Below are 70,022 nucleotides of genomic sequence, written 5' to 3'. Positions count from 1 at the left end.
ATATTGCGAAAATCCATATAATCTTACAAATTTTGAGATTAGAACTCACTCTCTTCCTATACACAGGAGTATCACAGGGACTTTGGAGCCTTCTCTGCCCCTTTTTCTTAGCATTATGTTTTGAAATGTCTAATTCTATAGGACATTAAGGACAGATTCTGGAAAGAAGTCTGCTGCAGAGTTGCCTAACTGGTGTGACTTAAATCAGGGCTAGAGCTCAGCAGCCTCTCTTTTCCTATCAAAAAGCCAGAAAATATTTTAGAACTTTGCTGAAGTCCCTGAAAAAAAAGTTTGTGCAGTGAACTATAGATAGCCACATGTGTATTTGTTGCAAGTTCAAGTTTTGGAGCTCTACAAACCACTATCCTAAAAGATGTCACTTATGTTTAAAGAAGTCACCTCTGTGATGTTAAAAATTAGGCAGAAAATGGCAACAAATTATTTCCTTTTTATTCACAACTCTTCTTTTGATTCTTACTAAGTTTTCACAAGAAACAGAAAAATTGGATAGATTGCTTCAACAAGCACTGTGTTTTAACAATATAAATATATACTATATTTATAAATATGCAAACAACATAGATGCTGCTACAATATATTATTATTATGTGGTCAGAATGTACAATGCATTGTATGTAATATATTATAACTTGGTAGAATTCTATATTTAATAGGCATATATTTTATAACAGCTTTTATTTTTTTAAGAGAACCTATTTCTTTTTAAGACTACAGAGAATGCTTCAATTTTGTTCTAAAATCTTCTAGAACATTGAAAGATGATACTTTTCATTTCATTTTCTTTTGTTCTGAACGAAGCCTTACTCCCATTTTAGTGAATGGCAAATATCCCACTCACTTAAATAATTCAGTATTTCACTATTCTTATTATGCACTTTTCTACAAATATCTCTTCTGATTTCACTGGAAGGAGTTACATTCCTCTTCTGAAGAGGGCACATTGAAATATACTGAGTGTTTTATTTAAAACCTTGTCCTCAAGGCCACTGTCTCTCAGAGGTCACAGCTTCCTGTATGAAAATGCTACCAAGTAAATTTGTATAAATTAATTCCATTTGTATAAATTAGGTTTTCTACAGGAGAAAAAAAAGATACATTCCCTACAAAGTGTTCATAATGGAGCTCATCTGTGCACTAGAAATTACTTAAATGTTTGAAGTTCCTTGATTTATGTCTCATCTAGTATTTACCATTGCATTACTGGCAATCTGTGCTCATTACATTAAAAATTATATTCATATTTTATATCTGCCTCTACTTCTTACTCTTCCTAAGCAAGTATCATAGCTTTATTAAAAATATTCCATGGTCAAACAGTGAGTGTCTAAAGCCTTTTTGTCTGATTTACAGGGTGGATCACAGGGTGGATCACAGGGTTTGTTTTTAGGTAGATCTTTATTATCCATTGGTAAAAATATTTAAAGCAATTCTAATCCACAGTACCGTTTTCTTACACATGGGGATATAGACTCTTGCAGAGTCTCTCCATGTCCAGTCTGTAACTCATTCTCTGCAAACATATTTTTTATGAGCCCTGAAATTCCACTTATGTAAAAGTGGAAGTTACACAGAATTTCCATAGAACTCGGCTACCTAGGACAGCTCTATTCACTCAGATAAAATTCAGCTCTCCAGCATTATGACTGCTGCTGTTTTGTTTTCACAGGGTGATTCATACTCCTCACAAAACTATGGTGGCAGCCAAGTAAGTATTGCCTCCCACCAAGGTTTTATGATGGCTTTAATTTCTATGATGACTGATCAATATCTGATCGGCAATATGGTAATGTAAATTCTAACTATTTTGTTGTTGGTTTGTTTTTTTTTTTTTTTAGCAGAGTGGATCATCCCAGAATTATGGTGACAACCAGGTAGGCAGACCTTGATTTTCTCCTGGTAAGAATTTTTATAATGCTTGATAATTTATCCAGAAATCTTGAAAATTGTATTTGTTCAAAGGAATCCTAGGCAATTGTTTGTTCCAGCTTTACAGCCTCTGAACCAAATCACACTTTCCTCTGAAACAGAGCTTATATTTGTTTGTTTTATAGGATGGATCCTACTCACAAAACTATGGTGGTGGCCAAGTAAGTAATACTCTATTTCACTACTTATACATCACTTCATATAAACTTTAGCCTCTGCTCAAAATCAGGTTTTCTATATTGTAGCTTTCTCCAATTTTGATTGGGTTTTTTGTTTGTTTTAAAGGGTGGATCATCCTCAGACACCTATTATGATAATCAGGTAAGTAGTTCTTTCTTTCTCCTAGTTACATAATATTTGTAGTCCCTGCATCAATTTTGTAGTCCCTGCATCTACTCAAAGATCTAATAAAACGTAATTATTTCTGTGCTCTTCTTGGTTTGGATTTGTTTTATCGGTGTTTTTTTCCTTTACTGGAGATTGGAACATTCCCTGTCAGCCACTATTGCAGCTATGGATTTGGCTCCTTTTTTTCTTATAAAGATCCTAATTTAATTTAACTCAGCTTCTTTTTTGCATGAGCATCTTTTCTGTCTTGTACAGTAAACATGAAAGTGTATTTTTAGCAATTCATTTTTGTGAAGAAATAACTGGTATCTGATGTCGTTCTAGGAGTCACAAGATTCCTCATATGGCAATAATCCAAATGCTTGTGATGATGTGAGTATGCTTTCTCTAATGTATTTTTATCACTACATTTTTCATGTAGATGAGAAAATATTGCTCTGCTATATGCAGTCTTTGGAGCAAAATTATCTAGAAAGAATGCTGAGTTTCCACACTAACAGCTGTTTCAGTAACTGCCTCTTCTCTTGCTGAAAAGTGTCATATATATGTTTACAGATACAGTTAATGCTTTTAAATGCATTTAACTGGATGAAATGAAAGATGAATAAAAATACTTCAATGGTTTTGCAGTAACAGATATTTTCCTCAAAATCTAAGGGTACATTTTGCATGAATTAAAAAAAATAAAAACAACCTGCAAGAAAATCTTTAAGTAGATACAATGAATGCAAGAAGAAGGGACAGATATTCCACTGCTTTTCATGTTACATTTGTACTAATCCAAGTTGTTATTACAATGTTTTTTGGACTGCAATGGTAGAATTTCAAACTAATTTAGACAAGGCTGTGGAGAATGGGAGCAATAAGTCATTTTTGTAATGGGAGCAGCAAGTCATTTTTGTTATGTCTGTATGCAGTATCAGAAACAATTTGTTTTCTTTAAACTTGCTTTATTTGAATAATTCTTTTAAAAAGGAAATAATGTATTCTTTTCCAGAATGACACTACCTACAGTTCCAATAGTCAAGTAAGTACTTTGTTTGTTCTGTAGTGTTCAAATTCTAATGATTAATGACAATGGTAGTAACTAAACACTTCTATATTAGACCTGTGGACTTTTAGTATATGATTACTTTATACTACCCTTCAAAAAGTTAATTATTTCTCTATACCCAAGGATGCTGCACAATTACTTCAAATGGCACAATATTTCTAATAATATATACTAATAGATTTTGTTAATAATATGTCCACTTTGATCGGATAATTTGGGAATTCATCACCTGTGTACATGAGGCAGGTAGCCATATCAAGCTTTTCACACTCATTCAGATTTAATGTCACCTACATGCTGCTGTTGTAAAGTAACATTTATGCCTGGTATTCCCCAGTATTACTCTGTCAAGACTTTCCATCTGTCCTACAAGCAGAAACAGTGATTACCGTGAATAGATTGTGACAAGCAAATACACTGTTGTGTAAATAATTTATGTGTAAATAAATTACATTTTGTCTACTTGTTTCTGTTCATAGAAAAGCTTTTTCCATCTGTCACAGCCTCCTTTTGTTTTACTGCCATCTAGAGTAACCTTCTGTCATCAGCTACTTGCCTTTTCAGCTCTCAGCCATTCACTATTCTGCTTCATTGTTGTCCCTACTTTTCCTCTATAGTACTTAAGTACTGCACCAAATGTATTCTAGAATGTACAGAGGCCTTCTGAAAACATCTTTTCTTTTGGCTTCTATTTACCTTGAATTCATTGCACCAGGTCCAATTCCAAATGTTCTGAAAAAGAATTCCTTCATCAGCAAGCCCTGTTTAGGAGCCTCCTCACTTCCTCTTTTGTACATGAAATATGTTAATATTCCCTTGGTTATCTCTATCCAGTCTGTATGGCTGGACTGCTTTGTAAAAGAGTTGGCATCTAAACTTTCTCACAAAGAAGGATGGGGAATGTTAAAAAAAAAAAAAGAAAAAAAAAAAAAAAGGAGGGAGAAAAAGGAAAAAGCATCCTTATACAGATATACAGATTGTATACTAAACTACAGTGGTTCAGCTGAGGGAGACTCCCCTAAGCAGGAACTTCTGTTGAAAGAGATAAACTGAAAACAGACAAAGAATATGCTTTTTAAGAATCTTATTGCTAATAAAAAAAAATCTCTGGACATCTTCATTTTCCAAACATCATCCTGACAAGTAGTAGGCTTTTGTTGAAGCATTTAATGTGGACAACTACAGCTATAAAGTACTAACAGGCTTGTGGCTCCTTTGCAGCGTTCTGGTTGTACAAAGAAGAAAGTTGTTGCCCGAGTAAGTAACACCTTTTTTCTTTTAATTTTTGACTGCTTGTAGGATTTTAGTCCTAACTATACCTAATCTGACTTAATTATACCTAACTTTTCCCTAATTATGTTTATAGTAGTCAATATTCTCCTACATAAGGGAAAAGTAAAATAAAATTGCTTGGGTATTTGTTCTTTGGATTAATCTCTTTAAAGAAGTATATATATGAAAAAAAAAAAACCAAAACATTTAAATCATGCTTTGAAGTATAGGGTAGCTCAAACTCCTGTTCTTCATTAAGCACATACAGAGTTGGTCCAAGCTAAAGTTAATATTAAATGAGTATCATGCAAACAAAGGACAGCGAACATTTTAGCTGAAGAAAGATAAAATAATAAGTAAGGAAGAATATTTCCTACTTCATTATGTTCATAATAGGTGATACAAATATCTGTACTGTATAGTTGTAAGTCAGACTCAGTAGTAACCTTATAAAAATTATGTGCAAATAGTCTTTTATTTTATAATAATGCATTCCTACTCAATGTACACAATAACGGGTCTGGTGGTCTTCTAAACAAATAATATGGAAAGAAAAAAGACCTATCTCTTATCATGGAATTTTCATCTCCTCATTGTAAATGCTATTATTTTTTTACAGGACACATCACATGTTTTAAGCAGAAGAGCCTATGATGTACAGGTAAACCATTCCTGTCCCTTTTTCTGAACAACTGCTGGTAGTAGTATTACCTACAAAAAAAGAAGGCTCTAGTCTTCTTGTTGTCCACAAACAACAACCAATTCTCTTTAAGGTTAGGTATTTCTTTCCAAATAGAACTACATATTTTATTTTATTACCCCTATAGATATGTCTTTTTTTTTTCTTCACAGAATGCATCTTCTTCAAATAACAGCCACTCTGACATGCAGGTAATAATGTAGTGTCAACTGCATGATATCAAGAGAATTTCTGATAAATTATATTTCATTTTGAAAGTTAGGTTCCAGTAATTTTTTGTGCTGAAGGATGCTATTTTGATTTGACAGCATTTTTCCTATAATGTTATAATTTTACACAGTTGTAAATAGTGATATTAGGCTCAGAAAATACAGTTTTTTCTGTTCCTTCACCCCACTAAGCAGGTAAGAATTGCAGGTGTTTCTTTACATAACATTTTGTAAAAGTAACTTGAAAACACAAACTTTATAATCTCAGATTCTTGTTTTAGAAACATTCTTGCAGTCTTCATTGTAATAGCCATATATATAATTGTTTCATTTTGTATTTGGTAAGAAGGTACATTTTAGGGATTACATACTTCTGTTACAAAAGTAGGTCCAACTTTCATATTCTGTAGGATATACAGAATATATGCTTCAGCAGTGTTTATATGAGAGAATTATGTGAAATTTAACTGATCCAGAGTGGCACCTTGTTCTGGTTTTCTTAGTATCTTGGATTGGTACCCATCCCAGGGGTCTGAAATCCTGCTACACCCAGCATTAAGTAGATTTAACAGTAGCATATTCCTCTGTCTCAGAGAGCTTGGAGTTTAATTCAGAATTGCAGACAGATCTCTGAGCTCTGGAAGGTAAAGGTTTTCTTAATTAGTTTCTCTAATGCCCAATCCCTGTGAATTGTATCAAGTCACTTAATGATACATTTCATTGCTAATTTATGTTTTCACAAAAATTCAACAGGTGCAGGGAAGTAATAGAGTTTGTAATAGCATATCTCATTACATAGTTTAATACTTTGGAGTCTAATAAAATGCTTTAATAAAATATAATTGTTTTCTTCACAGGGTGGATCATTTATTGCGACCAGTGGATCAAGTAACCAGGTCAGGATTTTCTTTATTTTTGACTAGTCTTGTTCAGATAGTTTCCTATTAGATGAATTAAAATCAGAAATCAGGTCTAAGTAGTTTTACATGGAAGACTGGTGATGTTGTCCATTAATTTGTAAATGTAGCCCTATTCATATTAAATTTATCAGAAATCACTTTTTAGCACTGCTCCAGCATAACATGTGTTTTACTGGTGATAGCATAGTGGGATACCCCTGACTACCCTATACTTCTTCTTGCTGAGACATCTGTCATTGGGACATCCCACTGGGAGAGGCACTATCAGTCTGACTTCCAAAGCAAACATTAACAGCACACATCTGTGCTGTCCCCTCATTTGTTCTAGGTACAGCAAAGGTCATACCTTCTCTGTAGTCCCACAGACTTTCCTCCCTTACACAGTTTTGCATCTGAAATAAGATTGTATTTTTAATTTCCACAGTTTCCACAAAGCAATAATTGTTTCTTTTTTTTTTTTTAATATTTGTAGGGTGGTTGCATTTGTCCTGATGGAAGCAATGGTCATAGACAGGTAATTATATTTCTGAGTCTATACTTCCTTCTACTGTGACTAAAAATACCAACATTTGTTAAATATTTCAAAATATAACCTTTCAAATCAATATTTAAACTTTTCTTTCCCTGTAAAGAGAATAATTGAAATTTCAATGTCAGTTGCACTGAATAATCTTTTCTCTTACGTAATGCCTCTGGGCCAGGAAAAAGGCCAAGGAATGTGCTTATGTGGGCATTATAGACTAGCTCTACCAAGCTTCTGGCTTTTAAAGTCACCTTGGATTGTAAAGTAACCTGTCTTCTCTCAGGATACATATTTCTGAATCTTTTATTGAAGCTGTATTTACATAAACCCATTTGAATAGTGTAGTATTTTTTTGTTTTCAATTTCAACAAGAAGCATTTTGTGAATTATTCTTTCTGTAAAAACCCCCATGCTATTTAAACAAACTAATTGTATTAAAAAAATACCGTTTTCTGAACTTAACTTCATTAACTTAAAATATAGCAACAGAAATTTTGCTCAGATACAATATCACCTCTTTCATATAATTGAGGCTAAGCAGTAACCATGGTTTACATGCTTTAAAATATAAATTAGTCCATTAAAATAAATAATACTGAAACTTCATTGAGGAAAAAAATCTTTTTATTTGTTGTGCGATTGTACAAAAATCCATTTATAAGGAAAAAGGTGGAGATCTTTATGCAAGTTTTTTCATTCTAATAAACATTTTTCTTTGCATGCTTTAATTGTTGCAAAAAAAAGGTTTTAACAGAAATCTAGCACAGCTTGCTTGAGGAGTGTGTATTTAGTTCCTATCAACAAGAAATTTTCAACATGAAGAAAATAAGATGTCAAACTAGGACAGATGAGAAAACCAGCTCTCAATGCAATTGTGTCAACTTTGATGCACAGGAGACTTATTTTCCAATTTGTAATCGTATCAGCTGATCAAATTAATGTATGATAAAGTATGTAGCAGTAGATTTGGTCTTTGCTTTCATGGTCTTATTTTCATTTTCTCTCCAGGGCCCTCTACATGTGGCAGCTACAGCTCTTACAGTAGCATGTAAATAGATTGGCCATGACAGGTTATATTCTAATAATAGTAAAAAAAGCAAGCTCTAGGTAGATGTATACATAAAAAAAAACTACCATTCATAAATCTTAAATAAAAGACAGAGTGATCTAATTCCTAGGGCAGTGGTTACAGCACCAAGCCTGACAGAGGTCCAGAAGCATTTGGACAATGCTCTCAGGCACATGGACTCTTGGGGCTGGTCCCCTGCAGGACCAGAAGTTTAACCTGATAATCCTCTTCAGTCCCTTCCAACTCAGTTTATTCTGATTCCTTGAAGATTCTTCAGTAGAACAGAAAAATTCTTGCAAAAAGCTTTCTTCTACATTTAAAAGCTGTGAGTTACACTAAAGTCTCTTCAAATCTGAAGTATTATAAATTAAGAGTCAGAACCATACATATTTAAACCAGCTTGTTTCAAAGGAAAAATAGGTTTATGCATGTGGATCCCCAAATTCCTCACACTGCAATTATTTTGCTTTTTCTCCAAGCTTAATTTAAAGACAAGATCTTAGTCTACAAATAGTCTCAGAGGAAGCACTCTAAGCATAGAATAGCGCTTCCCCTGTTTTTATATAAGGGGGAAATGACAGTTATAGTGAATGAAGGAGCTGGTAAATAGTCTTCGCCTTTAAGTCTTGAGCTGAGAAACATCCTCTCCTAAATAATCTTTACTCTTTGGAAGTCCAGTATTCTGGCAGTTTTTAAAAGGGCCATCAAGGTCATGATCATATATAAAAACATAGAGTCTGCAAGTTATGACATAGAATTCTGCCATTAGAAAAAGTAAAACCAAATGTTAGTACTACTTTCAAATCTTTTACCCTGAAGAGGAAATAACAGAACCTGCTACAGGTTTCCTTCTCTCTAAAAAAAGTACGAACCAGCATTCTCTTTAAGTGGTTGCTGTAAAGTTTTATTTGAAAGAATAGAAATTCACAGTAGACTCATTGATGTAAACGTCTGTTTGCAAGCAAATAGCTAGTCTGTGTTTTCATTTCAGGGAGCCCCAGGTTCTTCATACAACACATATTCTGGTAACCAGGTAAACATTCAGATAAAATGCCCTATTCAGAAACTCCATCTAAAACCTTCCCTGAAGGAATAGCCAGATATAAACCAGTAACCCATTCTGTCTTCTGCACAGGGAGGGCCTTACTTCTATCCTGGAGGAGCCTATGGACAGGTAGTAGTTCTTCCTCCCTCACCAGGATAATACAGACTCCATCCTCCTAGTCACTTCACTCCCAGTATTGTGGGTGCTATGATATATTAAATTACAGACCTGATTGTTATCCCAAAGAGCAGAAAAATTAAATTAACCCTGATGTGACCTGGTGGTGTGAAGCTTGACAGAAAACAGTACAGAATGGTCTCTGCAGTTTCTTTGCAGAATTCAAGTTTCAACAGGCTAGCAAGTTTGCTACCAGAAGATTTCTCCCACTTTAAAAAGAATGGCTTTGAGTTTTACTTAGGCACATAAAAATTAGCTCAAAACTGGGAGAAAGGGTATAGTGAGAACCACATGTGCAGGTATTTAAACTCTCATCTTCAAGAAAATAGCTGGTCTGTGTTTTTCTTTCAGGGTGGCCCAGGCTCTTCCCACAGTTCTTACTCTGATAACCAGGTAAATATTCTGGTCACTGCACCTGCTCAGGAGCAGACTAGAAGTATTCTTTGAGAGAACATTCAACTACAAACCAGTAAATTTCTATGTTTTCTCTGCAGGGAGGGCCTTCCTACTATTCTGGTGGATCTTATGGACAGGTAGGTGCTCTTTCTTCTTTGTAGAGACAGCAGACTTTTATCTTCATTCCTATATTTCCCATGTAGTGGCTGCTGCGAAATATAACACCCAAGAGTTGAGTCTATCATAACACCTAATAATTGTATCACCTGTCTGTACCTTACAACATGAAATCTGTCAGAGAAAGACTAAATTGTGCTTCCAGCTTCCATGGAATGATCTTTCATCTAACTAAAAAATTAGTGATAAGAAGCCCCTTCTTTTTTAAGAGAATTGGCCTGGATTGAGATTTAGATACATTGGTATTTACACCATCCTGTTTGCAAGTAAATTGCTAGTCTGTGTTTTCATTTCAGAGAGCCCCAGGTTCTTCATACAACACATATTCTGGTAACCAGGTAAACATTCAGATAAAATGCCCTATTCAGAAACTCCATCTAAAACCTTCCCTGAAGGAATAGCCAGATATAAACCAGTAACCCATTCTGTCTTCTGCACAGGGAGGGCCTTACTTCTATCCTGGAGGAGCCTATGGACAGGTAGTAGTTCTTCCTCCCTCACCAGGATAATACAGACTCCATCCTCCTAGTCACTTCACTCCCAGTATTGTGGGTGCTATGATATATTAAATTACAGACCTGATTGTTATCCCAAAGAGCAGAAAAATTAAATTAACCCTGATGTGACCTGATGGTGTGAAGCTTGACAGAAAACAGTACAGAATGGTCTCTGCAGTTTCTTTGCAGAATTCAAGTTTCAACAGGCTAAGAAAATTACTACCAGAAGATTTCTCCCACTTTAAAAAGAATGGCTTTGAGTTTTACTTAGGCACATAAAAATTAGCTCAAAACTGGGAGAAAGGGTATAGTGAGAACCACATGTGCAGGTATTTAAACTCTCATCTTCAAGAAAATAGCTGGTCTGTGTTTTTCTTTCAGGGTGGCCCAGGCTCTTCCCACAGTTCTTACTCTGATAACCAGGTAAATATTCTGGTCACTGCACCTGCTCAGGAGCAGACTAGAAGTATTCTTTGAGAGAACATTCAACTACAAACCAGTAAATTTCTATGTTTTCTCTGCAGGGAGGGCCTTCCTACTATTCTGGTGGATCTTATGGACAGGTAGGTGCTCTTTCTTCTTTGTAGAGATAACAGACTTCTTATTTTCCTCTTGTTCCGCCCTTGAAAGATGGAAAACACTTTATTTGGAGAATCAAATTAATCAGCTTTTTAAATTTTTTTTTGCAGGGAGGGTCTTCTGCTTATGATGGCAGCAGTGAATCCTATGGTCAGGTAAATACTCTTCTTTGTGTAAATGTTGCTGAGGACCAATACCCTGGCTGAAGTAAATATGCAGCTATATCTGCATTTCCACTGCCACTGTATTCTAATGAAAGTGATCTTTTATTTGAGGAATGAGTAAATTTGTACATACTTCAAGCTGAGTATCTTGAAAGTTTACAGGCAGTAAAAGGTGGGGTGCCTCCAACCTTTAAGGGTTATTCTTCTCAACAATATCTTGAGCTCAACAATATCTTCTCAGCAATGTCAAAATCTTGAGTTACCTGCAAGATAAGGTCTCTTCATAAGATGAAGGTCTCTTCAAAAGTGGAAATAGAATTTGAATTAAAAAATATGTAACATCAGTATTTTACAGTGACATAACTCTGAGTTGCTGAACAGTTCTGATAACTAGGTAAATAATAATATTTTTTAAATCTGCCAGAAGAAGAAGATCCCTACAGTAAGCCAAAAAAAAAAAACAAAAAAAAAACAAAAACAAAAAAAAAAAACCAAAAAAAAAAAAAAAACCTGTTTGCAATATGAACATTATTTATGTTTTCTGAACAGGGTGGATCTTCTGCATATAGTGGTTCTGAGGCTTATGGCCAGGTAAAGGTTATCTATCTCCTACATCAAAAGCTTAAGCTTGCTGTGTTGGTTCTTACGTGTACTGGGTTCTATGCTTCAGTTATTTTTAAGTGACCATGACCACAGAAATGCCATCTTAACTTTTGTTTTTCTTTCCCTTTGTAACAACTCAAAATATTTCCATAATGTAGAGAACATGAGGCACTATGTATGCCATTTTTAACTGTGACTAGCCCTGTGACTATTCAGTGCTTTAACAACTTTATTGTTCATAAATTAGCTCATTCAAAAGGAAAATACTTCATGCATTTACTTTACATACTTATGCAGAAGCTGTTGAAAGTTTAACTTATGGTATTTTTTAATATAAAGAATAATAACTTTGCAAATTAACTTCACTGAAAAGTTTCTCCCTATAAAAATGCATGTTTGCAAGGAGGGCTTTTTTCCCAGCCTCTTCTGCTTAAGCAACAGGTAAAGTTAAAAATTTTTTCTTTTCTTGCACATTCCCTAGTTTAGGTAATATTTGAGATTCTAAGTGCTTAGTTAGTTTTATTCTTCTATTTTATATTCCCCACAATTAAGAACATGTAAGAGACATTTTTACATGAAAATTAATGGTTTTCCATTATTTTACAGGATTCACCTTCCATGGGAGCCAGTGAAACTGAAGATAATGTAAGCATTTCTTCTCAAAAATATCAATATCTTCATTCACTACCTTTTAAAGTAGCTAGGTGCTTACATGGACCTTTACCTCATCTGATGTCACATGATTTTGTTTTACATGATAAGGACTTCACAAATTAAAATTGCAGTTAACAACAGTTCCCACTTCTAACAATCAAACATTTTTTGAATTTGTTGTTAGAAGTAGCAATTACAAAGAAAGGTCTTTTTATTTCACAATTTCCATCAAAACTCAATATTTGTATATGACTACTTCCCTCTTTCCATCCCTTGCACTACATTTTGTTTGTTTTTCCAAATGCCAGACACATGATTCAACTACATATTGCATAGGATTGGTCTGTCTTCATGCAGTGTGGTGAAAACTGCCTGCTTTTCTCAAAAAGATGCCTTTTCTCCTGACTAAAGTACATACTGTATTTACTCTGCTGAAGCCATTTATAAAACTTCACAATTTTTAAGTCTTTTCCAGGGTCCTGGTTAGTAGGAAATTGCTCTCTGCAAATAATTACAAATTCAGCTGTGCACTTTAGTCACAAGTATACTGTGTCAATAGCTTCAATGCAGTTTCTGAACCAAATCTTCTTATAGATATTCAAGAAAGCTAAAATATGATACTACAGAAGGTCCAAGAAACCCTCTGAAAGAAACTAAGGTGTAACAACAGAAGTGTACCACATCTTGGCCTTTGAAAAACCAAGACAGCTTTGCAAATGATGAAGTTTTCCCCTGAAACATTCTGGAGGAAATAAAATAGATTGAGATATGACCTCATTCCTTTATTTCACTATAACAGGATTCAGCTTTCAAAAGAAAGAAATGCTATTCTCCAGAAATGAGCAGAGAAGAAATTTGTACACTGCTTATCCTACATCTTCAACCTTCCCACAAGCAGTACCTCCCTTTGCTTCCCATCCTTGCTTAGAAAGAAGTAGAAATATTTGCCATGGCAATAACTAGATTCTAATCTTTCTCAGGATCCCTCCTCACCATCTGGTAGCCGCCAGAGTGAACGGGTAAGCAACCTCTCCTTTATTTAGTGCCAGGTGCCAGCCCAGTGCTTGGCAACTGCAGCACCTAAATTACATCTCCTGTGGAAACCCTGAGGCAGCTCCAGTGTGGAACCAGAAAGCCCTCAAGCACAGCAGGAATGAGGATATGGTTAAAGAGCTTAAGTACTGCTAGAAATCCCAGCTGATGCTGAGGTGTGCTCTTGAGTCTCAAACTCACATCACAAATGTGATAGCGCAATTTGCATATTCAGGTCCTTGCACTTTTTAAACAATTGATTTTTCTGCAAAGAGCTTCAATACCATGATTTTTCCAGCACTTATTCTAAATGCAACCCTTTGCTTGTTGTGCTTTATGACTTACTTATGAAGGCTTCCATTTTCCTATCATTTTAAATGGCACGTATTTATTCTAATGACACAGACTGAGATATTATTTTGTTGGAGATTTAACTCTTTCAACTTTTGTATTCTAGAGAATATCTTCCACTAAAAGAACAATTATCAATAGTCATGAAGGGCATGTGCTGTTTTATATAGAAAGAGAGTAGATTTTTTTTGTTTTTTCTTGAACAATCTGTGACAGAAAATTAAGGCATGTGGAGAAGCAAGGAGTGTTTTTCTTCCACTCTGATTTTTCCAGTTTTTGGGGTTTGGTTTTTCTATGTAATTTCATCTTAAATACATTTTTCCAGGATTTTTATTCCCCAGGAGGCAGCCAGTCAGGTGGACATGTAAGCATCTATTTTATTTATTATTTGCAGTTCTCTTTCAAAATGGCTGTAGTATTTAAAAATTATCCCAATGAATAAATGACACCAAACCATTAATTTCCTAGAATTTCTCATGACATCTGGCATCTGTCTTGTGAAATCAAATTGCAAACTGTTTGAATAAAAATATTAAAAATTTTGTGTGTACAATAGTCTTGTTCTCCAGAAGCCATTTCAAACAAAAATAAATTGGATCTTCTTTTTGCAGGGGTCATCTTCTCAAAGTGGTAGCTACTCCAGTGGACAGGTAAATACTAAATCTTTGTATTTTTGACCTGAAGAATCAGTCATACAAAAATTTGAGGCTTCATACTGTATTATAGCAATTTTTAATCTGTGAATGAAAAAGATTGGTTCATTCTTTCTTACATAGCTCTATGCAAAATTTCAAATGCAAGCAGAGTAATCAAAATACAATTCATGTATTAACTGATGTTTTAACATCAGGAAAAATGAAAGTAATCAATATTTGACATTAATTTATGTATTTTAAATATAAAGTAAGTGATTTTTATTTTTTTCAGGACTCATCCTCATCTGGAAGCAGCCAGTATGGTGGGCAGGTGGGAAATTTTTCTTCTTCATTGTCGTTGTGAGGGTTTTCCCCCCCATCACACATATTTCAAGAAAATGTTACCAGATGGGTAATACCTAAGTTTCCAGAATACTCTGTTTATTTTATCCTCATTAATCTTTCTATAGATAAAATTGCATTCTTAACCAAATGGACCTTTCCAAACATAGTTAAAAGAGTAAAAGACAATATTTTGTATTTAAATGCATGTGTCACAGAAAAATCTTTCAATAGGAATGTAACATTTACAGGGTTCACCTTCCTCAGGAGGCAGCCAGTCTGGTGGACAGGTATGACTTTCTTTCTCCACAGTCTTCAGCTGGGCTACTGTCAGGCACTCTAATTTATTTCTCTCATCTTTCCTTTACAAGAACTGTTCTCCTTCACCACTGTCCTTTTTGCCCAAAGCCTCAGCAACACATTGTTTTCTTTTGCCATTTGTCATTTGGGCATCCTGCAAGCCAGAGTAGCCAGCAGTAATTGTTTGGCACGTGTATCTCGGCATCTGTACCTGCTTTGGTACTAAACAAAGTTGATGCATATTGAAAGTGTAAAGTGAGACACTGAATGGTGAACTCCTGGCCACCTGTCAGTTAGTTTTGTCAGAGTAGAAATCACCTGTTTTCTGTATCATCTGTAACACGAAACAGTACTGCATGTAGTTCAGGTGCTCTGGCCTGTTTAGAAAAAAAAAATTGCTTTCTGTGGTACTACTCAGAACATTGTATTCATCCTTTTGCTGAGTATTATTTTTAAGGTAAAAATTGTAGGTAATAAAATTTGAAGATTAAAAATGAGCATTTTGTAGCCCCATCAGAGCAATAAATGCAGGAACAGTTGCATAGGATGAAACAGATTCAGTTCTAGAAGTTGGGCAGTTAAAATGTGGCTTTATGGTTTGCATGCCTGGGATGGTAGAAGTAATTTGAATTGTAACTAGGACCCATTTCAGTCCTGTGCTCTTGACATCTTAAACATTTTCTGCATTCTTTACAGGGTGGATGTGATTGTTCTGGGGCAAATTCTGTAAGTGCTACTTGTTCATTATACATTTTCTTTTACTAAACTATTTAACTGGAAAATTATGTGAGATGCTATTTATTTCCAACTTACTTATTTGAATGTACTCTTAATTTTACATTCATTGTTCCTTTGATGACTTAGATGGTTCTGATATGGTGGGAGTTATTTCTTATCATGCCAAGATTCAGTGTTACAGAATCATTGAATCATTTAGGTTGGAGAATGCCTCAGGTCCAACCATTAACTCAGCACCGTCAAGGTCAGCACTTAGCCATGTCTCTAAGTGACACATGTACATGTTTTTTCAATACCTCTGGGGCTGGTGACTCAGCCCCTTCCTCAGCAACCTCTCCAGTGCTCGATAATCCTTTCAGTGAAGAAATAGTTTCCTAAAATCCGATGTGAGCCTCCCCTGGAGCAGCTTGAGACCATTTCCTCTTGTTCGATTGCTTGTAACTTGAATGAAAGGACCAACCCCCACCTGACTACAACCTCTTTTCAGAGAGTTGCAGAGAGCAATAAGGTCCCACCTGAGTCTCCTTTTGTCCAGGCTAAACAAACCCAGCACCTTCAGCTGCTCCTCACAAAGCTTGTGCTCCAGACCCTTCCCCAGCCGCTTTGCCGTTTTTGGACACAATCCCACAATCCCTTAATCCCTTAAAGCCCTTCTTTTACTGAGGGGCCCAAAAGTGAACAAGGATTCAAGGTGGCAGCTTCATCAGTGCCCAGTTAGTGCAGGGGGACAATCACTTCCCTAGTGCTGCTTGCTGGCCACATTATTTCTGATAAAAGCAGGAAGCTCAAAGCTGGCAGTGAGCTGCATTTCTGAGCAGTGATGTCAGCTGCTATACAGTATTTACAGAGATGTGTATCTCTTCTCAAAAAGCCCAAAAAAGATTGCATTAAATAGCAGAGTTAATTGACAAAAGAGCTATCATGAAAGAAAGCTAAAATAATATCCAGTCTATAAAATTGCCAATCATAAAAATTTGTATCAAAAAGCAATGTTTACAAAATTTAAAACATAAACAAAACAAAAACCGGAGCGACTTCTCACTTGTGCTTTTAATTCCATATGAAATTACTTAAGGACAATGAAATAGGATAATCCCTGTTTTCCAAAGCAAATCATATGTGGACTATCAACATGTAGCTTGTAAAGGGCATTCCTGCACCTTGGAAATATTCTTATTTCCTAGGCAATGAATTATAGGTAGACACAATATGAAACTTCATGATTTATGGTCTTGTGGGCCAAAAAAGGGCTATTTTCTCTATTGGCAAATTGATAAAAGTGAAGTATAAGTGTAACTAATTTCAGGCTGAGATATTCCTCCTTTGAAACGCCATGGGACAGACATTCTAAGATTTTTTTTCACTTATAGCTTATGACCAAAGACAAAGGCTAATTTTTCTTTTCTTTTTTTCCTTTATAGGGTGGATCCCCTACTTTAGTCAGAAGTGATTCCTCTTCAAATGTAAGAAATCTTCATCAGCTTTTAAGTGTGTCCTCTGTTTGCTTCATCAATATAATGGCTAGAGAGGATAAAAAGAGTCAGTGCCTAATAGAAGTCATACACTTGTGAAAATAACCTACTTTCGTTACAATTAAAAATACACACAGGACATTCTTTTTAATTTTAACTAAAAAGTGCACACAGGACATTCCTGCAGTGATCCCAGTTTCTCTTTCCATTTGAAATAGTTTTCATTCAAAGAGAAGCCTTACAATGAAAATTTTTTTACAGACACAGGTAGATAACAGTATAAATATTTACATTGGGAGTCAGTTCCATTGGCTTCCTAGGAATTATGTAAAAATATCCCCCAAGGATATGGATTTATGTTATTTTATTCCTCTTAGATTATTTACTGCAAGAAAGTTTAGTATTAGTATTTATGTGCTACTATCTTTCAAGAAGTTTTGCTACAAAAGTGTTATTTAAGAGCAAAATAATTGGTGGTTTTGGTGTTTGCATTTTTCCCCAGGACTCATCTTCTTCTGGAGGCAGCCAGTACAACAGCCAGGTAAGCATTCATTCCAAAAAGAGAGGCAGTTTGCCACTTCTGAAAATGATTGTTAATTCATTCAATAAATTCAATTTTTATATAGGAACTGGGTGAAAAGCAAAAGCCCAGCAAGTGAAATTCATCACTGCGTTAGATATGTCCTAAAAATTATAACAACGGATTTTTTAGCAAATAGTGCCCTGGCTTTGTGAAACTTGCAAAATGAAGCTCAAAAAAAGAAAAAAAAAAACCCAACCAAAAAACGTGTTTTTTGGGGAAAGAGTTAATCAAACTGCATCATTTTTTATTCCTATTTGACCTAATTCCATTACAAAGAAAAAAAAATCCAATCTCCCCTCTTTAAAGAGACCTTTTGTTGTATGAGGTTTCAGCAAATTTCCTTAGTTTGGTTTTCAGAGTCCTGCTAGGTAGCCAATATTTTACTGTGAGCTCTGATCCGGCATTCAGCTTTCCAAATAAAAAAAAAAGTCATTCTCCAGAAGTGAGCAGAGAAAGAACAGAAAAGAATGTCACTTTAACCTTCCCAATGTGTCAGACAAGCAAAGCACTATGTCTTTGCCTGCCACCCTTGCTAAGGATCTCAGGTATTTTCCCAAATTATCTTGCTCAACTTAAATCCTACTTATTAAAGCATTCTGAAAGTCCTGCTCACCTGTCTTCACTCTTTACCTTGGTCTCTTGCTCCTGTTGTCCTGGAAGAGTCATGATTTTATTTAAGGAAATCCTACTGCAGGTAATTCACTCATCTGGTATTCTTTACAGAATTCATATTCCTCTGGAGCTAGCCAGTATGGAGGACATGTAAGTTCTTTCTTTTAATATTTTATATTATATTTTTAATAAATATTTGACTCATATTAAGGACCTCAATTTAATATATCAAGAAAATTGACAGTGGTCTATACTCTGTAGTAATGTTGTGAATTCAAGGAAGACAAAAAACCAGAGTTTATTTTGGGATAATTACACACAAACACTCAAATAACAAAATACAGGTATCTTTGCCACTTCTTTCCATGAATTAGATATTCATAAATAACTAATTATCAATTTTTTTCCAGGAGTCATCTTCTTATGGAGGCAGCCAGTATGGTGGACAAGTAAGCATTAATAGTCCCCATTTTTGTAGTTTATTTACTGTTCACCTGACTGACTCTATCTTAGCTTTAATTTAATCTAAAATCTTTTCAGTAAATCTTTCTCTGTAGTGTTCTGTTGCTACTGTAATTAAACAAAACAAGTTCAGATGAAGATCATTATCTAAGACTAAGAAAAAATAGAATGTGAAATACTTGGTTGACTCAACTGACTTGAAATTTGCAGGACTAGATATCATGTCTCTCTGAAATAAATTAGTACTTTATGAAGCTAACCAGAATTTTTAAAGCCTCATGAAATTATTCTATGAGCTTATGAAACGGGTGTAACAAGGTTTCAATTTCCATTTTTTGTTTATTTTCAGGGTTCACCTTCCTCAGGAGGCAGCCAATATGGTGGACAGGTGAATGTTCTTCCCTTGTAGCATTTACTACCTTATCAAAGAGATTTGGTAGTTCTCTGGGTAAAAGATCATTTTAAGGAGATTGGGTTTTGGTTTGGGGGGTTCTGTCCATTTTTAATCTAACTTGTTGCTAAGTATATAATGGTTATAAATTGGGATGCCAAGCCACAGAAGAGCTTTTAAGATGGAACTTCTGATGTATCATGGTAAATGCAGATGAGCCTCAGCCATTTTGGCACAGTCTGCTTCAGTCCACTCATAGTTCTGGAGTGAAGGAAACTGGGTACTCCTTCATATGGAGCATGGTTTAAAGGAGTACAATGACATGGATATAGAGATTATTCAATTCTTTTTTGTTCAGGGTTCACCTTCTTCAGGAGGCAGCCAGTATGGAGGACAGGTGAGAATCTCTTCTTGTTCCACACCAAAACTTGGTACTTTTATATTGACTGAAAAAATATTTTGTGAAAACTCTGTTTATCTGATAACAGATAGGTATCTAAAGATATATGATCTGAAGCAACACAAAAATTATGAAAATCTGCTGCTTCTGATGTATTAAATGCAGTTCTGGCCTTGTTCTACCCTCTAACCTGCCCTGTTGCTGTAAAGGTTTCTTAGCTCTAACAATAAGGAAGGAGATTCATCCCTGCTCTACCTCATTTCCTTCAGAAAAATGTAGTATGAGTGTTGATATCTAAAAAGCAGTATGGTTTAAAATAGGAAGAGGGGAGAAGGTGAGGAGTTACTGGCTCCTCATGCCCCTGTGAAATGAAAGATGACAGATAGAGTTCCTAGTGCTGCCTGGAGGTATAGCCTCTAATATGGAGTGACACATAAAGCAATAGGCTGTTTACCTTCCTGTCATTGTGCAACAGAGGAAAAACATAGTGTTTCTTTTAAAAGCTCTTAACCTTTTGATTTGAGAAATAATTGGCACCTTTGCTACAGGGTTCATCTTTCTCAAGTGGCAGACCTTATGGAGGACAGGTGAGAATTGTTTTTCTGTTTATGGGTGTTTTCTCCATTGTTTGCCATTTTTTTTTTTTTTTTGTGAAAATCAGAAATTTTTTTAAAGGAGTGTCTTACAGAAAAAACAGGGTTTAGGCAGAATAAATGACTATCTGACTCTGTTGTGCCAGGCCACGTAAGCAAAGTATGGAAGGCTACTGTGAGCGCAGAGTCCAGGGCAGCAGCACTACTCACACCTGCCTGAAACTGACTTTGATTCAAACTTCATTGTTCTGTTTAAACAGCAGCCACTGTAAAGGATTTCAGTGGATTTCAGTATGGTCATAAAGTAAATGTTCATGTCTCTGTGGCTCTTAAATCCAAGGAAGACAAAAATGTGTTTTTCTGCGACAGGTCATGAGCTAAAGAATGTGCAACAAACACAAATGCTTTTTCATTTCTTTAGGGTATAGCTTCTTCGGGAAGCAGCCAGTATAGTGGACAGGTAAAACTTCTACTTTCATGGTATTTGCAGTTTGGGTGCACAGCTCATCAGGAAAACAGATGGGTATTTTTTGCAAAAAGAAAAGGAACATTCTGAGACAGAATAGCATCAGGCTAGGCTGAAGCAGGACTGCTAAGTATGAATCTGTCTGGAATATCAGATCACGTTAAGAGCAAATGATACAGGGGCCTGTGACACTGCATGGAAATGTTTCTTCAACATATCACGGTTTAAGAAGATAATTTTTTGTGTTATGTTTAAATGGAAGCAATTTGAAATTCTGAGAACCACAGAGAACAAGTGAGAATGTTACTCAGTGACACAGAAGTAATTAAGTTACTCATTTCTTCCAGGGCTTTTCTTCAGGGGTCAGACAGTCTGGTGGACAGGTATGTTGTCTCTCTCTGCACTGCTCAGTACTGCTAGTGTCATATACTCACAAATTGCTTTGTGTAACTTTCCTTCACAGAAACTGTTTCCAGTTACACATTTTATCCAGATTCAATATGGAAAGTGAAGCACTGAATAGTAAATGCCTGGCTGCCTCTAAGTTTTATCAGAGTAGAAGTTACTTAATTGGCCTCCACTGAAAGTCATCTAAAGAGCACTGCATGTATCTATAAGACCATAGAGTATGCTGAGTTGGAAGGACCCATCAGGATGATCCAGTCCAACTCCTGGCCCTAAGCAGGGCACCCCAAAAATGACACCATGTCCCCGAGAGCATTGTCCAAATGCTACTTGAATCCTGACAGGCTTGGTGCTGTGATCACTTCCCTGGGGAAATTCTAGTTGCTCTGGTATCCTCAAGGGAAAATAAAGCATAAGCAGTATTACTATTCAGAATTTTTTTACTTATCCTTTTGTGAGTATGTTTTACTGTAAATTTTAAATGAGAAGTTAGAAGATTCTATTTTAAAATTTGATCAGTAAGTGCACAGCTAGTTTAAAAGGGCAGGGGAGAGATAAAGAAACTGCCTCTTCATATGGAGCTTGGTAAGTTGATGAGCAGTGTTTTATAGTCCATTTTCTTAGAGTAGCAGAATATGAGTTTGATTTACTAATTCAGAGGGCTATTCCAATCACAGACCCAGGAAAGTAAGTCTGGTTGTGTTTTGTACAGGGTGGGTGTGTGTGCCCCGGTGGAGGTTCAGTAAGTATTTTTTGTCTTTATATATTTTTCATAGTATGTACAAATGCTGGAAAATTCCCAAGGAACTACACTTCTTGAAATAATTTTGTCTGTGAAGTTCTATGTATGATGAAATATTTTTCCACATTATGCTAAAATGATCAATTTTGAACCTGCTAAAGGCAAAAATATTAAGTGACTTGCAACCATATTATTGTATTCAAAATACAAGCTACACAGTTTCTAAGAGAGGCCTGGGACTTTTCTAAGAATCTATGTCACAAATATCTCATAGTGTACCTGTTGGGTTTTGGACTTTGCTCTTATGATAGTTATTAGCAGTATGATTGAACTAGTGAAACTTAGATTAAAATTTTGGCTCCAAATGCTTTCAGAATGGGGCAGAGAAACACATTTGAAAAAGTTAAAGCTATTTCCATTTTTCTGTCTAATTAGTATATTATATAATAATTAGAAATAATAATAGAAATATTTCCTATTTCTTTGTAAATTCCTCGAAAAAAAATCCAAAAACCCCCAAATATACATTCAGTACAGTCAAAATTTGCTTGGATCACTACTTCTCTTTATTGGTCCGTGTAATCAAGCAAAATGATACACCCAAGTATATAACCCATGGTATATATGCCAATTTTGAGGATCAAAAGTGTTGAAAACAACATATAAATTAGAATTTATATAAACAGAAATTATATAATAATAATTATTATTATAATAGTCACTTATATACACATTATATATATACACATATATATTCCTTGACGTATAAATCAAGATGAATCAGAATAATAGTAAGCAGTGTAAATGACTTGATCATTGCAGTAGGTCAGTGTGTTCTCTTGGATTTCCTCTGTGTGACACTGAGGTTAGTACAGAGTAAACATTGCTGTTTCTGTTGAATGCAGGGCTCTTTCGCAGGAACCAACTACCATGGTGGACAGGTAGGCAGTTTGTCTCTAACATTTACAAAGATTAGTTCCTCAGGAATAAACATGGCTCAGTTGTCATATGTGCCAGCAGCCATTAAATATTGAGCTCAGTTTAGCCACAGAGATAGGTACAATAATTCCAGAGAGTGCAGGGGGTTTTTATTCAGTCACTCTTGACATTTCAGTTATATCCTTCTATATACAAGGGCCAAGGCTTACTTTGTAGTTATAAAAGCTTTCTTACCTTGAAAAACTACTGAAGAATCATTCACAGGGTTCATCTCACTGCATAAACCAACAATGTGATGTGTGCACAATTAGTCATCTGCTACTGCATTAGTAACTGTGTAAAGTTCTTCCAGTTAATCAGTGTCATGACTATTGTTTATATTATATGAGGTCCAGGATCTTTTTTTGTCATTTAAAAATTTGTTGCTATTAAAAAAAAAAAAAAAAGTTTATTAAAAATTTGCATTCTTTTTATAGGGTTCATATCCTGGAAGTAATCAATATGGTGGACAGGCAAGCAAATTTTCTTTGTTTTCAAGATCTTACTCCTATTTGAAATTTATCAGCTGAAAAAGTATCATGCAGTACATATACTGACAGTTTTTAGGGTCATTTTACTCCTAATAAATATTAGGAAAAAATAGTACCTGAAACAGGTACTGTCAGTAGCTGGAGCTTACTCAAAATGGAGTAGCATGAATAAATTTCCATGCAAAGAAATTCCATAGATCATAATTTTAGTTGTTTTACCTCAGAATGCCTCTTATCTCAAGTGATTATTTTAATATTTACATTAAATACTTGGGAAATTAGGTAGAATAATTAGGCAGAATAAACCAATAGATACTGCTTTAAAAATATAAATTCGTGTGTGTTGCACACAATAACACTACTTTCCTCTTCAGGTCACCTCAAGACTCTTCCTGTTAAGCGTGTACCTTTATGCAGACTGTTTGCCACTGATTCAGAAATGTCACTAGTGCAAATAGCTGACAGATGAAATGCATGACTAACTCAAAAGATGGAGCTTATTTTTCATTAGTATTACTGTGTTTGCAGTGTCTCACTCTACCATAATAAAAAAAATTAATTGCTTTTTACTCCACTGGCAAGCATTGGTGTTCAGTATCGCTATTAAAAAGATAATCTCACGTAGAATGGAGAGGATTCTTAACAGCTGCAAATAATTTTTTTTCCCAAACTACCTATTTGGTAATATTAACAAGTGTTTTTACAATAATACATATGGTGTTCTCTAAACATGTCTGACAGAGTAGAAAATCACAAATAGAGGCAATTGGTTTTTTTCTCTTCAATAGAGCCATATATAAGACACTTTTGATCCATTTATTTATGGAACAGAACAGTCTCAGCAGGTGTTTTGTGACCACCCAATTTACTACTTTCAGCTGTTGAAGAACTTTGAGGCATTAGATCAGAAGTCTTTTTAGACTGCATTTTTTTAGATTAATATACTTTCCAGATTATGACTGAGATTTCCTGTAAAAAGTCCAGTGATGCTTCATTTTGCACAGAATAACAAAAAGTAACTGCTGTTAATTTTCTGTGATTTTTTTTTAATAGGGATCTTATCCCTCAGGAGGCAGCCAATATGGTGGGCAGGTGAGTATCCTCTTTCCATCCCATCACGTCAAACTCTTTCCTAACACAGTTTCTAGATCAGGTCAGTTACTTGATGCTGACAGACACATTAATTTGGCCATTTCATTCAGTTTAAACAGTGGAGACAATACGGATGAAGTCATTTCAGTAAGGTGAATGAAAGATTTGGTTACAATGAGTTACTGCTCTGAATAAAATATTCCTTTGAACACGCTATAGTTGCCAGGCTGTATTTCACAACACTGCTTTCTTGATTCTTGTGCTGAGTAGTACAGAGTGTAAATTTTAAGCATCCCATTTACCTTTTTTTGTTCAAAGAACACCCAAATAAGCTTGTCCTAAGTACTGCAGAAATTGTCTCAAGAGAGTGACAGAAGATTTTACATTCAATTAATACAGGTTTGATTGACTTCTTACAGGGCTCATATTCTTCTGGAGGCAGACAGCATGGTAAACCAGTAAGTACAAAACATTCAAATTTATCTTTCTCTTTTCTTATACGCCTGCTTTAAAAAATTATATCAAGTTAGTTATGGACTAGACAGTTAGAGAATTACTTTAATATGCAAAGAGTGGCACCTGATTTACTTATCTGGGATACTCTCAACAAATGCAAAGACAATATTTATTTTCACACAGTTTTGAGACAGCACTTTACTGTGTAGCTGAACTAGTAATCACAGAATGAGTCCACTGGATTTTTGTGTGTGTGTATGTAAGGAACTCCTGAACAGCAATTTCTGTTTAAATTAATAATAATAATACACTTTGTGCTCAGAGCTCAGTTTTTCATCGATTTTGTATGAATTTGTCTTAAGCATTTCTGTCTTGCTTTGAAGAAAACACTTTTCTTTTTTAAAGGAAATAGTTGCCATTTAACTATGCATATGTTCAACTTCTACCATTTCAGACTACTCTTTTTACTGTAATTTGGACCTCACCCTTGCCATTCAATGGCAGTTGATACAAATGTTTTAGCTTATCTCTTACAGAAAAGATGTACTTGTTATTAAAAGGTGATCATAAATGTTAAATTTTCTAATACATGAATCCTAAAGGTAGAACATTTTATGTATGTATTTGATGGCATTTCTTAAAACTTAAATGATTGTAACATTTCCTGTTGGCAATCCCATTCAAATAAGCAGAGCCATTTCACCAGAAAACTGAATAAGATGCGTTCAGACACCTATTTTTCTGTACCTACTTTTATTTTCAACTACTTTTCTTATTAGAGTTTCCTTTAAGTAGGGGCTATAGAGTAAAGGCCTCTTATAATTTGCCTTTTTTTGTTGGTGCTTTTTTTTCCCCAAATGTAACCATATGCTGATACCAGGAGAATTATGGTTTAATTGGACCTTATTATTTTTTCTATTCCATATATTAAACACAACTATAAACCAGTTCTTTTTTCTTGAGAATTTTGCATTAAATTGTCCAATACAACATTTGAAAGAACACACATAACAGAGAATGTTAAAGATATGTATTTCAGATAAGGTTTTGCCTGGGATTTTTAGATGACAATACAAAACAGTGTTCATTCTTCTGTGGTCTTTAATTACAGACAGCAAGGCTATTTAAGCACAAATAGACTTAGAGTCAAAAACAGCTATCTTTTTTCAGGGTTCTTCTTCCTCAGGAGGCAGTCATCAAGGAAAGCCAGTAAGGATATTCTTCTTTAAGTATTCTGCAACCAAATTAGAAATGGGGATATTGGGTTTTAAGATAGGTAACAACAATGAGGGTGAAATTTTAAATTGTGTTACAATGGTAAAGGTATGAGAAAAATTACCAATAAAAATTGGAATATTTTGCTGAAACTTAGGATGAGGCAGCATTTATTCCTCCGATAGCAAAGTTTTTATATACTCTGTTACTCATAGGAACATGTTTGGGTCATTCTAATAAGAATGATGCATTTAAATATCAGGGTAATAGTTTTAGTTTCCACCTCTGTAGTTCGGACAAGACACGTTGCTTTGACCTATTCCTCTGAAACTCTTCCTGCAATAAAAAGGACATAGCTGTGCTTATTTGAGACCATTAAATTAAAATAGGGGGGAAAGTGCAGTGAAAATGGTAAAACTAAAATCAGACCCGATATTAATCCAGGGTATTTTCAAGATTGCTGTGTGCTCTTTGGACACTGTTCACTGCAACCTTGTATGACAAAATTAAATGGTTCATAATTATTTCACAGGGTGGCTCTGGCTCAGGAAGCACTTACTCTGGGAAACCGGTAAGAATACTTTCATCACAGCACTTAAATCTTCTTTTCTCAGTAGACAAAGAAGCTGGGTGGTGGGTAGAGAAATTTTGGGATGACTTGGTCTGAAGAGAACTATGTGTATTAATATTATTTCAATCTTCCTCTTGAACAACTTAAAGCCATGCTGTGGGTTAAGCTATTAAAATCTTGTTGATCACAGGAAAAAACTGTGTTCAAAACCATTGGCTGGGGACACCTCTATAAATGTATTTGTTTGTTTGTTTTCAGCAATCACCTTACTCAGGCGGCAGTCAAGTGGTAAGAACTTTTCCTCTATAGTTTCTACTAGTTTCTTTCTATAAATGTCAGAAAACTGAAAGCTGTCAAATTTCCTACATCTGAATAAATGTTTGAGAACACATGTGCAACATAATAAATGAAATAGTCTTAAACAAAAATGAAAAGTGGGACCACATAGGTGCTTTATACTTTTGACCCTGACTGTCACTGAAAAATATGTGTGGATATAAATGTGGCACAGGATCTTTTGACATCAGAAGTGTCTACGTAACAGATGGGGCTAATAGAAAAAGATTTCTCTGAAAATTTCTATGCTTTTATAATAGCAATAAAGAGAACTATTTAGGAATGGGTTTATCAAATTTCTCTCTCTTTTTTTTTTTTTTTTTTTTTTTTTATATAGAGCTCTGCTGGGAAACACTCTACTCCCCAACTCCTGATGTTATTCAGTGTTTTGAGTGCCTTTGCTCTCTCTGCTGCTGTATCAAAATGGTCTATATGAACTTCGGAAGTGTTGACATCCTAAACACGGATTATAATCTGTATTATTAGGTTACTTAATATAAGAAAAAAAATACCATTAAGTCAAATTGGCAGATGTTACTTGGCTGTTATATTGCATGTCTAGCTGGTATGTCATGCCCCTCATTAGTTTACCTCTGGTTTTAGTCATTAGTAGTTATCATTAGTTGTGTCAGTGTTTTAGGCATCATTTTAAAAGAGCATATGGTACCCTACCTATAGGACATATTTTTATTTCCAATAGGGAATGCGATGAACACCTACCTGAAATGATTGGTGTGACAAATGAATACTTAGGGAAATATTTGGTTATGAACCAAAGTGGACAAGGTGAAATAAACTATTGTATATGCAAACCAAGCACTGTGCCTGGTAATCATGGCATAAGGTAAGGCTAATGTAAACTTCTGATAAGCAGTCTCCATGGGACAGAAGAAAAGATGCTGAAGTACTATTAGAGCATTGGTTTTAATCTTTTGTAATCAAATGCAAATTCAGTATGGGGATTGCAAAGAAAAAAAAAAAGCCAAAAAAAAAAAAAAAAAAAACCCAAAAAAAAAAAAAAAACTCCACAGACTGAATTTTTCGGGTTATTTAAAGTTTATTCATTAGAAAAAATTAACAGATCAGAGCAAAGACATTATGAACTCCATTCAAACCAACTGCAAATACCTAGAGTTCTGTAGAGTAGCATATGAGGCACATATACCCCAGATTAGGCTGATAAACTAAAATCTGCTGAAAAAGAAAGCCTTTTTTTCTTGGAAGGAATAGAAAAATAATTAAATTCATAAAACTAATACCATCTTGGCTCCTTTTTTCAAGTGTTTAGTTTAACCTGTGATACCTCATGTATCTGAAAGGTTAATTTCATGAGTGCATCTTCAAGCAGGTACATCAGTGTGCCCGCTGAAATACCAGGGCCCGTTTTTGAGTTCAGAAGCAGTTCCACACCTTGCAGCAAACACTTCTGGAGCTCTCAGAGCCACCTTCTGTTTGGTGTTAACAAAGCGCATTCACCGAAAGCATTCTTCTAATGAACGTGTTATTGAACATGTGCCTGCTATCAAAATTACCATCACTAGTAGCGTGCTTTCCTGTCACGGTTTACCATTGTAATTGCTGGGAGAGGTTTCCATTCAAGTTCTACCAGCTTCCGCGGGGCAGGATTTCACCCGGTTTTGATGTGCAGCACTACCCTTTGCCAACCATCGGCAAATCAACCTGCAATTGAAACACAAATGCCTATGTACGATCTCCAAAATTCGGTGGACAATTTGTTTCTCCGGACAACACAGTAATGTTCTGTTTGAGAGGTCCGTACCTTAATTCGAACCAGCCCTACCCTTCTCTAATAAATTTGTGGTGGGTTTCATACAAAACGCTCGTGTCGGTGGCTCACGGTTTGGGCGGGTCACGGCCCGTGCCGCTCCCCGCGCCGCAGGGACTGCCGGCTCCGGGCGCCGCCCGTGCCCCGCGCCGCTGCCCCTCACACGGCCGGGCCCTGCCCCGGCCCCGCGCCCGCCCGGCCGCTCCCGGCTCTTGCTGCAGCCGCGGCCCTGGGAACGGAGCGGGCGGGGCTCGGCTGCAGCCGGAGCCTTTGCGGGACGGGACCGCGGCTCCCGGAAGCACCGGGAGCCGGAGCGAGCCGAGCTGGGCCGGCGGTGAGCGGCGAGCGGGGCCGCCGGGCGGGCGCGCAGGTGGGAGCGGAGCCCGGGCGGGGCCGCCCCGCGCGGAGCGGTGCGGGGCTGTGCGTGAGGGGCGAGCCTGAGGGAGGCCCGGGAGGGAGACGTTTGGGGGTAGTGGATGGGGCGGGAAGCAGGGCTGTGGGAGCAGGCTGGGGAGGGAAAGGGTGGGATTGAAGAGACACCGAGAGAAATGTGTGCAAATGGAGCCGCTTGGGCAAGAGGGAGGAGAGGGTGAAGTTGAAGTTGTGGTGGGGAAGCGGCTGAGTGTGAAGTTGGGAAGGGACACGGATCTGCCCAGAGCTGTGTCAGTGCTGCTGAGGTTGTGACTCCCTTGCTGGTGCTCTGCTGAGGAGATGCTCACTATGTGTGATGTGGTGCTGCATGTGTAGTTCACAGAAATGCACATTTTACAAGTATTTGCATGGTTATCATAATTCTATACCAAGTTTTTGAAATGAGAAACGCTCTAGTGGTACAGCACTTACGGATTAAGCAGAAACTCAGAGGACAGAGAGATAACAAATGTAATAATGCGTATTATGGAATAAACTTAAAGATAAAAGACAAATATCAGAAGGTACCTGAAGTTGTTTCGTTTTATTAAATCCTATAAACTATGTTTTAAACCAGAGGGAGGAATACTTGGATTCCAGATAAAATATTTTAAGGTAGTGATTGAGTGAAGAAGACTGACACAGCTTTGAGCAAAAGAGGGGTGTGTTATTTGGGACATAAAGAACGGATGCAACAAACCTTTCTAAAGCTGAGTGAGAACCACCTGAGTGGGAAGTTTTATTTTTCATGGTGGTCTCTGCATAGGAGGATTGGGATCTAAGACAGCCTTTGCTTTTTAAAGACCATATGTGCAGAATGACAAAGTGAGTCTTGGAATTAACATTAGGTGATGGACTGCATTTCTCAAAATCTGTGGGGTTGCCTCTCTCCATAGGCACTGCACTTGACTTACCATTGTGCTCACTGAGTTGAGCTACAGGCTGCAGGGTGAGTGCAAGTGAGGTGACAGTTTCGGAAAAAGTGATTTACAATAATCTCTGCCTTTGGAAACTGTAGTTCATTGTTCTCTTGTACATTGTTTGGCATTGTGAGAAAAACGTGTGGTTGAAAATCACAGTTCTGGACGATAAGTATCCATTGGTTTGGGATGCATGATGTTCTGGTTGGTAGAAGTAGTATGTGTAGCAAAAATACTAATTTGGGGAAAGACTGGTTCTAGTATGAATAATAAGTATGAATTTGCTTTCTTTAGAGCAATGTATTGTTAGGAGTAACTCTGCCTCCAACAATCCTACAGGCTGCCTACACAGCCTCATTCCTTATTCGAGTGATGCTGTTGTTTGCAACAACGAGAAAAAGGTGGGAATCATCTGTGCCAAGTACCTGTGGAATTCAAGTCACATGTCCCCTTAAACCAGTTCTGGATTTGGCAGTGTTAAGGGAGCACAACACATACTTATCTTTGGGACAGGCTAGCTAGACACAGTTATTCCTCCCATACTGTTCTTGAATTGCTTGCTGCCTGTGCTTATTCTTCACTGGTTACTTCAGTTCTCACCGTATTCAAGCTGCTTGTGCAGGCTGCGTGCTTGTTCTGAAACTCAGGAGGCTGCACAGCTGGATCACATCAAAGGAGGATGTCTCTAGAGGGGAGGAGAGATTGTTAACATTGTACTTCTCAGGATCTGGCATGATAGAGTCAGATGGTTCTGGGTTAGGAGTTCAGGATTTTGCCACTGGATTTCTGAACTTTGTCTTACATTTATATCTCTTCAGTGCAGTTCAGTTGTCTCATTTTATTTGTAATTACTAGCATGCTGCAGTGCTTACAGATTGATTTTCCCTGGAGGATCTAGTTTGTGTTATTCTACTCCAAGTAGGTCACCTTGACTGAGGTGTTTGACACACTGTGTTGCCTTGAGCACCCAGATTTGATTTGTAATTCATAAATAGCATAAGTGTAAGCTGCAGCTGAACCCCAGCTAGATTCAATGTTCAGTCTTTCAGCACCTTAAATCAAGCTCCTTCATTGGCTTATACATCTGCAGGAACTGCATTCCAGCAGTCCTTTGGTTCATGGCGTTGCAATCCTGTGTGCTTCAGGAGGGGTGGGCATTTGAACTGAAACCGAGAACTGAATGGCTCCTTGCTTGCAGAGGCTGAGTGTGGCTGCTGGGATCTATCTGTACTGTGATCTATATAATGAGCACAGTGTATGTACTGTGTGAAAACGAGATGCAGTTCAGGCAGCTTGTATCAAATTTCTGTGCAGGCAGGCAGAGTTTGGCTTAATGACTGTTAAGTCAATATAAAACTATTGCACTACTGGGCAGAGTTGAAGTCTTCATCTTACAAAAAATGCTGGTGTTAACATTTAGCTCAATGAGGGCCTGAATTTCCAGAACGCAGAATATTTATACTCCGTATGTGATTTGTATAATATTCATCAAACCAAATTTTCATCAGTCAAAAAAATACAATTTCTGGATTCTTAGGTTTGGTGTAAAGGCTAAGGGTAGTGGGCTTAAAGAGCACTTAGCCACAGATCCCACATTTTAAGATTCACAATGCTTTACTCTTCCTGCCTGATACATAGATTAGAATGCTATTTTTTTTCCCACAAAAGAAAGAAACAAACGCAAAACCTTTGGGAGCTCATAAAACAACTCACCCACGTTCCCTTTCTGCTCAGTTCTCTGTCATGTAAGAAAACCTTGCCTGAGTCCCAAGGAATTTATAGCATTCTCTGAAATGAGACTTTAGTTAATAGTTAATATGGAATTGCATTCCTTTTGTTAAACTTGGCAGTGTTGGAATTTCCTGGTTGAGTGATATATATGGCCAGTGAATCACTGATACAGCCTCCACTATCTTTGGCTGAAGCCAAGGTTTTGGAGCAAAGTTGAGAAGAAATTGTTGGTTGATCTTTAACAGTTACCATTTAATGAGTAACTGCTCTGAACCTAGGTGCACTTGCCAGTTTTGAAAACCATCTGCATGGTTTTAAAATGGCCAAGAGTTGTGGTTTGACCCCAGCTGGCAACTAAGTACCACACAGACACTTGCTCACTCCCCCTGCTAGTCTGGGGCAGACAATTAGAAAGATAAAAGTGAGAAAACCTGAGAGTTGAGACGCAGACAGTTTAGTAGGTAAAGCAAAAGCTGCACATGCAAGCAAAGCAAACCAAAGAATTCTTTTACCACATTCCATGGGAAGGCAGGTGTTCAGCCATCTCCAGGAAAGCAGGGCTCCATCATGTGGAACAGTGACATAGGAAGACAAACACCATATTCTGAACCTCGTCCCTCCTTTCTTCTCCCAGCTTAATGTACTGAGCATGACTCCATCTGGTCTGGGATATATCCCTGTGGTCTCTTGAGGTCAGCTTTCCTGGCTGTGCTCCTCCCAACTTCTTATGCCTTCCCAGCCTCCTCACTGGTGGGGTGGAAGGCAGAAAAGTGTAGTTGCTGATCAACAATAGTGAAAATGTCCCTGTGTTATCAGCACTTTTCAGCACAAATCCCAAATCCCTGCCAGCTGCTGTGCAGAAAATGAACTCTACCCCAGCCAAAACCAGCGCATGAGATACGGTTGTGCCTAGGGAGCAAGATGACGTTGCAGGAGCAAGGTCCTCCAGTGATCTACTGTGTTCTACTTGATCACATTGTCTTTAAAATACCATTTGAATGGAGTTATGCTTTTAGTTCTTTTCACTACTTAAATTTTTTTAACGTAAGTTGAGAAATTGGAAATACTGCCTGAAGGAATCTTTCATATGAAAAAAAAATCTTGTTCCTCAGTTTCTGCTCAAAGAGTAAGCAACAGACTTTGCTAGAGGATTTGCTTTTTACCACATTTCTGAAGAATTGTACAAACTCCAAGAGAAGCACAGTTTTGTTTTTTTTCATAGTGTACTTAGTGCACTTTATAATGCCTCCAGCAAGAAAAATGAGTAACAAACTGGAAAACAAAAGAAAGAGCAAGGTAAGTTTTAAAATTATGAAGTTATTTGCAGTGATTTAGTTGCAAAGTGCCAGGTATTTGGGGAGGAACAGCTGACAGTTGTAGACAGCTTATGGGAGGGAACAAATAAGAAACCTGTTAGCAGTATGAGGAAAATGGAAAACATAGTAGTGCCATTTTAAAGTGAGAAATACAAAATATTTAGGACATGCATTACTACAGTTACAGTGACACGACAGATTTCCTCTTGTGGTGGTGAGGGGAGAAAGAAATGCATTGTAAAATTTTAGCAGTCCAAATATGGCAGTTAAATTATTTGTGTGTCTGTAAAATCTACTTCAGAACACAGTTCAGTAGCACTTAACTGGATTTGGAGAGGCCTATGCACCCTCTGTACCATGTGGGATAATTGTCATAACATTACAGAATGGTTTGGGAAGGGACCTTAAAGATCATTTGTTTCTGACTCCCTGCCCTGAGCAGGGACACCTTCCATAGACCAGGTTGCTCAAGCCCATCCAACCTGGCCTTGAGCACTCACTTACAGTAATGGAGTTTCTCCAGTTCTCTGGGCAGCCCGTTCCTGAACTAGCCCAGCCCACGCCCAGGCCCTTGCACTTAGCCTTGCTGAACTTCATGAGGTTCCTTCTTTCCATTTATTTATATACTTGAAGTATATGTTGTATTATGTACCACCTGTGAGAAATACAAAGCTATATTCACTCAAAAAAAAAATAAATTATGGAATAGAACTTTCTCTGAGGAATGTAGTTGTGTTGCAGAAAATGGCATGTTACTTGTGTGTTATCCAGCACAGGGAAGAGGGCAATGTGTGTAGAAAGTAAGTAAAGCATAGAAAGAAGTTTTATAAAGATAGGTTCTTTAGGTTCTGTGAGTTATCTCTTACTCCACCTTCCAGTTGGGCTTTTCCTTTGTTGACAGCTTATTGTATTTGTATAGCTGTGGCGTCAGCACTAGGTTCATATTTCACTGGAGAAATATGAGAACACCATCCTGTTTCTTTAATCTCTTATCCTGACTTCAAAGCAGGTGCTCAGGAAGTGTGCCCATACATGTACCACTGGAATGACACAGAGGCAGGCTCAATCAGTGTTTATTTTCCAGCGGATCCCATATGGAGAATTTGGTGTAGTAGCACAGAAAATTTAAACTTTGTCTTTGGCAGTTTTGAGAGGCTGGTTGTCTACTTCTGTGTTGGGCTTTGCATTTTAACTGATACACAAATGCCTTTTGTTGGTTGAGCAATGTTAAACTGATTAGTCATAAAATGGAATAAGACCTAGGAAAAATAACTCCTATAACTTGGCTTTTTTACTCTAAAAAACTGTCAGCAATGAAAACATTTCACAGCTAGGCTGGAAGGAATTTAATTCACGTAATGACATCACTGTTAAGATTTGGAGCATGATACTTCTTAGTTAATTTTCCTTTTTTTTTTAATTAAACTTGTGACAGAGTATGGAGGAGTAAAGAACTAGTTGCCAATAGAGGTTATTTTTGTCAAATCTTTTGTGAATTTTACTTACTTTTTTGTTGTGAGACTTGCTGGAATTTACTGTTATTTTTTTTCTTGTCTTTAATCTACTTCTTCAGATAATGTTGGGTGCTTGGAGTTTTTCCTATAGGTTTCTCTGATACTCCCTGTAATTCTGATTTTGAGTCCTTCTACAAAGTTAAGAATAGAATCAGTTAATAGACTAATCCTTAATTTTGCATAGGATTTTGCAACAGTAGATACTTATAAGCTTCAGAAGTTTATACCATCAGATCTTAAAAGACAAAATCTTAAGGTTAGGAAAAGTCCCATAATCTTATTGCTCTGTAGTAAACACTGATTAGTATCAAGGAGTTTTGGTATGCTGTTCATTAAGTCAAATTGATTATGGCCTAGTTTCGTCTGTAAATTTACCAGTATTTGAGGAGGGAAAGTGTAGGGATGAAGTAAAAATAAAATGTAAAATATTAAGTTTTAGCCTAGGTTGCAGGTATTGCAAAGGGAGATGAAAATCTGCAAGTCAGAAATGTATTCATTTTTTAATTAATATTATGAGCTGAAAATATGTGATTTTTCACTTTAAAAAAAATCTGCTTCTTTTGAAGAGTTATTCTTCAGACTTTGGACAGTATGGTACTTTGAGCTGAAAGTATTACTTCCTGTATAGATTGCTTTGCTTTGATTTGTGTTCTGAAAACCTTTCCAGGGTCCTTCTCCTTTTTACTTTCAAGGAGAACAGCTCTTCACAAAGAATCCAAATTTTATGCAGCTGTGTGTACTGAATCCAAATGTTATGTGGCTGTAAATCCCACCTTGGCTTCCTGAGTATTGGCTCCTTTATAGGGCTGCCTTCCTTGTGGCTGCAGGGTGTGTCCATGGCACACCGAAGAAATGACGCAGAAGGAACTGGGTTTTTTTTAGCATAGGCTAACAGAAGAGTTAGTCTATGTTTAAAAAATAGACTAAAATAGGAGTTAAAACAAGAGTGACGAGCCCAGTCCCTGAGGCGAGTTATTTGGTATCATAGTCAGGGAACTGCAGGTCCTTAGCACGGCCCGGTGTAAGGTGCAGTTCAAAAGTCAGAGTTCATGTCACCACTCGACTTCCAGTCTTTGAATTAGCAAATCTAAATCTGAGTTTTCAAACAGATGCATCCTGCAGAGTACCAAGCAGTGCATCCAAAGCCCAGTAAGAAACCCAAGTTGTAAATCTGTACAGGAAATGCAGTGAGAACTTCAATATCATTGTTGGTTTATGACAATCCAGGTGTGGACTGTTACTGGAAGCAATAGTTCATTTGTTCTGTGACTGCACAGGCTGTTGCTGTGAGGATAGCAGGAGCTCATGGCTACAAGTGAGCTCTTACACCTCTGATAGTCACCTCTAAATCTAAAGGTGCTGTATGACTGCAGTTGAAGACAGCCCAACTAAAGTTCACTATCTTGCTCCTTTTGTGGATTGTTCCCAGTTTGCAAAAGAGGTCTGTGAGCTAATAAACAGGTTCTTTAAAAGAGAAGAGACCAGGAGACCTGATGAGGTGTTCTGTGTGCTTAGGAGAGAGTGGTTATATCATTGGCATGTGTACATTTCAGAACTCTAGTTCCTGCTTGGTGAACCACCTTGTAAGTACAGCATGAAACTTCACACACTTGCTGTCTACAAGCCTGTCTTGTTGACCACTGACAGGACAACTTTTAAAAAATACCCTTATTTCAGCTATCATGCTGAACACTTAGGTTCCATTCTGTGTGCACTTCTGGAACTCTGAAATGCATTAGTGACTTCCTTGCATTAACAGGAAATATTTCCTGCTACTGGTGCCTTTTTGAGACACGTTGTTTGGGGAAAGTTCCCTTTTTCTATTATGATTTCTGTGGAAGAGAAGACAGAAGTTAAAGATAATGATGTGGTATGGATTCTTTATGGCTTTGTTTATGGGCTTATCAAAGTGTTGTGCTTGTTGGTTTATTTTCATGCTGATTGCTTTGATACTTGCTCCCTACCATACTAGTGATTTACTTTTAAAATTACGTTTTAAGCTGCTTCCTAAATAGGTGGTTGTATTTTATAAAAAAAATTAATGTGAACATTATTTTTAATATTATTGCCTGTTTGGAAGGTTACAGTTTTGATACCTGATGATTTTTGACATTTGTAAAACCCTTTGTCATTTCACAGGCTGACAGAATGCAGAAATTTGGGTCCGAGTCAGGACAGATATGTGTGTTCCCATAATATGTATTTTGTTCAGGAGCATTTTGAAAACTAAAAACAAACAAACAAATAAAAAACCCCAAAACAAGTTTTAAAACCTACAACTTAAAGTTCTAAGGACTTATTTATCTGTAGGTGTGCTTTCATAAAATTTAGTGGTTTTTGTCTTAACAATATGTTGCTTTTTATTTCCAGTTTTTCAGGTCTGAATACTAAAAAATGAGGTAAATGGGAACAGTGAAAGAAATTGTTTGTTCAAGTAGGCTCACATAAATGTCAGTTTTCTCTAGTATCATAGGCAAGCCTTTTAGTGACATTCAGTATTCTTCTCTCAGTAGGGTTTTCTTTCCTTTACCTTTTTTCCCTCTGTCTTTGCGTGGCTGGTACTTCTCCAGAAAGCATGGTCTCTGAATGTGCTTGTCACTTCTTCATCACTTTGCAGGAACTGTTCTTTTTCTCCTACTTGTTCTCAGCTGTAGCAAAGTTATTCATCAAAGCTATTGTTCTTCAACTAACATATCATCTCAGTTTTGTTGTTTAGGGTGCATAATTCCACAGTTAACACCCTCATGTAATGGATTATTTCACCAGAACCAGTGGAAAATAGCAAATCTTGAGTATTGTCTGCAGCTTTCTTCTTGTTCATGGTTTATATTTCTGTCTGATTCATATTGCTCCAGTTGCATCTTTAGTGTTTGTTTCTTCAGAAGTTAAATGAGATTATAGTTCATACAAAAGTATATCCTATTAAGATTCCTTAATGAAACCTTGTGTATTTCTGCATCCTGGAATTTTTTTCTTCCTTATTTGCCAGTGTGCTTTTACAAATGCATGATTTGTGTACTTCATATACACACACAATAAAATACAAGTGTGTACTTCATAACTTTGTGGCTGTTGATAATTCTCTCCTGTTTGCAGGTTACTGCAATGTCTTTTAAGTGTCACTGTCATATAGGTAATAATTTGACTTTGAATATTTGACTGGAGAGAAACTATAAATGTTTAGAGACAAGATAAGGACAAATCAGAAATATTTGAAGAATGTAGTTCGCCAAATGTCTACAAAACCAGCAATGAAATGCATCTTGAGCTAGAGGAATGCAGTTGGCAAGAAACTGCTTTAGTTCTAGCCACAAATACTTAGAGGTAGCAGCACATCCTTGAGCAGTGTGGACAGAGCTGTGTAGTTAATGAGTCAGAAGTTGTGTGCCTGCAGGTGTAAAACACAAGGACAGCTCTGCCATATGCACCCAGCAAGTGGGCTGTGTCTTGACTTCTGAAATTAACCACATGCATTGTCTTGGCTTGTTACTCTTCTTTTGCTTGTAAACATAGTTGTAAACTTCTGGTTATTGTTCTGATTTAACTTTGGCATTATAAAAAATGGCTGTTTTTGAATAAGTGGGTAATGAAGGGAGTAGAAGATAAGCTTTTATAGAAAACAATAGTTTCTGTGTATGAAAGTTCTTTATATGAAGCATAGCAAAAATTATGTGATAGTCTGAGTAGCAGCAAGGATTTTTTAAATCTCCTTGTCATATACTGTGCTTGCAAAATGAAAATTACTGTCTCTGTTACTCTTCTGCAATTAGTTAATCCTTTAAACTGGTAACAAATTGCAAAGAAAACTGTATCCACTTGGTGGAAGTTCCTGGTAGGGATGAGGATGGTACAGCTGTATTAATATGAAGTTTGTCAGTGCAGCCTGGGAAATCACCTAGTCATCTATATTCAATGAATTGTTTTCTGGGCAGGATAATCAGCAGTAGAGGTTTAGGGCTGCCTCCCCAAAGCTTCTCCTTCCCATGTCTTCCTCTCCAACTCTGCTTTCCCACAACTCTCCTTTCCCTTCATTGCCAGGCATACCTCTCATTCTCATTTAAAGCAGCCCAACCCTTACCCTTCTTTTGCTGGCACGGTGCCACCTGGCAAGGCAGAGACTGCAACCTGACAGCCTTGGGAGAGGTGGAGGAGTGGGAGGATCTCTTCAGTCTGGGAACAGCTCACTGCAGCAGGAGTACTGGGCATTCTGCTGTACCCTAGCAGAAAACACCTTCACCTTGAAACTACCTTCTGAGCTTTCACCTACATAAAGAAATCAGCGATTCCCAATATCTGCAATATTACCTTTGAGTTTGTTTCTTTTTTTCTGTTTCAGAAAGGAAAAGGTCAAGAAATGTCTGCCCATTTAAAGTACCTTTCCTTGGGCATCCTGGTTTTTCAGACCACAAGTTTAGTGTTGACCATGCGCTATTCTCGGACACTGAAAGAAGAAGGACCTCGTTACTTATCCTCTACTGCAGTAGTTATTGCTGAACTTCTGAAGATTTTGGCCTGTGTTCTATTAGTCTACAAAGACAGCAGTATGTGTCAAATTTTGCACCAAGTAATTTTCCTAATCAATATGCTGTATTGTAGTGGCAACTGCAAAGCAGCCATGTGAGTACAGGCATACAACAAAGCATTTCCCTTCTCCTTGTGTAAGAAATAGTCTTGGAAAGACAATAATCATACTGCATATTTGCTTAAGAGAATGGATACTGAGGAGGGCAGGAATGAATTTTATGCTAACATCTCAAAGTTTGTGTTTGCTCAGGCATTTTAAGAAATCTGTATGTAGAAGTAGGAAAAAATGAAATGCTTTAAGTGTGTCCAAAGCATGAATGATAATTTAGAAACCTGTGATAAACAGCAGACGCAGAAGGGAAGAAGTAATTTCATTGTTACAGGAAGAATCATAATTTTAAGCCAAAAAAAAAGAAAACTATATTCACATTTACTCCAGTTCTTATTTTATATATTTAAAACTGAATTTGTCTGGTTTCTGTCTGATTTTCAACAGCTTAAAAATGTCAGTCTATGTATAAATATTGATGACTGTAGGATTCTAAATATGCACTTTTTAGGTGGTAGTCTTTGATACATTATCTTAAATTATTGAGGCAATTTCAATAAGTTTAACTCAAAGTATTTTGAATACTTTTTTTCATTCTGATATTCCAGGCTGCAGGAAGACACTTGCAGCCATATTTCACATGTACAAGGCCTGTGAAAGTGAAACAAACATAGATGGTATTTTCAGGTCTTGGTGTAGTGATAGCTATAAAAAGGGGCTACAGTTTAAGAACAGAACATTGCTGTTTCTCTTTTTTCTACTCCATTCCTTTTAGTGAATATCTTTTTTTTTTTTTACTGTTTCTTTGGGTAGAATGCAATTTACGAACTCTGAACAGAGTGCTACGTGATGAAATCCTTAACAAACCCATGGAAACCCTTAAACTCGCTATTCCTTCAGGAATTTACACTCTTCAGAACAACTTGCTATATGTAGCATTGTCAAACCTAGATGCAGCCACATACCAGGTATTGCATATTTGGAATTCTCTGTAAGTTTCAAAAAAAGCGCCCTTGAATTGTGGCATTGTAGTAGTAACTGTTCCTGGTTTTTCTAGGTTACATATCAACTGAAAATTCTCACCACAGCATTGTTTTCTGTGTCCATGTTGAGCAAGAAACTGGGCGTATACCAGTGGCTGTCACTAGTAATATTGATGACAGGAGTGGCATTTGTGCAGGTAAATATTAGCAGGTGTTTTGTGGAGTTTTAATGTGTTTATTCAAGAAACATGGATTTCTATACTGATTATCCAGCTTTCTGATTCTACCAGCTGCACACGAGCACCAGAGTATAGTCAGGAGCTACGAATCACAACTGGCCAGGTCTGGAGGACACCAGAAATGGTTCAAAGGCAGAAGATAACACCTCTTTTGCAACCCAGTGCTCTACTATAGAATGTGACAGGGCTTCTGGAGCAACCTGCAAGTAATAATGATAGCAATTTTTATTAGCGCATTTCTTCAGGCATTAGGAATTCAGAGATGTTCTCTGCCAGTACAGGCTGTGTTCACTTTGTCATACGGATTCAGCATGGCAAATTTACCTTGGACTAATTTCAAAAGCCTAAATTGGCCTCAGTTCTCAATAGTGCAGGTATCAGTGTTCATAGTTTTCAGAGGGTAGGATCATAGGATAAGAGTTCTAAGAATTTTTAGCAGATTTTAGTATACCTGGAAATCTTTATTTTAAAATTTAAGGATTTGGGAGAAGATAGGGTAATTAAATTCAGTAATGAAAAAAGAGAACAAAATACTCTGACAGTATTTAACAGACTTCTCAGAAAGTTTTTGTCCATGGCATTGCATTTTATTCAGTTAGCCTTAGACACATTGCAAGATTTAACTGGTCTGCACAATCGCCAAAGAGGGGCACATGAAATAGACATTTCATCCTACCTTAAAGACAGCTGGTGTAAGTAGTTTTCTAACTGTACTTATATTTGTAAGGTAAACAACTGTTGGGTGGCACAAGTTGGTGTCAGAGAATGACCATGATAAGTCACACTGGGATTCAAAAACAGTTCTTGCTTATAAAATATAAATGCTGCGGCTGTTTAAATTGATGAGTATTCTCCCAGTTCAGGCACAATTTTACTCCTTACAAATGCATAGGAAAATAATTGTAGTTTTGCAGTTCTTTAAAAGTGTTTATGGTGCAAAATACAAAACTTTACAAGTATGTGAGTGTGTGTATGTACCAACTGTTACCGTTAGTGGAAAACAAATTTGCATTTTGTAGATGCTCATGACTTGATTTCATCATTGAATTTTGTGTAATTGTTTTTACATCCAGTGGCCTTCAGACTCTCAAGCAACACCTGCTAAGGAGCACTCAGCAGGATCACAGTTTGTAGGCCTGATTGCAGTTCTCATAGCGTGCTTTTCTAGTGGATTTGCTGGAGTTTATTTTGAGAAAATTTTAAAGGAAACTAAGCAGTCTGTGTGGATCAGAAACATTCAGCTTGGTAAGTTTAATTTTAATCACCTGTTAGAGATATTGCATTCTGAAGCATTAAGACAATTGTGCAAAATAAATATATAAATAAAAAATACTACCAACATTTTAGTATGCTGCATATATGTTGTTTTAAAACCAAAAGTCAAATTCTGCTAGGGGGAATTATAGCAGTTGCTTTCTAATTTCAGTCTAGTTCTTGATTTACTTCGTTAGTAGAGTATCTGTACATTTGTGCAGAAACTGTCAATTGAATTTTTTTTACTATTATTTAGAGAATATAGGAATATTAAACCAAAATATATTTCCAAGTCAGTGTTTTGAGATGTTTTAAAATTAATGTATTTTTTTTCTCTTGTGCCGGGGTAGGCAGCTTTTTGTATTAAAAGTGCAAACTATAAATTCTGCTTTGTTTGTGAACAAAGTGGAAGTAATTAATTACTGTTATTTCAATACCAAAGGTCAGTTTCTTTTGTGTGCATAATCACTGAGGAGAGGCATATGCAAAAGACCAGTTCATCTTAACTATTTGTATAGCTGTACCTACTGTGCACCTATCAGTGTGCATCACATTATATTAACATCACCCATGTTAACATATATTAACCACTCTAGTCTTGACCTGCAGGCAAAAACTATTTATGGCATATTTGAATGAGTGCACTGAGCAGAATTTGGCCTTCCCAGTGCCTTAGGATGGACTAGGGATCAAATCCACAGTGTAAAGTTGTCATGAGATGATTTAGTGGATCAGAGCTGTGTGGTGAGTCTGGCAGAATGTAGTGCAGTACTGTAAGAACAGGAGATGGTGTGGCTTCTTTTGTAGTTAGTTAGTTGGTCAATAAGCCATCTTTTTTTTCCTTTATTTTCCTACTACTGTATTTTAATTTTAAGTGGTTTCAGTTAAAAAAGCAGAGGTTAATTTTGAATACATTAAAATATTTTTACATGACCATAAGTGTTTTGTAACTGAGTATAGTGGAAGGAATCAAAACTTCTCCTTACTGTCGGATTGTATTTATGGAAACAGTGTCTATTCAAACTAAGTTTCCTGAACAGAGTGTAGGGAATACAACAGGAAACATTATGTTAAGGAATTCTGGGGGCAGAGAAGTGTTGCTACCTGGGGATTGGTCCAGGATTTGAGGTAAGATTTGGTATTCTGGGTGGAGCTGAAATATAAAATCCATGGCCAAGGAAAGCTGATTATTATTATTACTCTCAGTTTCCATGCTACATGGGCAACAGGTATCTGAAATAAATGCAAGTAAGAATTCATAATTGTTGAAAAATCAATAATCTCAAATATTGTTCATATTTTTCTACAGCACACAGAAGCATGTACACTTAGTTTGATAGTTGGCCTGGTCATATATTGAATATTTCAGTAATTCTTTGTGAAACAGGGAGATCAGAACAGACTGTGCTGAATGCTGACTCTTCAAGGTTATGAATGACTAGGACAGTGATATATGAAGACATAAATGCCTGATTATAGTGAGAATCAGATCACCTGAGTTTTGTATTTACTTTCTAGTGAGCTTAATATACCTCAGTAGGAGATTCAGTAGAATGTGTTTATTATTGAGGTTGTTCTCAGTTCAAAAATAATGCTGTCATATTTCATTAAGTTTTTAGAAACTATTTAAATACATAAATAAAGTTAAACAATACATATTAAATACATATAAAAATAAACACAGCTTTTACAGTACAGCTTTCATAAAATATGTAAAATGTGAAATCGTGTTTTCAGAAATACATTGGTGTCTTCTTTCTGCAAGTGCAAGGTAGTCACCCACTTCAGACATTGTATTATTCAGGAGCCAGACATTCGTAAGCAAGAGGTCTGAAAAAGAGTTTTCTTAAAACACAAACAAAAAACCTGTATGTCCAACCAGGTTTTCATTTTCATATCCATAGAGAATTATTAAAACCGTAGAAAATAATTGGGAAATAAATCAGAATTGTTTTAAAAATCAGTTTTTAATGCACATCAATACCGTAATAAGGATGTATGAATAGCTTATTGTATTTCTTTATCTTAACAGATCAGTTGGAAAATACAAGTTTACAAATGGTTTAATCTGAATGATAACTACATTTTTCAATCTGCCTACAAAAATAATTATTTCTTGTCAAACAGAAGGTGTTATTTTGTTCAAAACAATTCTGGCTTTTTCAGATGCACAGAAATGTGATGAAAATCACCTTTTTACAGAGAAGGAATAGAAAAAGATGTTGCCCCTTTCCTGCTCAGGACTAGAGCAGACATCAGTCACAGAGTAGCTGCTTACATGCTTACCTGCTTGAGGAATTAGGAAAAGCTTCCCATTTGATAGAAGAACACTGGACTCACCAAATTAAAAACCACAGTCTCACCTCAGATTCAGCTTTTGACAATAAGTCTCTACTAGTAAAAATTCATTGTGTTTGAGACTGGCTCAGGAGAATCCCATTTCAAAGATCCTTGTCTGAATTGGCAAACTGCTAATTGCTGCTCCTGCTGTGCCGGAGACCTTCTTTTCCACTGAGTGTTTTCCCTGTTTTTCTCTACAGGTTATAGGGTGACTCCAGCCTTCAGTCATGACTAGTTTCAGGAAAACTGAAATAGCATTTAAGTGAATTTTGCTATATGCCATAAACAAAAATCACTCCATTCCAGTAGAAAGCAAGGGAAAATAAGTATATAAGGATACCGTAATAGAAACAATCAAAACTTGTTTCAAGTGTGGAGAATAGCTTTTAAAAGAGAACAGCAAACTGATTGCATCTGGATGTGATGATATTGCAAGTGACAGTCCAATTTTAAAATCAGAATTACATGAGCAGCCTTTAAGGATGAGGAACCCATTTGCATGTTTTTCACCTAAAGCTTTTAAACCAATCTTGTACTTTCAGGATTTTTTGGTAGCATATTTGGACTGATGGGTGTTTACATTTATGATGGAGAGCAACTGTCAAAGAATGGATTTTTTCAAGGATACAATAAACTTACTTGGGTGGTGGTTGTTCTACAGGTGAGACCTTGTGTTGCATGTTTCTGTGAAGGCACTCAGGGATTTTCTCTTCTATAAATAACTGGGGAAGCTAATGGGTGTTTTTGAAGGTGCTGAGAATTCTACAGCTGAAAGTCTGATCTATCATTATTATCATACTCTAATTGAAAATCTGGAAAATATATAGCAAGTATGTAATTGCAAATTAAAAGCAATTGTAAGCAATTATGCAAATTAAAAGCATGTAAGCATTATTTATTTAGTGATATTTAAAATTATCGCTCTATATGACCTTCCTCATGTGGCTAAAAATGTACAGTATGAGCATTTCCACTCATTTAATGGTAGTAATGTGATCAACAATTTCTTTAATGGGGAAAGAACTACTCCTCCAATATTTATTATTTTCAACAGTACGTATTCCTAATATAAAATAAATGTATTGCTTCTCCACACAGACAAAAGCATTTCCTAAAGTAGGTGCATGGTGTTAAAGCAGATGCTCTCAGTCAAATTATCAGTTTGTGAATCCAAACCTTGCTATTTTTCCAGGCACTTGGAGGGCTGGTGATTGCTGCTGTTATAAAGTATGCGGACAACATTTTAAAGGGATTTGCAACTTCTCTCTCCATTATACTGTCAACATTGATCTCCTATTTCTGGCTGCAAGATTTTGTCCCTACAAGGTAAGAATTATTTTCCACGTATACTAAAAAAAAATAGTTGAAAACTTACTGCTTGCCAGATATAACTGCGAAAATAAATAAAAACCAAATCACATCCAAGCCACACTTTCGAAATGTCTAGGTCCAGCTTGCACACTAAAGTTTAGCCTCATCCCGTGCCTAACAGGGAGTTTTTCGGGGGGGTGAGGAGCCGCTGGCTCGGGGTCCCGCGGCGGCCGCGCTCCCTGCGGCTGCAGCCGCTGCCCGGGGCCGCTCTTCGGCCCGGCCGCGCCCCCTGCGGCCCCGCGCGGGCACCGCACCCTGCGCCAGGGGCTGCCGCCGCTCCGGGTCCCGCGCTGCGGGGCGGCACGGGGACATCGCTCTGCACCACAGGCTCTGACACAGGTGACTGGAGTCACGCACTCATGGAAGTGACGCTGCAGCACTGAGTTGCCCAAGGGCACCCAGAAGCCCAAAGGCAGAGCTGTTTCTAAAGGCAATGCCTCGTTTAGTAGTAAGAACAGCCGAGAAAGAAAAAGAAGTGCTTGCTCCGTTCTTTTAGGCCCCATACAGTGTCCTGATGCTTTGGGGATCAGACTGTGGTGGCTCTGTGTGCCACAGGTTTTGTACAAGGGTGGGTTGAGAGCACTGTTTGTCTTGGCAGTGCATGTTCCTGTATGGAGTGTAGAATTAATAATCCCACTTCCAGGTGTAGGAATAGGATTTTACTTATGACTGACCAACACTCTTTGCGTATACTACAAGTACTCATAACATAAAAATATTTTTAATAATATTTATGACTTTTGTATCTGGTACAAAGAAACATCTTTTTATCTAAAAATATATATTTGCAATACTGTGGTCCCTTCTATCCCTACCCATTCTGTGATTCTCTATTATCAGAGCTTAAACATTCAAAAAAAGAAATGGAATAGCTGTTTAGGCTTAAGAAGTGGAAGACATTGAACTTTTAAATTATAAGTAGATTATATTTGTCCCATTAAAACAAATGTACAAAGTGTTTTAAGTATTTCTGTGTGCTCAAATGGAAAATTAATAAGTAACTTAACAGCTTCTGCAAACATGTTGAAAATTACATACAGCCAAGTAGCAGTATGTAGAACTTGAAGTGATCCCATTTAATAAGACCTGACTAACTTGAGTTAATCAAACTTAATCTTTAGTACCTTGCTTATGCTAACAATGCATTTGAACTGGAGCTGTGTAATTGTTACTGTCACATCAACAGTTTTGATAGGGGTAATAGATGTAAAGTACTTAAATGCTTGAATGTGTTGCAAGGGTCCATGTCCCAAAATAGGCTAAATGTATTCTCTGAAGGATTATCATGTCATATGCCACAGTTTTTTTAGCATTTGGTTCAGAACATGAAATTGTTGATGTTGTCATGTCTCTGAGGAGATTGTTTTCTAAAATGCGTACTGATTGTCTGCTGGCTTTGGTTATTTTGTACCAGACTTTTAATCAAAACGAAGTCTTGAAAGACCAAAATGTCACAATAAAAAAAGATGCCTCTGTTGTGTTTTCATGAGACAAATCTTTCTGGATCTGACAAAAATTAGACTATATTGACTTGCAAACTGGTTCTTGGGCAGCAGTAATTTGTTTTGACATAAGCTTTGGACTTGAAAGCAAACACAGCTCCAACAACGTGATGTATGTAGTATAAGAATGGGTGGGTAACCACAGGAGCTGCTTTTCTCCAGCTCCTGCTTCCATTTTTGCATACATTCTTTAGGTAAAAGTTTAAGAAAAAAAGGATTGATCTGATTGCTTTTGGAAATTGTTCCATGCAAGTGTAATTTTAATTTTCAGAATATGTTAGTATAATGCTACATTAATTTGTAGTTACAAGTTTCTTACCTCAACAACTTTCTGCATCCCTCTAAAATATATACATACAAATTATTTTGCTCTTCATCCATTAGACAAATTTAATTTATCTGTTTTCCTCATGGAAAAATGTCCTTTCTTTTGTATTGCATAAATAAATTTGCATCAACTAAAACTTTTTTTTTTCATCCCTATTCTATTCAGTGTCTTTTTCCTCGGAGCCATCCTTGTAATAGCAGCTACTTTTCTATACGGTTATGATCCCAAACCTGCAGGAAATCCCATTAAGGCATAGCAGACTTCCTCATCAACCTGCTTCTCGAGATCATGCACTGGGGGCCTTGCTAGCACTGGCATGTGGGAAGTGTCACTGTGCACTGCAAGGGAAGGATGACTGCCCTGAATTTATTGAAGAAATGCTGAAGAGTAGTTCTGAACAGCCAGAGGGGTTACAGGTGGAGGGTGATGCTGTCTGCAACTGAAGGGGGGGGAAATGTCGGGGAATGCCCAGTGCAACTTGCTAATAAAAACTTGAAAGGAACCAAAAGTTTCAAGAAACTACAATTAGGAATGTTTACAGCTTTGACTGAGATTGCATCAAAAGAATTACTGTATTGACTGCTGCAGAAATGTGTCCTATGCACTCTTTGAAAGAGCACACGACAACATTGTCAGATTGTATGTTTTTGCTATTCAATTCTATTTAATCTTAGTAAATATGTTTTTAACTGTTTGTCTATTTACGTGAAATGAGCAGAAAGTCATAGTTCTAAAGTGATGGTTCTAATTAGGTACTCCTTATTAAAACTGAAAATTGAAGTATGATTGAAAGACACTTTCACAATATCAAATATTTTTATATTTTTAGAAGGCTGATTTAATAACAGAAATCTGTTATTAAATAATATTATAATTCTGTTGCTTCTGTAAAACTGTTGTAAGAATGTTAACATTCTCACTGAAGTGCAAAGGGAGGAATACTCCAGCCTTCATCAGCCTGTAGTGTTGGAGCAGATGGAATAACTCTGGGAACACAGGCTGGAGGTTACCACACTAATCTGGGAGCAGCAGTAGGGTTGTGATGGGTGCTTGCTCAGATGTGATGTTTATTCTTTATTTTTTTTTACTGATTATAAATCAACTTTTTAGTAGAAACTTAAAAGTAGTTTTTGTGCTTTAAATAGCCTCTGAAGATTTTTTTAAACCATTATTTCAAAAAACAAAGAGCTCATAATAGGCATTTTAAAGGCATTATCATTGTCTGTAACAGCTCCATCTGGAGATATTATGGTGTGGCATCTGTATAGTGTACTGTACTTTATTACAGAGGTGTTTTTTAAACAAGTGTTGTTTTCTCATGAACTCTTCCAGGCTTTTTCTGTATATTTCTATGTAATGGCTTAATTAGAGTTTTGGTGGGGTTTTTTAAATTATTATTATTTTGTTCTGAGAGTCCTTGAGCCAACAGACCAAAGTGGGTTCTCTGGACCTATTTGTTCTAGTAGTGGAATTACTTTAATAGGAAATACAATTAAAAAGCAATTAATTGTGCAATAGGTAAATCTAAAAGCATGCTGTTATTCTGTTTAAAACAAAAGAAAAAAACCTTCACAAAGAAACCTTGCTGCAATTAGATCAATTAGACTGTTATGAACACTTCACTTGAAGAATTTGCATATAGTTAGAAACACTAAAAAAATCTAAAACTAATAAACAAAAAAAATCTGTCTTAAAAATCATTGGTTTTCAGGTTCACAATGGATGTTAATGTTGGGTGACTCGTGTGACACCTGTGATGGTGCATTCATATAAAAGCATTTTAGAAGTCCCTTACCAGTAAAATGGCAAGTGGTAAAAATGGCTTCATTCCTTTCTTCCCTCCATGCCACCACCCCCTCCATGCTGTTTCTCACATCTGTCTTGTTCTAAAGAAAATGTGTAATAGAAATGTGTTTTAAAATGTTTACCGAAGTACCTCATCTGATTGACAAGGAGATTCTGTAGGAGTGCTCTGAGATTTCATAGTGAAGTATTGTAAATGGGAAAGGAAGAATTCCACTTATGTCAGTCAAGTAAAAATAGTTTCTTTCTTCTGTTGGCAATTACATGTTTTATCAACATTGTGTTTGTTTGTCTTATCAGAGCAAGACATTAAAGAAATATCAGAGCTCTGCCTAGGGCTTGCTAAGCTTTGTGAACTGTGAATCTGTCCCAGCATGTTGTAATTGCAGTAGCTTTGCTACTTGGCGATCAACTATCTAAATGGGCATTCTATGTTAATATTAAATCTTTTACGTATAACATTCAATGTGGCACAATCTTTGACAAGTCACATTTAGCCATTTCCCCCTGCAGTGCAGCCTGAGGTAAGGCCTGTGCATAGAGCAGCGGCTCACAGCGATGCCAAGTACAGAATGGGACCTGCACAGCTCTGAAATGAGGTGGGAGGTGTTGGGAGTGATCTCTCAACTGGAGTTTGGCCCTACACAGTAATACTTTTGATTTTGTAAAACACAGTAGTGGGAGTGTTCAAGTGATACAATTGGTTACTTTCTTAAGAAAAGTCTCCAAAAAACATAAAAAGCAGGTTGAGAACACTTTAAATCCAGTTGTACAGGAAGGGACCAAAAAAGCCAAATAATTACCACGTGGCTGGAACTCTGGGACATGTAGCCTGGTTTTAATATTTCAGGTGCAGCTGTCAATATTTGCCAGGATGTTTAAAGGAAGCACCAGGCATATGTGCTCTTTGCTTTGGAATAGGATGCCATGCAGCTTTGGAAAACTGTCTGCTGTACTAAGGAACAGTAACTCCTGTCTGTAAATCAATGACTTCCATGCTTTCACTTGACAGACCAATTCTGTTTTCCAGCAGAAGGATAGATCTCGTCACAGACTTGTTGCTGAAAAGGAAGAATGAATTAGAATTTTCCGCTGTGTTTCCTCAGAGAGAGGAAAGGCTCTTCTCTGAGGTGTGACTCTGGACAAGGGGAGGTAGCATGTGTTTTATGAGAACAGAAAGGATTTGAGGAGGGCTGACTGATTTCTGTAACCTTTGCATCGGGGACCATATGCACATTTTCTCACTGAGATACTTTTGTATTTGGATTTTTATTTTTTTTTTAAGTAGCTTTAAGTCTATTACTCATTAACTAACCAAAGAGGAATAGCTAGCACAGAGTTTTGGGAGGTACTGGATAATGTGCTTTGAGTTAGCCCTAAAAGCAAATGCTGTAGGAGTGTAACTTCCCAAAAATAAACTTGTCTTTCTGAACTATTTTCTGACTTTTAGACAATTGTTTTGTTAGTTTAGTTGTATATTTAGGAGGCTAACCTATACTTAGCAGAATTTTGTTTAAATATTTATAAAGTTATAGAAGTTATAGCTAGCTATTTATTTGCAATAACTTGAATTATGTGATTTTTATTTCTAGACATATATTGGGTATACTAGTATTTATTGAATACTTGGATATTTGGTAGTTTTATTTGAGAATCTCTGGGATACATTGTAAATGGTCAAATAATGATAAACTTAGGACTATCTTCAAGGCAAAATAGATCAGTGTTTAAAAAACTTGAGTCTAATAAAGTAAGACAAACTTCTTTCAACATTGTATTTCTAAACAATCCATAAGTCCCCAAAAATGTATTTTCTCAAAGAATTCAGATAATTGTATAGTTTTGTTCAACTTCATTGCTTTAGACAAACTTTAAGAAAACCTCCCTTTTTATTTGTTTCAGTAAAGGGTAGGTTCATGTTCTAGATTAAACTTCTACAGTGTAACACTTTTGGTTTTTTATTACAATGTTTTAGCAACTATTGTTTTATTTTTCCTCAAAAAGACAAAACAATCTCATTTTGCTTGTGTTCCATGCACATACAGACCTCTCAGAGACTCTTAGTAGTACATAATTCTTTTGTGTGTGTTTCTAACTTATTTTTGTGGCTGTAATTCAAAATACTGTAATAGATTGTGTTCATTTTTTAAAATTGATAAATGAAACATTGCATTTCTTCTGGTTTTTGTTGCCAGTAACTTTCACATTTGAATGTATTTCCTGGTCAGCCCTGCATGTTCTGTTGTATTTAAGCAATTGTAATTTTCCAAATTTGAATTTGTTGCTCGTTTTCCTCCTGGTGACAATGTTTCTTGCTGGATATTGTGTTGAGGAGAATTATTCATTCCTTTCATATCTGAAATCTATGTTTGTGAGAATGAGTTCTTAAAAAACAGTAAGGGTTTTGGGGTTTTTTTTGTGTATTGGAAAGGTAACAGTTATGTATAACATAGTATTATACCATATATGTGTAATGTGTCATTACCTAAGATGGTGCATTACTGTGAGAAAGTCCAAATAGTGTTTCCTTGCCTTTGTTTTAATTGTCCTTTTCATTTTTAATGCTGATTATTTTGCACAGGAAGAGAATCCTGCTCATTCCAGGTAAGCTCATTGTATGTTTTTAGGTATCTAGAATTAAGACATTTTACTAAAAAAAAATTTGGGGCAAAATGCAACAAAATACGTGGAATTGATTAGATCATATCCTCTGCTTCAGTTACTGTCCAAAGTTCTGTTCAGTTGAATTCTTACCTTTTTATAAGTATTTCTCAGCTGAATTTATAACTCTTTCTAAAAGAAAAAAATAGTGTCTGACCTGCCATTCAGTGCTTGTTCTTGTTCTTGAATGTCTGCTGCACATTTGCATCCAAGAGTAAATGTGGCACATTAACTTGTCTGCAATCTCCTATCATCATTCTGACTGTAATTAGCCATATTCATTTCATTAGTGATTTATAGCTCAGTAAGAATTATTTATATGCTAAGCATATGTTTGTATTTGCTGCCATGAGTATGATTTTTTTAGATTTTTTAAACTTTGTCCTTATTGTCAATATATGAGCCCAAATATATTATTCAAACATTGTAGCAAAATTTTTAAGGTAGTTCTAGTTTTTTATATGTTGATATTTGTGTGTGATTACGTTGAATACAGTTCTGATATGTGTGTTTCCAGGCAGTTTGGAAAAAGTTTTTTTTTTTTTTGGTCTAACACTGCTGAACACTGGAATGCATCTTACCTGACCTAACACAGTCCTTGTTTTAATCCATGTTGAGGTAAAATACTGTATTTTATTTTCTTCTATATGAGTAGGTAATGCCACTATAGTAATAAACTGGTTGAAATTAAGCATTGGCTTTATTAAGAATACGATCTAAAACTGTTAGAGAGCTTTGTTGAAAGGAGAGGCTTGTCTTATGCATATTTTTGCAGAAATAAAACAACATTCTAGCTAATGCTTATTATTTCACAATATAATTTTAGTATAATTTTCCATAAATTCTGGAAGGCTATTGGATGTTTTTTTAATGGTATCTTTTAACATACATCTTACTGAATGATGCCAGCAATTTAATTTTGACTGAGACATGCTTCTTTTTGACCATTTTGTCATGATTTCTTGCAGTGTTCTTGTGATGCGCTTCTGGTCTGAAACCCCAGATGTGCCCTGAACCAGGGGTGGTAGGAAGCACCTGAGTATCAATACCGAGTTATAGTGTGGGGTGTGGTTGTAAAACACTGTAACACTGTAAGGAGCTATGAATAGCTGTAATTTACAGTATATCAAAGACCTGAACAGAGTTCACAAGCAACTTCTCTAGATGATGGATACCATGTTTCTATGCCCGTTCTGCAGATTCATATAATAAAACTGGGTCATTTCAGCAGCAATTTTCAGGACACTTCATGTCTATCAGTATCTTTTGTCAATTTTGCCCTGCTCTGAATGTTAACACGCAACATGATTTAAACTGAAAATTTTATGCTATTAGGTAACAAATTAATGATTCCTTATCTAGGGACATTGTTCTTCAAGACTGGTGTAAAGGCACTCCCTGAGGAATCTTACCTGAAACTAGTGAAACCATCATCTGCCTGTGCCTTGGAATACCCCTAGGGAGAGAAGTATTCTGTCATTTTCATCCCTCTTCCAAAATGATGGAAATGTCTTCTACGGCTAGCAGGTAGTAGTATTTACTTAGTATAGAGGGTTGAACACTGTGGGTGTTTAGATGTTACAGACAATTCTTGTTTCTCTTCCTCAGGAGTTTGTGTAAATAATGTTAAATATTAAGGTTAATGTTACATTAATATATAAGTTAAATAATGTTAGAGCAGATTATGTCGGGACTTGTGTAGGTGAGTGGAGTTTAATATATGAAAATATGTAGCTTGCTGAATTTCATGACAGCAACAGCAAATTTATTCTACATTCTCATAATTTGTGTTTGTTCTACATTCTCATTATTTGAATCATCTACTCTGTCTACATGAGCAAACTTGATACTTAAATGCATTTTGAGATAATGACATCAATAACAGGTGTTGGTCTAATATGAAGGTATGGATAGAAAACCATCTTGTCAGCGTAGTTACTAAATTACTTTGCTGACATTGTAGTTGTGTTGGCTTTTTACATTAATCCCTTACATGTCACCTACATGCCTGTGTGTGACTTTCCCACCAAAATCTAACAGCAGTCTGAGGAATAGAGTTGAAACTATGCCAGCATTTTTGGACCCCTCTCCTTTTCAAGTAGAACTGGGACAGAATTGTCAAATACTTCATGTGACACCCTGATACTTGTAACAAATGACTGATAATAGCAAACATCCCAGACCCGCTAGACGCACTCTTGCTTTCATGAGCTGGAGTCGGCTTGTCTTTGTCTAGATCCGTTGGTCTGAGTAGGGCTGAGCATCGGCAAGTTCTAAATTCCTTAAAAGGTGCATTATGATGAGATAAGAAGCGTTTAATCTTGAGGCTGAGGGTTTAACCTAAGCCCACACGGTTTTAAGTGGTGAGTGATTGACACCCGTTTGGTAACAGGTGCTGGTCTGCACCTCAGGGATAACTTCCACTCTTGGTAGGGACAAAAAGCTGTTCCTATGTAGCTGAGGTTTTGGGGGAAACGGGGATGTCACAGGAGCTGGGGAGATGGAGATAAGCAGCAAGAGGGCTGAAGGACAGAGGATTAAGAACATAGAGAACAGACCGATACATGGATACAGCCATGGAGACTTGTGTCTGTATCATGCCTGTAATGCACAGACAGTTGTTGCTCCTCAGTGATGCCAGACATCAACAGCGGATGAAGTTGTAAGCCACAGAAAACCTAATAATGCCGGCAACGTGTTACTAAAAGATTTTCTCCACTAATTGGCATGCTACAATGGGGAAGCTGATCCCTGTTATCTTGTTACTTGCAGACGTTGTGGTAAATCAGAACCTGCCCGTTTGAAGGTCTTAGAGCTTTCCTAAGCTAAGTTTAAAATCTGTCTCCAAGCTGGATCGTTAGGGTGGATTATATCTGTGTACTCTGGCTCTAGAAATGTCAGGTATATCCTGTACTGTCTTCCTTTGGTCCTTTTCCCCGGGCGCCTCAGCAGCTCCAGGAGGGAGGAAGCGGGGCCGGGTGTTTCGATTCGGGAGGGACGGGTGATGCTTGCGGGGCCATTGGAGAACCTGAGGCTCCCGCGGGGCCGCGCTCGGTGCCTTAGCCCGTGGCGTTGTCAGGCTGGGGGTGCCGGGCGGCGGAGGCTGTGGGGGCCGCCCAAAGGCGCCGTTCTCCCGGCGCGGCCCGCGCTTCCCGGTGCCGGCGCCTGCTGCCCGCGTTCCCAGCGGCGCTGTCCCGGCGCGGGCAGGGCTGGGGGGGCGCCCCGCACACGTGAGCGGCGCGCGGCCAATGGCGCGATCGCGTGATGCGCAGCGCCGGCTGCGCGCGCGGTGGGGCTGCGCAAGATGGCGGCGGGCGCGTGAGGGGTGGCGGCGGCCGCGCCGGAGGGACGGAGGGAGCCGAGGCCCGAAGGGAGCCGGGAGGGGCCGCTGGTGCCGCCCCCGAGGTGCGATGGTAAAATGACCCAGGCGGGGAAGAAGAAGAAGCGCGCCGTGAACCGTAGTATCATGCTGGCCAAGAAGATCATCATTAAGGACGGCGGGACGGTGAGGCCGGGGGCGCAGGACGGCCCGGGGGATGGCTGGCGGCGGCGGCGGGGGGCCCCAGGCTCTGTGGCGGTACGGGGGCCGGCCCCGGACGGGCAGGGCCCGGATCCGCGGGGGTCGGTGGGCCCGCGGGCCTCGGGCGGCCGCGCCTGTGCCGATCGCGGTGCCCTCACGGCCGCCGCAGCCCCGCTGGCCGCGCTCGGCAGCCCGGGCCGGTGTCCGCGGGGCGGCTGCCGGAGAGCACCTGTGAGCGTGTCAGGCTGCTTTGCTCCGCCCGTAAACGCGGTTTGCTCCTCGTGTGGGCCGGGTTTTGGGTCGCGGGAGCGAGTGCGGCCTCCGGCGCTGGGCCTGGGGCACGGCGGGTCGTTAGGGCCGCCCGAGGTGAGCGGAGCATGTCCGAGCCCACCCTCGCCGAGCGTGGCTCCCGTGAGCGGCGGCTGCGGGGGCAGCGCAGGGCCGCGGAGCGCGGGCAGGGCCGCGGAGCGGGTGCGGGGCTGCCGGCGGGGACAGGGAGCGCTGTCCCCGCGGTGCCCGTGGTCAGACAGAACGGGCCCGAGAGGGGGACAGACGTCAGCGCCTGAGCAGTTCCGCAAAGGGCGCCTGGGAGAAAGGTTTTGCGGTTCTTCCCACTCTTTTGCTTTCTCGTAAACACATAAATTCAAAAAAGAAAGGAAGTTGTTAAGTGTTTTGGCTGCTGGAGCTTGGAGTCGGTTTGGGTGTGGTTTTTGGTTGTTTTTTTTTTTTTTTTCCTTGTATTGATAAGTGCCATTACTTCCAATGTATCATTGCCCCTGGATGTTTTCTACTGTGTAACTCGATGTGCCCTGTTCTAAATACAGTGCCTTTATTTCAAATAAAGAGACATCTTGACAGACTAAATTGCTGATGGCCCTTCAGTTTGTCTTTTTGGAACAATAACAGAAGAGACGGGTGTGAGAGTCACTATACTTGTTCATCGAAGTGGCCAACTGGCTGGATTACTGAAGTGTTAGGAAGCAAAATGAATTCTGGTATTGGTTGTTGGTGTTTTCCAGGATGTGTTTCTGCTGTTTGTAGAGATAGAAATGTATGAGATTATCTTGTACAAATGTTAAATGCAAGTATTTTAGATTGAGTAGTAAGTGTTGTTACTCTGGGGACATGGTGCTTCATAATTTCTCTCTGGAGTATCATTGTTTAAGATACAGTGTGTTTCCAAGCATCCCTAACCTCTCAACTTTAACTTCCTTTTGCCAAGAGAGGAGAAAGTATGTTACAGTAACTGCATTCCAAGATACTTTTAGTGCATCATTCCGTGCCTGCCACCAGTTTCAAAAGCTGAGTGCCAGCTCCCGTGAGTTCTGTATTAATTTAATTCTTGGAAATCACATAAAAATGAGCCATAAACAATAGATGAAGGTATGTAGATTGTTATTTGGCAACACAAAATTCCACTTGTGATACTTTCTGCCTTCAAATAAATATTTGGGAAATTATTTGTTTTAATACATATTTTTAAGTTATGAAGTTTGATATAAGAGTGTTCTTTATAACAACAGCAGAAGCTTCATGCATGGAATTTTTTAATATTTGCTGGAATGTTAAGTTGGCCTTCAGTGCTCAGTGTCCTCATCTGCTTCATTCGTTACCCAGCATGGTGTGTGACATTGTGGGAATCAGGTACCTGAAAATGGCCCCCATGTCTTCAGTGTTTCCCACAGTAATTAATCAAGCATATTTGTGCAAACTTTCCAGCCTGATTGGTTTATTTTGGAGCTGTTTGAAATCAGAAAAAATTGTGTGAGCCAGAATGAATGTACAGATGGTTAATGAGGCAGTAGCACAGGCAGAAAGAGTTTTTGATAGGGGAAAAAAAAAAACCACAACCAAAAAAACCCCCAAACAAGCAAAAAGGAAAACCCACTCATTGTTTCTGCAAAGCCTCTCTTCCCACTGCGCTTTCTGCTGGGTCTCCTTGACAAGACAGTGGGTGGTGCAGGAACTTGGGTTGGTCCTTGATGGCATTTTTGTGTTTTTCTATTTGCAGCTTTAGTAGCTGTATCACAGAAAGAATGTGTAATGGTGTGTTGTACTCAAGTGTGTGTTGTCAGGTTTCACCAAAGGAGAGGCAGCAACACCAGTGATGTGGTTTCATAGAATCACAAATGGTTTGGGTTGGAATAGACTTTAAAGACCATTTATTTCCAACCCCCCTGCCATGGGCAAGGACACCTCCCATACACCAGGTTCCTCAAAATCCCATCTAGCCTGCTGCTGAACACGTCCGGGGTGGGGCAGCCACAACTTCTGTTTCAACACTTCCTTTTTCCCAGCAATTTTAATTTTTCCTTCCTTTATGTATTCATCTTATGTACAATGATGCATTTTTGAAGCAGTCATGAAATGAACTAGAGATTAGAACTTCACTGGGTGCTTTTTTCCATTCCAGCAGAGGAGCAACAGCTGTGGTCTTACACACGATATCTTTGTTGCTTTGATAGTTTTGCTGTTGTTGTCAGGTGTGTGTTCTTAGGCTTGCCTGGCATGTACACTTTTTATCACTGGCATGACTGACAGTACAAAGTGTTTGATTAAAGGTGTCTTCTCTATAACCAGAGGAAAAGGCTTCTTGGAGCCCTGTTTGTGCAGCGGGTTTAGCCAGGCACAAATGCGCTCTGCTCTGGCTGCTGGTAGCAGAGGAGGGTTGCTGTTACTGTGATTGGAGCATCTCAGTTGCAGCTTGTTCACACAAGGCCTCTGTATCTTTTCTTTCCAGGTCTGGGGCCTTCTGCTTCAGTTGCACTTAGGCCATTGCACTGCACTGCATTAGCCCATTAGGAAAGCACAGGGGGCAGGTTTGTAGGGTACAGCAGGGCTGGACACCCAGCACCTGCACTGCATCTGTGGGCTCCGAGAGTGTGTCAGGCTGGCACTGAAACCTTGTGGACTGAATGCTTGTAATGTGTCTTAATACACTGCGGTGTAACTGCTTATCCTCCCCTTGCTCTCTCGCCTCAGAAGCATCTTTGCTACTTAATAGTTGCCACCACCTTTAAAAGTTACTATAGAGGTGATCTAAATGTGACTAAATTACTTTTATAATTTTTCTTTTTTCTGTAGATAAGAAAAAATAACAGTACCTATGATAAGTGAGTACTAACAACAAGAAAGCAGGGAAGTTGCACCATAGTGATCTAAATGTCACTTCTGCTTGTTTTTGTCGGCGTGTTGGAAAGCTCTGTTGGTGTTGCTTACAGCTGGGTGACGTGGCAGAGGGCAGCAGTGACCCACCTGAGGCCGCTGAAGTCAGCAGCAGTTCCCCTGTGCAGAACAGCACTGCTGTCGTGCTGCTGTTTCGCTTTGTGCAGGTGGTCTTGGAGCTGCCCAGAGCTGGATGAAGGCAGCACGGCCACAGATGGCCTTGGAGTCACTCGTGTTTGCTGTGAATGGAGGTGCTGTTGCCCCCATGCTGGGAGGCGTGGGATGGTTTGTGACATCTCCCTGTCTGTCAGGCCTCAGGGGGTCACAAGCCAGCAATGTGACAGGAATCTGGGGGCTATCGGAGTGACCCTGATTACATGAGACTGAGTCAAACAGCTAACAGTGATACTTGCAGTTTGTGCAGAGCTGGATAAATTTTTAACCCAAAGCTAAAATAAGGCTTGTGGGTGGAAAGGGAAAGGAATTGTGGGAAGAGAGGATAATTATAGCCACTCTCTGTACCTACAAAGACTGTTAATTTACATCCTTGGGAGAGTGGGCAGAAAAAATATCAGAAATATCAGTATGGTATGTCTGTATTTACTGAAGAGGGCTTGGGAAAGAAAAATAGCACAGGGCTGAGGTACTTTGGTATTTCACCTTTTTACAGACTGTTATGGCTACTTTTGAAAAGTATGATCTTATTTAGCAATAGGAGTGAGTAGGCAGTGAGGTTTTCTGTATTTATTTCCTACATTTGTTCAGTAAGATTTTTTTTTTCCTGTGTTGGAAATATTGGAATCTGGAAAGAAAAGCTGGGGCACAAATCTCCTAATAAAAGAACGACTCCAGTATTACCTAACTGCAAGTTAAGATTGTGTAGTATTTGAGGCTGGAAGGCAGCTCCAACATCACTAATCCAACTGCCCCAGTCTCTTACCCCAGACAGGGTCAGCTGGAGCAGTTTGCTCAGGGCTGTGTCTAGTGGGGTTTGGAGGCTGGCAACTCCACACTTCACTGAGCAGCCTTTTTCAGAAAGGGTTGCTTTTTTGAGCTTCAGGTATAATTTCTTGTATTTCAGTATGTGCCTGCGGTCCTGTCACTGACACCTCTGAGGAGAGTCTGGCTCTTGTATTTACTCCTCCATCAGCTACTTACACACACTGATAAAATCCCAGTGAGCCTTCTTGGGAAGCATCTGAGGTCCTTAGCCTGTGTGTGTGCTCAGTGTAAATGCCACGTCTGATCACATCAGGGCCACTCTGTTAGTAACTCACCTTTGCACAAAACCAGCAAAGCAGATGTTAAGGCAGCACTTCTAAGTTGAAAGAACACATATGAAATTTCTGAGGAGTTATTCATACAGCTTTCATGAGAATAATTAGTGAACCCTATCCTTAATTTGCAAATGTTGAACTGTGGCATGTTGTTTGACAGCATTTACAGAGTCTACGAGATGAACAGGTTTTGCCACCCATTCTCTTTTTGTTCTCTTCAAAAGCTGCTTCTGATTCTGCCAAATCACTGGGAATTTCAAGTTCCTTTTGTCAAATTTTTTATCTGCATTTCTTCCTGCATTTGAAGCACACTGTAGCTAATAGGCCTGCACTCAGTATTTGAGAAGTGATCAGTGCTGTTCCTGAAATTTGCTTCTGGTGTTAGTTATTTTAGTTTCTTTCCTGATTTAGAGGTATGTTTTGTATGGAGCAGTGGTGCCTTTTAGTAACAGAAGAGCTGTTTGGTAGGCCAGGTAGTGAGAATTGGGGATAGCTGAGTGTGAGCACTGCACGGAAACTTTGTTCCATGCGGCTTTGTGTACACTTAAGCACTTTTCTCAAGGAAAACTAACTAGTTCTCTGAAGTAGAGTCTCTTTTCCCTGTAGCGTCCTTGTTTCCCAGACTGGCAGATTAAGTGGTTTATTTTTTGAGATGGCAGTGAAGGATTCTGGAGAGTAAGAGTAGGACACTTCAGGACATTAGCATCAAAGGGTTAAAAAAAGGAGTTTCATTCCATATCAGTTAGTTGGGTAACTATTCCCAAGTTTTGAGTCCTGTTTCATTATTAATTGTTCTGTTTATAGGGTTCAGATGCATTTCTCATGACTGATAAATGATCAGATGTTTCAATCACCTGTCTTTTCTCCTATTTCAGCCTCAAGGAATAGGTTCACCCAGTGTCTACCATGCTGTTATCGTTATCTTCTTGGAGTTTTTTGCTTGGGGACTCCTGACAGCTCCCACTTTAGTGGTAGGTGATCCTCAGGAGCTTTTTCTCACTGTATGGGAGCTGGGACAATTACTGCAAAGGCACTGCGCATCTTCTAAATTACATTAAATAAAAATTACATATCACTGAGCTGCTCTGTTGTGCAAGTGAAAAGTTCTATATTTTTAGATGGTATCAAAAATTTCATTTATTTCATTATAGCAGTGTAATGGTGTAGCACAGTGTTTACATGTAAGTCTGCTAACACTCAAGCTTACATGTAAGTAGTTTCTTATTGAAACCAGTAAGGTGGTAATGAAATTATCTTTCCTTTCAAGATGCCATCAAATATTAGCATATTACAAATGTAAGGACAAAAATGTACTTAAATGTGGTAACCAGTTGCACCAGTCTGTTACACCAGTCAAAGCATCCCCATGATTAGTGAAACAGTCATACCAATGTGTTTGTACCAAGGTGCTTTCTCATGTAGTTGGTTGCTTTTAATTTGGATTTAATTTGTGAGTGATGCATGATGACAAATTGAAAGGAGTGAAGGCTTAAAAATCTCCCAAGCCAACTCCACTTCAAAAGCACTCTTGGTGCTGCTCTGAAAGCTCATGTTACCTATCAGCAGTGTCTTGGGTATGAACTGCACATTGCCACTGAATGGAATCCCTCGCATCTAAACACAAATCAAACTGAGACAGCTGCATTTCTGGATTCTGCTCACCAAACTGAGAGCCACTTCAGGATGGTGACATCTCTCCTCTGTCTCCTCCCAGTCCCTAACAGATGACACAGTAGCATTTGGAGAATCTGGTCAGAGATAATTTTCTAGGTTCTTTGTGGTTTATTTATATTTCAGGCACTGCAATCTCAAAATGCCTTCCATGCAAATTAAAGATTAGTCACATTATTTGTGGTTCGCCCTTTTTTCTTCTATTTTTTCCTCTGTATTCTATGAAAATAAAAACTGCTGTGCGTTATAAAGTTGGATGTATCATGAGCAAAATTTGTAGTTCATATTGTGTAAATGACTGTATTCATATTTCCTCTCCAGGTTTTGCATGAAACCTTCCCGAAACATACATTTCTAATGAATGGTCTAATTCAAGGAGTAAAGGTAAGTTGACAGAAGATAATCATAAGTACAATTTGAAGTGAATGGTAGGAGGAATGTAGTAATAACTGCCAACTGAAAGAAACAGTCAAGAGGTTTTTCAATATGGCTTTCACAGGATGAATAAAATGGGAATAAATTACTGCTGAAAGTCAAATGTGCATCTTTTTACTTTTAGTAAGGTATTGCTTGGTATGTATCTACTGTTTGGGTTCAGCAAATAAAAAGGTAGTTCCTTAATCCCAAATGACGATATGGTGCTGAAAGTGGATAATTTTTCACTTGGAGTTTGTTGCTCCAGTAGACTATAAAGCACAGTTCATGAAACTGCTTGTATGACTGGCTCATCTGCATTTTGAATTTTGTGTAGCTCTGAGATAACATATCTCAAGTTTTATGTAGTCAGACATGGGATAGAAGATGAGTGATGCTTGGCCGCATTGCCTTTGGTGCATTGCACTGTAGCCATTGGCTTGAATGAAACCAGAGCACGGGCTGCTCTCAGACTGTGCTGTGGTCAGCTACCACGAGTCTGACCTCTGACTTCTAACTCCAAATGTTCTGTTTCATTAGGGCTTATTGTCGTTCCTCAGTGCCCCACTCATAGGTGCCCTGTCTGACGTGTGGGGACGAAAGTCCTTCTTGCTGCTAACAGTATTTTTCACCTGTGCACCAATACCGCTAATGAAGATCAGCCCATGGTTAGTAAATTGTTTCATGCCAGATTGGCATGAAAAACCTTGTTTTTCAAGGTTGCTATCTAATGCTTGTGTGTGTAGCATCGTTAATAAAATGCTCTTTGTGCTTCATGGAAGGTTGGTTATTTCTGTGCAAAGCTGGGGGTAGAGTCAACCTGAGGCAGCTGCCAGGAGGCCAAAGGCCTTGGTCAGAATTTCAGTAGCTGCTGATTTTGATCTGTATGCTGTAAGCCCTACATCCAGCACATCTGCCAAAGCTGGAGAACGCTGTCCAGTGAGCTGTCTAGGTCTGGATCGTAGCCACAGTTCTCACTCAGCTGTCAGCCAGCAGACGCTGAAATCAAAACCTTACCTAACGTGGGTGCATGAGGTAACCATTTGTAAGGTACAGTGTTGCAGCACTCTTACACTTTTGTTTCTCAAATTCTAAAATCGACCAGCTTTCATGCTGTGTGCACGTTGCTGACCAGTTGACTGGCTGGGACATTGCCCAGGTAGGGCAGGAGTCAGTCAGAGCCCTGGGCTTGCTCCTGCCCCATGCAGTTCCTAGGGTGGAGCAGCAGTGGCACAGCCTGCACTGACACAGGCCAGTGCCGGCTGCTCAGGCAGCTCCGTCAGCCTTTCCCGTTTCCTCTCTGGTCACACAGGCTGCTCATCCCTCTTCAGAAGGAGCTTGTTTTCTAAGTGTACATTAAGGTTTCAAATGGCAAATGCTAGTGTCTATAGCGTACAGATAATGGCTAATGTGGAGGCCTTTCAATGACCAAGTTCTCAAAATACTGAGGTTCCTAATTTCCTTTGGGTCATAGGCCAGTTAAGTTTATTAGCTGAGCACCTCGTTTCTCAGTAGTAGTTAATCACAGCATCTTTTTGTAGATGTTATAAAATCATGCTGCTTGTACTTGGTGCAATATGTGTTACACAGTTCTATCAAGACACAGTCACATTGGCTTTAAGATTATCTCAATAAATTGTCATGATAAGTTGGACAAGGTGATTTACTGTTTAACTGCACTTGGATTGAATAGACTTTTTGTTTCTATTTAGCTTTCTAATCTTTTTTTATCATGTTCTTAGGTGGTACTTCGCTGTAATCTCTGTGTCTGGAGTTTTTGCAGTGACATTTTCTGTAGTTTTCGCATATGTAGCAGACATAACCCAAGAACACGAGAGGAGCATGGCCTATGGTTTGGTATGTATTGTTTGGGCTCTTTTCCCGTGGTATTCAGTACTAAGCCCTTCAGTTTGTAATGCTTTTCAAAGCTGTGTTTTTGTTTCTTCTGTGGCAAGTTGATTTTAATTTGGAGTCAGTTTTTTCTGTTTAATTCTTCCTGTCATCCAGTCTTGTATCTCTTGAATATTCTGCTTCTAAATGAAGCAAAACATAAAAGCTGTCGTGCCTGTCTTAAGGGCTGTTATCAGTCTTAATGATGTAATTTGAGGAGTTATAGTTATTCCTGAATTGTTGCCCACTCTGTCATTGTTTCAGAAATCTCACATTTTGTTCTGGAACTGCCGTTGTGTGATACTTGACTGCCCATGCCTGTGTCTCCAGTCACTCTTCTGAGCTGCAGTTCAGAACAAACATAGCTGAGTTACTTGTCTGTTTTTAGTTCTTACAGCTCACCTCTGTTTCTTTGTTATCTCCTGATACCCTGCCGGGTCCCAGGAGCCTTGACAGCTTCATGTTATAATGGATTAGCAAAATTATTTGTTGTGTTTAAGTTACAGAATCCATTGCCATTCAGCACGAAGAGCTGAAAGCAATGGATATAGAACTAAATACTTTCTTTGTCCTTGTACACATCAGGGATTGTGATATGTTGGGAATGTTCTTTCAGTTTTTAAGTTAATACCTTTCACAAGGCCAGCTGATTAACTGACAACTACTGAGTTGGATTAACCAGCATATTACATTTAATATACCCTTTATGCATGTGCTTTTTTTTAACAGACATTGCCTATTTCACTAATATGAAGATTAAATACAGCTCATTGCTTCCCAAAGGTATCAGCTGAATCTACAGTTAATTAAACCTAATTATGTCAGTACATGCAAGAGTGCTGTGAGCCTGACATTGCTGTCCAGTTATCAGAAAATCTTTCTTAAAAAATTGTGATTGTCTAAAATACACAGCTGCTACCACATAGGAAAAAGGTTACTTTTAATCACTGCATGATTATAATGGTTAGGCTTCTGGAAAGGAGAAAATGTGGGTAATAACACTACTGCCTTGTCTCACTGAAAATCTTACCAGCTGTTATTTTTTTCAGGTTTCAGCAACTTTTGCAGCAAGTTTAGTCACCAGCCCTGCTATCGGTGCCTACCTTGGCCGAGCGTACGGCGACAGCCTGGTGGTGGTGCTGGCTACAGCAATAGCCTTGCTGGACATTTGTTTTATCCTTGTTGCTGTACCGGAATCGCTGCCAGAGAAGATGAGGCCAGCGTCCTGGGGAGCACCCATTTCATGGGAACAGGCTGACCCCTTTGCAGTAAGCTACTTAAATTGGGAAGATTTTGTTATTTGTAGATACTGAGCTTTGGACACAGGGAAGAGACTCAATTTACTTCAGGCTTGCAAGAAAAACCCTTCAATTTCTTCAAGCCTTAACCTTGCTTCACTGGTGATCCATTTGCTGTCATCTTGCTAAACGTACAGAGAATTCTTTGGTGGTGCCGCATAACAACTTCATTAATTGTCAGGCTTTTCAGAGCCCAGCTAGGGATGCTTTTTGGAAATGAAGGTGGAATGTTTTGTAATTCTTTTTTCTTACCGTAGTCCCTGAAGAAAGTCGGCCAGGACTCCATTGTGCTGCTAATCTGCATAACAGTCTTTCTTTCCTACCTCCCAGAGGCAGGCCAATATTCCAGCTTCTTCCTATACCTCAGACAGGTAATGTAACATCTTGCTATGAATTTGAACAAAAGTAAATTTACAGGGCTTAAGAAAGTTTTCAGTATTACTGAACTAATATGGAAAATACAGATAAATCATGTAATTTAGAAGCTCCCAGCAACTGATTTAAGTTCCCTTATTGTTCTGTTTTTCTCTTTCAGACAGAGAAAAAGAGAGTGATGAATGAGCTATAAAACAATTTCTTGTATTTTGTAATTATTTGCATTATTCTTGGACTATGAGGTTCAATATGTTAAATTTGTGTTAATTTTTGAGGGAACAATTTTAATTTTTTTTATTTATGTCCCTTTATTTTCATTTATTTGTTTGATGTAATGGAAAAAAGACAAGGAACTGAATAATACTGGTCTTCTGCATTGTGTGTTCCCTCACTGGGGTTTGTGACATGTCACATGCTTTATGATTAATAATCAAATTGCCTTTTTTTAATATAGATAATGGGATTTTCATCTGAAAGTGTTGCAGCATTTATAGCAGTTCTTGGGATTCTTTCCATTATTGCACAGGTGAGTTATTGCTCTGCGTGTCATTGATTTGACAAGCTGAAAAGAAGGAAGCACTGTGGAGAAGGGAGGACACTGTGGTTCCATAAATGCAACTCAGCTTTTCTGTGTCTGTTTTTTTCTAGCTCTCTAGAAATTGGCTAAGACTCTAACTTGGATGAAAACACTTGACAACAAGTGTTTGGTTCATTAAGGGAAAACTAAATCCTTTGTGCAGCAAAGAAGGGATGATGGTTTAGTCATATAACTTGCTAAATACTGCTTTTTTTTTTTTTTTTGGTAGAGGCAAATACTACTTTTGAAGAACACTAAAATAATGTTTCTGCATATATTTGACATTGAGAATATTTTCAGGTGTTGTTTTTTTTAATTCATTAACTCATCAACTTACTTGTGTTTAACCTTTAAGGATGTTATTTTTCTGACATTTTACTTTTGCCCTCTGTTAGACAATAGTGTTGAGTTTACTGATGCGGTCCATTGGAAATAAGAACACCATCCTGCTGGGCCTGGGGTTCCAAATACTGCAGCTGGCCTGGTACGGCTTTGGGTCAGAGCCATGGTACGCACATTTCACTTTGCTTTGGCTGATGCAGGGTTGGTCTGCATTGCGTCCCTCCTTGAAGGGTGTGAGTGCAGGAGAGCCAGTGCAGCGTCCCTGCGCTCCCAGGGCAGAGCCCCAGCCCCAGAGCAGTCACTGCAGGCTGTGTTTTGCAGGATGATGTGGGCAGCCGGTGCTGTGGCCGCCATGTCCAGCATCACTTTCCCAGCTGTCAGTGCCCTGGTCTCAAGAACTGCTGATGCCGACCAGCAGGGTAGGTTTGCTCCTGGCTCTTGGAATTCTAGTTGAAGAATACTGTGCAGACAGACATGCTGGGCTTAGTGCTTGTCAACCAGGCTGACTCTTGGCAGGGCAGCCCAGATACCTGAGCTTAGGGCACCACATTAAATCCAGGCTGCTTGGAAGTTGCACTGTGTGTGTACCATGTACTTCTACTGCAGAGGGAAAACTCAACAAGGCCTCACAGTAGCAAAACGTTCAGCGAACTCCGGGCACCGTTCCTCACTGTTGCATGCAATGCTCTCTCCTGTGCGAGACAGTGTGCATATCCTGGCCTCTGAACTAGCTTAGCATGGCAGGCACTGCCACTCAAATATGTGATAATGACAAGCTCTTTGTGCCCCTTGTTTACTGACACCCATAGTGCAACACCATTTAGAGCTTTTTCTGCTTGCATTAGTTTCAAGTCAATTAAGGCATTAGAAATAGTTAATTATGTAACTATAGATAGAGAAGAACACATATTTTACTTTTCCCAGGTGTTGTTCAAGGGATGATTACAGGGATTCGAGGACTGTGTAATGGTTTGGGACCAGCGCTTTATGGTTTTATATTCTATATATTTCACGTTGAATTGAATGAACTGCCCATGCCCGAATCATCGTCAGGAGGTAGTGTGGTTGCACAATACCATTTACAACAGGTACGTTTCTTTTGTACTTACTGCTTCCAAAAGAAGTTAGGAAGGGCTCCTGTGCTCATCAGTTCTCCAGTTTGATGCTGTGGTATATTTTGTTAGGCTGACTGTAAATGGAGGGTGTAGAAAGAGGTTTCTAAGTCCCTCTAGAGGAGGGTTGTTTAACTGATCTGTTTAATTGCATGCACTAATTTTCAAACAGCTACAGCTGACAGTCAGAGACAACTGTGGCCCTTGTGAGAAGAATACCTTGAGGGAAGGAGGGACAGATAGCAATAGTGAATGTTTTTGTTTTGTTGTCCTTCTGCCGAGCTTTTTTTTTTTTTTTAAATTGAGATTTTGGGGAATCTCAGCAGGAAGAACTTGCACTAGAAAAGGAAGTTGGCAAGCATTAATAAGAATCATGTGCTCCCTTGTCCTAAATCTTAGGATGTAATGTTCTTTCACATTCCTTCTCAAAGCCTGCACTGTTTTCACTGTGTCAGGCAACAACTCTTGAAAGTGGGTAATTAGCAATTGTAGGCTGTTAAGGTGTGTTGAAAGGCTTGTTAACACTTTGTTGTTGTTTTCAGAACTCCATAATTCCTGGACCCCCATTCTTATTTGGAGCGTGCTCCGTGCTGTTGGCACTACTTGTTGCCTTGTTTATTCCTGAACATACAAACCTAAATGTAAGATCCAGCAACTGGAAGAAACACTGTGGCAGCCATGGCCATCCCCACAGCCCACAAGCTCCTGGTGAAGCTAAAGAACCATTACTGCAAGACACAAATGTATGACAAAAATCCAGGAAGACCGTTTGGACTCTTCTTTCATCAGCAGTCTGGGATACACATTCCAACTTCATCAAACTGTAATTTCTTAAGGTAATCTTAAGAAGCATCTCTCTGCATGAAATCTGTAGGAATTGAAACAGGAGCTTTCTCCAAAGATGTTGCCATTGAACTAAAAACTTACTTGCTTTTATAGACAAACTGTTACATACTTGTCTCTTGCCATGAAATACTGTTACTGCTAGACTTTACATTCTTAGTTCAGAGACAAACAATAGAGTCAAGGCATGAGCATGTGTCCTTCTGTTTCCTTACGGTGGTGAGCTTTAATTCTAGTCATGCTACGTCTCAATGAGACAGACTGGCATCCATGTGGACCCATTTGTTTTAATGTTGTAAAATCTTGGGTCAGCTGATTCAAAGCCTTAATGTAAATGTACTTAAGTAGGGAGGTGAATTGGTATCATTTCTTTTAAAAGTCACATGGCAGATTTTTTTTAAGTTTGTACTAATATAAAAATCACTCGAGCACGCTTGCTGAACAGTAAAAGTTATTTTTATGTAAGTGCATTTACTCTTTCTATTTTTAAAGAAACGGTCGTATCAAACACTTGTTGAAATACAAAGTGGGTGTTTTGGGCCTACAGATTTTAATACTGGCTCTAAACCTCTGCTTTCCTCTGTACCGTTTATTAAACCACTCTATTTCTGCTGTTTGCGTAATCATAAAGGACCTCAAAACTTGAATACACAGACTGAACTCTATAAGCTGATAGCCTTGAATCTGTCGTGTGCTATATAGTGGCCTTTGAGGACTGTCACAAGAACCCTTTTGCATTACAGAACTAAAGTTTTAGTCCTAAATTTTCAGGACCCTTAGTACAGAAGAGAGCTTTATACAATTACTGATGTGAATTTCTCTAAAAGTGTATATTTTTGTGTCCAGTTGTATTATTTAAGTGTTCCTTTGTATAAATTTGTGTATAAAGTATTGTATAGGTTTAAAATGTTTTCATCTTGTGGTTATTGCTTAATGCTTTTTTACCTTTGAACATTCACCATGGTTGACCAAGAGCAGGAAAAAAAAATGTAAATATACTGTTAATAAAGTTGAATATTTTAATGAATTTTTAAATAATTGTGAATGTCTCTTCAAACCTTAAGTGAAGTTCAGTAGTTGCATGTGTGTTATACTTCAGCAGGTGGAAAAAGGCATCTGGAGTAGTGATCCAGCCTGGAGCTTTATGTGTTAGCTAAAGCAGCCCTGAGCACAGTGGAAGGGTCCCTGCTGTCCAGCAGCACAGGCTGCCTGCAGCTGCTCCTTGTTTCCTGGGGACCCCGTGGAGCAGGACGACCAGAGATCCAGGCTCCAAGGAACGAGTCAGTTACACACAGCCAGCCTGGCCAGGGCTGCCCAGGCCCACAGCACGTGTGGTCACTTTGGATTGCAGTGGCCTGGGAGGTGCTGCCACACTCCTGTGACAGCAGCTCCTCTGCACACGACATGAACACAGCACTGGCACCTAAGGACAGCAGGAGAGAGGAGCTCTGCGGGGCTGGGCCCGGGGAACAAAGAGCCACAGAGCAAACTGCAGAGAAAGGTAAATAAAATAGAGCTGTTCTGGTGCTTACCTCAGCTGGGAATTCCAGTACCGTGGAGAAGTTGGTTAGTACTACTCCTGAAACAGTTACTAATCAGAGCTTTTGATAAAAACCATTTAATATTTCCATTAAAATGTACACAACAAAACCAGACACTATACATTAACATGGTACTAATTTATAAACAAATGTACACCTTTCACACAGCAAAACAAACCACTGAAATGTACAATCCTCTGGGTGCACTTGAGTAACTAAGGCAAAAGGAATGAAATATCTTTATCAAAAGTAAGGAATAGTCATTCTA

The 70,022-nt window shown here is 38.2% G+C and overlaps 4 protein-coding genes and 1 long non-coding RNA gene across 9 annotated transcripts; all 5 read left to right on the top strand.

The window, feature by feature from the left end:
• Positions 1–2,232: 2,232 nt before the first annotated feature.
• Positions 2,233–4,601, top strand: LOC121362253. Its single transcript, XR_005956474.1, has 4 exons — positions 2,233–2,268; positions 2,620–2,667; positions 3,293–3,322; positions 4,571–4,601. It is a non-coding gene; the product is annotated as an uncharacterized LOC121362253 (long non-coding RNA).
• Positions 4,602–11,029: 6,428 nt separating this feature from the next.
• LOC121361988 (secreted protein C-like) lies at positions 11,030–19,270 on the top strand. The gene is made up of 14 exons (XM_041483147.1): positions 11,030–11,068; positions 11,627–11,668; positions 12,287–12,325; positions 13,315–13,353; positions 14,043–14,081; positions 14,329–14,367; positions 14,645–14,683; positions 14,946–14,984; positions 15,691–15,720; positions 17,154–17,195; positions 17,707–17,745; positions 18,511–18,549; positions 18,810–18,848; positions 19,211–19,270. Exons 3-14 carry the CDS (start codon positions 12,299–12,301, stop codon positions 19,268–19,270), a joined length of 471 nt encoding a protein of 156 aa, XP_041339081.1. The 5' UTR covers positions 11,030–11,068; positions 11,627–11,668; positions 12,287–12,298.
• A 3,487-nt stretch (positions 19,271–22,757) lies between these two features.
• On the top strand, positions 22,758–27,577 carry LOC121361987 (keratin, type II cytoskeletal 1-like). The gene is made up of 7 exons (XM_041483146.1): positions 22,758–22,799; positions 24,381–24,419; positions 24,839–24,877; positions 26,046–26,084; positions 26,623–26,661; positions 26,920–26,949; positions 27,335–27,577. The coding sequence occupies exons 1-7, from the start codon at positions 22,758–22,760 to the stop codon at positions 27,431–27,433; spliced, it is 327 nt and encodes a 108-aa protein (XP_041339080.1). The 3' UTR covers positions 27,434–27,577.
• Positions 27,578–29,072: 1,495 nt separating this feature from the next.
• On the top strand, positions 29,073–52,974 carry SLC35A3 (solute carrier family 35 member A3). Of its 3 annotated transcripts, XR_005956461.1 has the most exons (9): positions 29,073–29,153; positions 39,012–39,216; positions 40,062–40,216; positions 40,306–40,428; positions 41,544–41,715; positions 44,607–44,725; positions 45,257–45,390; positions 47,431–52,347; positions 52,698–52,974. XR_005956461.1 is itself a non-coding variant. In XM_041483449.1 (8 exons), exons 2-8 carry the CDS (start codon positions 39,030–39,032, stop codon positions 47,519–47,521), a joined length of 981 nt encoding a protein of 326 aa, XP_041339383.1. In that variant the 5' UTR covers positions 29,073–29,153; positions 39,012–39,029; the 3' UTR covers positions 47,522–52,974. The 3 variants fall into 3 exon arrangements, 2 of the variants coding, with proteins under 2 accessions (XP_041339383.1, XP_041339384.1); XM_041483449.1 differs by having other exon boundaries at positions 47,431–52,974; XM_041483450.1 differs by having other exon boundaries at positions 29,097–29,117; positions 47,431–52,974.
• Positions 52,975–55,006: 2,032 nt separating this feature from the next.
• MFSD14A (major facilitator superfamily domain containing 14A) lies at positions 55,007–69,441 on the top strand. Of its 3 annotated transcripts, XR_005956453.1 has the most exons (13): positions 55,008–55,234; positions 60,567–60,662; positions 61,684–61,746; positions 62,317–62,444; positions 63,519–63,633; positions 64,716–64,934; positions 65,222–65,335; positions 65,794–65,865; positions 66,312–66,424; positions 66,580–66,677; positions 67,183–67,346; positions 67,913–68,206; positions 69,313–69,441. XR_005956453.1 is itself a non-coding variant. In XM_041483371.1 (12 exons), the coding sequence occupies exons 1-12, from the start codon at positions 55,148–55,150 to the stop codon at positions 68,117–68,119; spliced, it is 1,476 nt and encodes a 491-aa protein (XP_041339305.1). In that variant the 5' UTR covers positions 55,008–55,147; the 3' UTR covers positions 68,120–69,240. The 3 variants fall into 3 exon arrangements, 2 of the variants coding, with proteins under 2 accessions (XP_041339306.1, XP_041339305.1); XM_041483371.1 differs by lacking the exon at positions 69,313–69,441 and having other exon boundaries at positions 67,913–69,240; XM_041483372.1 differs by lacking the exons at positions 60,567–60,662; positions 69,313–69,441 and having other exon boundaries at positions 55,007–55,234; positions 67,913–69,240.
• The last annotated feature ends 581 nt before the right edge of the window (positions 69,442–70,022 follow it).

The sequence above is a fragment of the Pyrgilauda ruficollis genome, unplaced genomic scaffold (genome assembly GCF_017590135.1).
Source record: "Pyrgilauda ruficollis isolate IOZ18807 unplaced genomic scaffold, ASM1759013v1 scaffold6, whole genome shotgun sequence".
Lineage (NCBI taxonomy): Eukaryota > Metazoa > Chordata > Aves > Passeriformes > Passeridae > Pyrgilauda > Pyrgilauda ruficollis.
Note: the sequence above shows the minus strand (reverse complement) of the source record. Positions and strands in the feature narration are given on the sequence as shown.

Excerpts from the sequence above, each read along its gene's own strand:
- LOC121361988 (XM_041483147.1), top strand. The coding sequence starts at position 12,299 with ATGGGAGCCAGTGAAACTGAAGATAAT. Across the intron at positions 14,082-14,328 it reads GCAGCCAGTCAGGTGGACAT|GGGTCATCTTCTCAAAGTGG; the intron begins GTAAGCATCTAT and ends TTCTTTTTGCAG. Across the intron at positions 14,985-15,690 it reads GCAGCCAGTCTGGTGGACAG|GGTGGATGTGATTGTTCTGG; the intron begins GTATGACTTTCT and ends CATTCTTTACAG.
- LOC121361987 (XM_041483146.1), top strand. The coding sequence starts at position 22,758 with ATGCAGGGCTCTTTCGCAGGAACCAACTACCATGGTGGACAG. Across the intron at positions 22,800-24,380 it reads CCAACTACCATGGTGGACAG|GGATCTTATCCCTCAGGAGG; the intron begins GTAGGCAGTTTG and ends TTTTTTTAATAG. Across the intron at positions 26,950-27,334 it reads ACTCAGGCGGCAGTCAAGTG|AGCTCTGCTGGGAAACACTC; the intron begins GTAAGAACTTTT and ends TTTTTTATATAG.
- SLC35A3 (XM_041483449.1), top strand. The coding sequence starts at position 39,030 with ATGTCTGCCCATTTAAAGTACCTTTCCTTGGGCATCCTGGTTTTTCAG. Across the intron at positions 44,726-45,256 it reads GGGTGGTGGTTGTTCTACAG|GCACTTGGAGGGCTGGTGAT; the intron begins GTGAGACCTTGT and ends CTATTTTTCCAG. Across the intron at positions 45,391-47,430 it reads CAAGATTTTGTCCCTACAAG|TGTCTTTTTCCTCGGAGCCA; the intron begins GTAAGAATTATT and ends TATTCTATTCAG.
- MFSD14A (XM_041483371.1), top strand. The coding sequence starts at position 55,148 with ATGACCCAGGCGGGGAAGAAGAAGAAGCGCGCCGTGAACCGTAGTATC. Across the intron at positions 64,935-65,221 it reads AACAGGCTGACCCCTTTGCA|TCCCTGAAGAAAGTCGGCCA; the intron begins GTAAGCTACTTA and ends TTCTTACCGTAG. Across the intron at positions 66,678-67,182 it reads TGCTGATGCCGACCAGCAGG|GTGTTGTTCAAGGGATGATT; the intron begins GTAGGTTTGCTC and ends TACTTTTCCCAG.